We start from the raw sequence: 72089 nt of genomic DNA, 5'->3' as shown, positions 1-72089 counted from the left end.
TCCATATTGTCACCAGGTTCATGTTCATCACCAGATTGTGTTTCTGCATCAGACGCAGAAATATCATTAGGTTCATCAGGTGTGACAGTATTTGGTGAACTGGCATGCAGGTTTCTATCATCCTTCTTCTTCTCCTTAGGATGACTAGGTGTATCAGCATTGATTCCTTGAGAATCTTGATCAATTCTCTTAGGATGACCTTCAGGATACAAACGTTCCTGAGTCATTTTGCCTCCTCTAGTAATGACTCTGACAGAGTTATCATTTAATTCATTGAGCAGGTCATTCTGAGCTTTAAGTACTTGTTCTACCTGAGTAGTAATCATAGAGGCATGTTTACTTAGAAGCTTCAGAGCATTGACATTTGTGTCTACACAAGCACTTAAATGGCTAAGCATACTAGTACTTTGTTCCAAATGTCTGCTAACATAATCACTGAAACTCTGTTGTTTGGCAACAAAGTTGTCAAATTCATCAAAGCATAGGCTAGCAGGTTTATCAAAAGGAATATCACTCTCGTAAAACCTACGCAGAGAATTCACTTCTACTACCTGTATCGGGTTATCAAGACCATGGATCTCTTCGATAGGTGGTAGATTTTTGACATCTTCAGATCTAATGCCTTTCTCTTGCATAGATTTCTTGGCTTCTTGCATATCTTCGGGACTGAGGAATAGAATACCTCTTTTCTTAGGAGTTGGCTTAGGAGGTGGTTCGGGAATAGTCCAAGCATTATCGTTGATCAAGAGGTTTTTCAGTAGGGTCTCAGCTTGTTCTACAGTTCGTTCCCTAAAAACACAACTGGCACAACTATCTAGGTAGTCTCTAGAGGCATCAGTAAGTCCGTTATAGAGGATATCAAGTATCTCGTTCTTCTTAAGAGGGTGATCAGGCAAAGCATTCTGTAGCTGGACGAGCCTCCCCAAGCTTGTGGAAGACTCTCTTCTTGGATTTGAGGAAAGTTGTATATTTCCTGCAAGGCAGCTTGCTTCTTATGGGCAGGGAAATATTTCTCACAGAAGTAATAGACCATCTCCTGGGGACTACGCACACATCCAGGAGCAAGAGAGGTGAACCAGGCTTTAGCATCATCCTTTAGAGAGAAAGGAAACAGCTTAAGGATATAGTAGTGGCGGATCTTGTCCTCATTAGTGAAAAGGTTGGCTATTTTGGATAGTTTGGCAAGATGGGCTATGACCGTCTCAGACTCATAACCGTGAAAAGGATCAGATTCGACTAGAGAGATTATCTCAGGGTCGACAGAGAATTCATAATCCTTATCGGTGACAAAGATAGGAGAAGTGGCAAACTTCGGACCATTTTTCATCCTAACTTCCCGAGATTTTTCCTTCCACTTGAGAATTAATTTCTCAGCGTCATAGGAATCCTTACACGCAAGAAAATCCTCAGCTATCTCTCCCTCCATAACGTAACCCTCAGGTATATCAAGCAATTCATATCTAGGAGAGCTAGATCTAGCAGGAGCAAAAGCAGGTTCTAACTCAATTGTATCAGTAGTTTCAGAAGCATCACGAGCATTGGCAGTAACTCTAGCAATATCAAGCATAGCATCATCAGGCAAAATAGCATCTCTAGCATCATCACACAATGCAGTATCAAGCATAGCATCTCTAGCAGTATCAAGCATAGTATCAAGCATAGCATCATCAGGCATAGTATCAAGCATGGCATCTCTAGCAGTAGTATCACAAGCATCATCAAGCACAGGCGACAAATCAAGATTTCTAGCAGGAGGTGAAGTCGCAAACTTACTCATAACTGAAGGTGAATCAAGTGCAAAGCTAGATGGCAATTCCTTACCTCCCCTCGTAATTTGATGGCAAGACTTTGGTCTTTGGATCCTTCCAATTCTTCATAGTGATCAGCAGATGTAAATCCCAAGTGACTCAGAGAATATAGCAATACCTCCCCGGCAACGGTGCGAGAAAAATGCTGACGTCAGTTGTGCTTCCCTGGCAATGGCTCCAGAAAAGGGCTGATCCTGCAATCTCTGGCGTTAGCTAGACGAATGCTTATAACAACTAACCTTCTCCTCCAACGGCACCAGAAGAATGATGATAGCACTCCCCGGCAATGAAACTGGAAGAACGTTGTTGATGGCCCACCAGCGCGTGGGTTTGCAGCAGTTTTTGAGGGAAGTGTATTCGACCCAAGTTGTTGATAAGCCCGTCACGAGGTGAGAGTATACTCTCAAGTATTAGCAGCTGAATTTGTCGGATTCAACCACACCTGAAATTTTAGTATCTGCAAGCACAGTAGTAACATCAAAGTAATATGATAACAACGGTGTCAGAAACGATCTGTTGACAGCAGATTATTCCTAACAATTGTATCAATGGCGCCTTCATTGCCGCGTCGACGGAAGTTGTCAGTTCCCGTCAACGATCGGTGAATCAATAGTGTAGCAGGTAGTAGCAGTGTAACGAGCAATAGCAGTGGCAAGGAACAGCAGTAGTGACAGCAGTAGCAAGTAGCAACAGTAGCAAGCGACAGTAGTAGCAACAGTAGCAGCAGAGCAAAACAAGTAACAGCAGTAGCAACAGCAGCAGAGCAAGACAAGTAACAGCACTAGGACAAACTCGTAGGCAATGGGTCATTGATTTGTTTGGATGATATTCATCATGCAACAGCTATAACACGGAGAGATATGGGGCTAGCTCCCGTTCGTCAATGTGATGTAGGCATGCATTCCGTGTGTCGTCGTACGTGCTTAGCACTTGGTGAACACATGAACTCCTCAAACTATGGTCATGACTCGGAGTGGTTCCGGTTATTGTCACTCCGCGATTGCCGGATCATAACACATAGTAGGTAACTACAACTTGCAAGATCGGATCTAAAACACACATATATAGGTGACAACATAATAATTTCAGATCTGAAATCATGGCACTCGGGCCCTAGTGACAAGCATTAAGCATGGCAAAGTAGTAGCAACATCAAATCTCAGAACATAGTGGATAGTAGGGATCAATCCCCATCAAAACTAACTCGATTACATGATAGATCTCATCCTACTCATCACCGCCCAGCGAGCCTACGAATAGATTACTCACGAACGACGAAGAGCTTCATGGAATTGGAGAGGGAAGAAGGTTGATGATGATGATGGCGACGATTTCCCCTCTCCGGAGCCCAAGACGGACTCCAGATCTGCCCTCTAGATGAAGAACAGGAGGTGGCGGCGCCTCCGTATCGAAAACGCGACGAAAACTTCTCTTTTTATTTTTTCTGGGACGAAAGACAACTTATAGAGCTGGAGTTGGGGGCGGCAGGTGCCTGTGGGCCCCACAAGCTTGCCCACCGCCACCAGGGGGTGGTGACGGAGCAGGGGCTTGTGGCCCACTGGCCCACCCCCTGAGGTGGAACTTGGCGCAGGTATTTTTGATATTTTCCAAAACTGCTCCCAGTAAATTTTCAGGACGTTTGGAGAACTTTGATTTCTGCACAAAAATAACACCAAGGCAATTCTGCTGAAAACAACGTCAGTCGAGGTTACTTCCATTCAAATCATGCAAATTATAGTCCTAAACAAGGGCAAAAGAGTTTGGAAAAGTAGATACGTTGGAGACGTATCAGGCCACTCAAAGAAACCACCGTTGAAAAGATTGCTCAGAAAGAGAGATATTGCACGGGTATAAGGAAAAACTTGATGGGGTTGAGCACCTCGAAATAATAGAAAGGATTGACAACAAGAAACTTTTGGGATATCTTCAATACTCCGAATAGAAAGAGAGGAATGAATAAACAAGATAGGTTGATAAGAATTTCCAACATAGGAAAGAATTTAAGGATGAAAAGGATATGATGACACGGATAACTGAATTGAATTCAGCGGAAAAGATAACAAGAATGAATAAAATTGAACATCAAGCTCCTGAGAATCTTCACAAAGAATCACCGGCTACAAAAGGAAGAAGAGATAGCGGAAGCAACAATGCAAAGAAGACACTTGGATGAAAATTACATCACTGAAGAAAAGGGTGGGAGGGCGGGAAAAACAAAGACAACTTGGGACAGACGAGACAACTCCGAAAGGAAAAGAGAGATTGATCTTGCGAAATATTGAAGAAGATTGAATAACTTGAAGAGAAGTGCACTAGTTGAAAAAGAATTGACATGACGACTCTAGTTGACAAGAAATTCAAAAGACAAGTTATTTTGAGAAACAGAATTTGCATTCCCAAAGAATACGAGAACACCTCTAGGAAAGATATGAAATCACCACTTGACATCGAAGCAACTCAAATTACCATACTCCAACAAAACAATGGATGAGTCTTATGAAACAAGCCAGAACAAATTCATGAGAGAGATTTCGTTCGATATTTTCATGGACAGGATCGCACGGGCTCAATCCTTACAGTAGCCATCCTGTGCAAGGCAGTGCACACGACATACGAAGCGTCCTCGAGTCGTAGCAAGCTACAAGGACTCTTTAAGACCCAACGAGAACCGGTGTAAGTCGACCGTGAACAACCGAATCCACTAGATGTCGAACCCCAACCTAACATCATGCATTTGTTGGAAGATTGTCCTATAAGTAACTACTTGAATTCCCACCTAAGAACTCCCGAAATTTCTTGTCATGCAATCTGGTCCACGGATACAAGGAGTAATATATCACTCAACTCCTATACTAACCCGTCCAGTGTATCACATCTGTCAACACATAACAAGAATCTCAGAACCTCATCTATTTCAGACACTCATAATCACAACGATACTAAGTATGGCGATACATCTGGAACAATCCGCACCAGTACTGGGGAAGCCGGACTCCTCTCGCCACTACTAGTATTGAAGCAATTTCAAAGATACTTCGTCCTGAGATACTAAGAAATCTGAATGATAACGATGTGCTCGAGAATTTCCTGGAGCTCAACTCCCCGGAAGAAATCAAGTCACACAGGAGGCATCAAGACAGAACTCCGTCACATCGACATCATATAGATTCCAAAAATATCCGCATGATCCTAAAAAATTTGGAGTGAGATGACGAGTAGAATTAAAATTATTACGTCAAGATTCCTCACGAGAGCATAGAAGAGGAGAAAAAAGAATCCTACTCTCCGATATATAACTAGACTCAAAGTATATTTTACTAGACTCGACTCGGCCAAGTTCGATCAATCAAGGGGTCTCCTAGGTCGGTACTGCTCTGATACCAACTTCTCACGCCCAAGATGCGATCCTATCCTTATTTTGGCACGAGGGCCTCGACAGGGATAGAAGCGCATCTCGTTGTTTCGCAAGAATGGATATCATTACAAGTACATGTACTGAAGAGAACAGTATATGGAATCGGCTTACACTCGCCACAAGCTACATTAGAGTCACATCAGTACAATACATAAACATCATGAAGAAGAGTAGGGTCCGACTACGGACGGAAACAAACAAGAAAAGAAAATGACGTCCATCCTTGCTATCCCAAGCTACCGGCCTGGAATCCATCCTTGATCGATGAAGAAGAAGAAGAAACTCCAAATGAACAATCATTGCGCTCACGTCTTAGTCACCTTACCTGTACCTGCAACTGGTGTTGTAGTAAGCTGTGAGCCATAGGGGACTCAGCATTCTAATTTCCAAAGGTATCAAAACTAGCAAAGCTTAATGGGTGAGGCAAGGTTAAGTGGTGAGGCTGCAACAAACGACTAAGCAATATATGAGGTGGATAACTTACGAGTGCAAGATTAAAGAGGGGGAAGATCTACGCCTAGCGGACGTGAGCTACTGATGATCAAATGAATGATCCTGAACACCTACTTACGTCAAGCATAACCCCACCGTGTCCTCGATTGGAGAAGGAGCTCACGAAAGAGACAGCCACGGTTACGCACTCAGTTGGCATATTTTAATTAAGTTAACTTCAAGTTATCTAGAACCAGTGTTAAACAAAGTTTCCATGTTGCCTCAAAACCGCAGGCATGGCTTTCTGAAAGATTTAACCCTGCAGAGGTTCTCCAACTAGTCCATCACAAATTACCACAAGCCGCATAGAAATCCTCGATCATGAAACTCGCGATCTCGTCGAACTCCTTAGTGGAAAACCTCAACTCTGAGATTACCCAAAGCATCACCAGAATCCCGATGAACAAGACATTTGTCAAAGGTAAAACTAATCCAGCAAGGCCACCCGACGTGTCGACGATCCTGATAGGAGCCGCCTATCTTGTTCTCAGGACACAACGGATAAGCGAAGCGTACGGTGGCCTGATAGACATCACACGAGTTGCCCCGGGTTGGCCCCACACGGTGCTCTCTTTTGGACGAGCACCATCAACACTGGCCCTCCCTGTGTTATGTAGAATTACTCCTCGGGTTCATGACGCCCTATGCTTTTCAGTATTAACATAATTATTATGTTGGGCAAATATAGTACCATTGTTGGTCCTTGCCAGACCAGCTTTAATCTAAAACGAATTATCAAGGGGGTCCCCATAACAACCCCGATCGTGTTAGGAGCGCTCAATTATGGAACATAACACCGGTAGCCGAAACTAAGGGGGCAAAGGTGGAACAAAACATCAGACTAGAAAGGCCGAGCCTTCCACCTTTTACCAAGTATATAGGTGCATTAAATTATTTAGCAATAATATGGTGATATGACAAGGAACCCATGTTATCACATGGAAACAACTGCACCTGCAATTAGCAACACTAACACAAGGTTAAGCAAGTGGTAACATAGCCAATCAGTGGTTTGCTAGGTTGTGATCAGGTTGAAGGTTTTCATGGCAATGTTGAGAGGCTGATATTCAACAGGTGGTAGGCAGCGAGACATAATGATAGAAACGGTAAAACTAGCATGCCAATGATAGTAATGGTATCTGGGGAAATGGTCATCTTGCTTGAGATCCCGCTTGGAAGAAGAACGACTCCGTGAAGAAGGCGAACCGATGTAGTCGAACGGGTCCTCACTTTCCGACACGCTTGCGGAACTCTAGCGAGACGAAGGAAACCGGAAACAAGAATCAACACACGATATACACCACACGATGCACAACACATATGATGCATGAACGGTTGAATAAATGCAAGACATGGCATGTCAATTCACAACAACCAAACACTACACATTAAGTGAAGTTCAATATGCAACGGGTTGCATATTGATAAACTCCATGTACGAATTATTTAGTTCTATCCCATTTAGGTACACGGCAATATTAAATGAGTTTAAACATGGCAAAAGGTGAAGCGTAATTAAGCTACTTATCTAGGCATTTTAAATGAGGTCGGAAACGACATATAGCGTCTCCGGACTGACCTCGTACGTTAATTTATAATTCTGTGCAGATCTGAATTAACATGTTTAAATATTTGTTAAACAGCAAAATAAATAGGTTCACGTGAAACTACACGTCGTTTCAATCAATTTACACATAGAGAACATGTCCAACGGAGCTACGGTTCAAAAGATACGAACACCGCAAGATATAATGGCATGAATGCAATATGTGTGCAACGATAGTCACAAGCATCCCAAACCAAGAAGGAGGAAACATATTATGAAACTACACAAGATTCTAAGTAAGTTTCATATAGGACACGATCAAAACGGAGTAACGGCTCAACAACTACGAGCTAAACAACAAATCAATACAATTTACCCGAAACAGCAACATGGCATTTTCTACACCACCGAACAACTAGCTACACAAATCCAAAATGCTCAACCAAAGCATGATACAGTAGAGGGCAAGATGCACTTCAACATCCTACTAATAACATTTAGCATGGCAGCATATATCACTAGGAAAAGAACTCACAAAATGGCATCTCACACACAGTTTCAGACTTAGTGAAATATCAGTTTTAGACATTGCAGTTTTCGATCTAAAGGCATATAGACCGCAACAAAACTATATGCTACAGGGCACCAAATGGCATGAAAATTCACAGCATGCTAGAGAATCTTAGGGACTACAACTAACTCCATTGCCCCAACCTCAAGACTTGCAGATCACCAGATAAACTCATGGAATGACACCAACAAAATATAACAAATTTCAGACTAAGAAATATTTCAGCATCTCCAAATAAGCACTATTTTCTATCAAGTTGAGAACAAGCAAACAACACCTAAACATGGATTTCTGTTGCAACCAAAATTACCAGGAACTAGTCTACACATCCAAGGGCATATCTCTAGTTGACAACTCCTCTATATCATGCACGGATTAAATCCCACAAAATAAACAAAAGGGCAACATGGCAAAATATCACGCGCACTAACTTGCTCAAAAGCTAAAACTAAATGCACAGTTAAATTCTACGGATTATTCTACCCCGAAAACATATATAACATGTGGGGTTGCAAAAATAAAAATACCGCAACACGTATATGCGAGAATATGTCCTAAACGCGATATAACAAACTAGCGACGGAACCTACATGCAAAAATGCAAACAACTACTCTAAAATTACATGGCAAAAGGTCCCTAAAAATATGAGCATTTCATCTACGGGGTTTGAGCAATCCGGACACGCGCGAAAATAAATACGGAACAATTATCATATTAGGACAACACGGAAAACTATACATACGGCAAGTCAAATTACTTCAAACATGTATGCAAGTTGTAAAATAATAATCTACGCGGAAAACTACACAAGTTACATATTTAGAACGTTCTGATCCGATACACGGTTAATTAACTATGGTCGTTTGAAATTCTGGCAATTTTCTGGAATTAAATAAATCTCCGGAAAAATCCTGAAACCTAAATGGGCCGAAACTAAGAAGCAACGCTGAATAACTAAATTACGCACGCGCGCAAAATAGGGGGGGACAAGGCGGCCTCACCTTGTGGGCTTCGGCCCCGATGGAGAGGAGGTGCTGAGCCGGCTGGCGTACTGGGGCACGCCTGGGCCACGGGCGCTGGCGCGGGGGGGGTCGCGGCCCAGGTGGAGGAGGCGCGCGGCTCCGCCTCGTCGTTCTCCTCCCGTGCCCGAGGAGCACGAGGCCCTGGTGGCGAGCTGCGGCGCCATGGCGGCAGGCAGGGCAGCGAGGTCCTCGCGGCGGCGGGGATGGCCTCCCCCGAACCAGATGCGGTCGGCGGGGGTGCTGGGGCGGCCGGCTGCTGCAGGCCCGGCGACGGCGGCGGCCTGGCAAAGCCACGGGAGGAGCGGCAACATGCGGCACCGGCGCGGGAAACCAAGGGGATGGTGGAATCCGACGGAATCCGACGCCGGAGGTCGGGTGGGAGGCGGGTTGCCAGCGGCGGCTGCGCAGGCACGCGAGGCGGCGGCGCTCGGGGCAGAGGCTGCTCAGGACAGGCAGGGGATGCAGCGCCGATCGGGAGGAGGAGGGAGCCGGCTGGGAGCGGCGCGATCCGGGCCTGGGCAGGCCCCGGATGGGCTTCGCGGGCCAGCGGCGCTGGAGGGAGGAAAGAGGAGGGAGGTGGCGCTAGGGTTTGGTTGGCACGGGAAACGAGGGAGAGAGGGCCAGATTAGGTAGGTTAGGGGTGCTTTAATAGGAAAGGGGGCTAGGGTTAGCAGAATTTCGCCTCGGTTTCAATCGTGCGATCGGAATCGAACGGTCTCGCACGCGGGGATGGATAAGTGGCTGTGTAGAGTGGGCTAGCCACAGAAGAGAGGGAAAATGGGCACCCGGCAACGCGGTTTAAAATACCAAAATACGTCCGACGAATAACGGAAGACGGTGCCGCTACGGTCGACCGTTCGGGTACCACACGAACTCCGATTGCGACGAAAATTGGCAGGCGGCCTACCTACAACTAAATAAGACCGCACGTCAAGTTTCAACCCAATCAGAGAAAGTTTTACACACACTTTTGAAAACAAGAGTTAAATGATGTCGCGGGCATGTGCGTGTATGGTCGGGCTCAACACGGTCAACGACGAACACGGAGAAAACCGGCAACTAACAAGGGATGCAGGTTTTAAAAACTGGAGGAAATGGAGTGCTGATGCAATGCGGATGATGCGATGATGATGCGACAATTAAAAATAATCACACGACGAAAAAGGAATAAAAGGGGAATCTTCTGAAACGTCGGTCTCAGGCTGTCACACCCATGCAAGGCACATCTACAACGGGCAGGGCACGAGTGTTGCGGGTGGACATGCATGGTGCAATGGGTGTGGATGCTGCGAGTGGGGGGCATGCATGCAACGATGGAAAGGGCACTACATAAGCTTGGTCCATGCATCGCGTCAACTCGTGTCATGGTATTTAAATAACCGGTCCTCATGCCCAACGAGAGAGTCTAATCCAAACCCCACTAATTCATCCAATCAGCACGTCTCATGTGGATCGATCCACACTATGGCTAACCCTAGCGCCTAATCTCAACCGTCGACGCACAATGATCGATGACCCGAGAGTGTGCGGGGTTTTGAGGGGTTTTGAGAGGGTTCATGTGATTAGGGTTGAGCATAACTAATTTAGAAAAACTTGTGCACATAGTATTCTTATGTTGTATAGTAACGAGAAAAAAAATACGGTTTACTTTTACGAAAAATCCTTCACCAAATTGTCATTTCTTGAACCATGTAGTATGGATTTCAAGGGAGAGAGTAGGGGCCGCTCGAGAGTACATGGGTTTTTGAAAATAAAAAGTGTCAAAACCTCATCAAAGCTTCATTTTAAATTGACTAAAAAAGATCTGAACTTACTTTCTCAATTTCATGTTTTGAACTGGTGTTATATTTGATTTTCTATTAAACCATGTTTTTTCAAAAGTAAAATAAAATAACAGAAGATTAATTAAATAAATAGTGAGACTTCATATTTACAATATATAGGTATAATAGATGTGTAGAAAATTTATTTGGCTGATTTAGACAAGGTCCAAAAAGAACTTGCTTAGAAATGAAGTCGTTTACCCTACCATTGGAGGTCATTTGGAACACACTTTTCATCACTAAGAGTTTAACTTAGCAAAAGGGATCGGATTGATCACCTAACAAACACATTTGAGTTGAGGAGGTTGCGATAGCATTAAAACATCAATACCCCAACACTAATTTGAATTTGAGCCCAAATTTGAATTTAAGCCGAAATTTGAATTTTGCTTCAAAATTGATTTTGAGTTTTAAAACAATGACCAAACAATTTTGAATAGAAATACCGGGATACATAGTGCGTACCAGTATGCACCAACTTGCAAATATTATTACATGACACAAATTTTCAAACAGTTCTTTGTTCTACCACACCGTGTGCCCTTCTTTTCCTTAGCACTTCTTGTTTTCGGTTCTACTACACACACAAGTTCACTTATCATCTTAGTTTTCTTCACTAATTTCAACACCTCATCAACACACGCAAGTGATTCAAATTTTTTAGTTTCACCCTCAAGAGCAGTTTCTTCACTCTAAAACTCGACACGCTCAGGCTCAAGTACACTTCTCTTCTTTATGCAGCCATTGAGTCCTGCTTTTTTTGTTGGCTAGCAATCTTCAACAACAAGGGGTTGACTTGCACGGATCCTCCTCGCCATTGGAAAAAATTCATAGATATAGTAATTGGAATAAAGCACCAAATCAAAATACACACAAATAAACAAGAACATACTTTGGCTTTTTAGGAGTGTAACGACATTTGATAGATCCCACTGTGTGCCCAAGTTCCTGGCACAACTTGCATATGTTTTTGTTACCTTTTTGGGCCCTTTTTGGCTTTCCATATTTCTTTCCCTTCTTACTACTCCCACCTTTCTCGAATCATGCCTTGAATCTAATATGTTTAGTCCAGCTAGCCTTTCTTTTCTTCAAGGGAGGACACATTGAAAATTCAATCTCCACTTCAGGCCACTGAGACTGATCTGTAAGTGCTAGAATTGGAGTTGTTTGCGAAACATTGCATGGGAAACAAAAAAAATTCTACGCACATGTCAGATATATCCATTGTGATGACCATCTACGAGAGGAGAGATTAGATCCACATGCCTTTGTAGATTGCTAAGCGGGAAGCGTTAAGAAACGCGGTTGATGTAGTCGAACGTCTTTGCGATCCAAATCACAAGCCGTCCCGCAATCCAATCACGATCTAGCACCAAACGGACGGTACCATCGCGTTCAGAACACGTGCAGCTCGATTATGATCTCCGCCTTCTTGATCTAGCAAGTGGGGCGAAGAGGTAGATGAGTTCTCTCATAGCACGACGACATGGTAGTGGTGGTGGCGAACTAATCGAGCAGGGCTCCGCCAAGCTATGCCGGACTAATCTAGATGAGGGAGACAATCTATGGAGGAGAGGTCAGCATGTGGCTTTTCAGGGGTGTATTGCCCTCAAAACCTCCACTATATATAGGAGGAAGAGGTGGGAGGGCTACCTTGCCTCCTCCTTGAAGGAGGAGAGGTTCGGCCGAGCTAGGGAGGAGAGCCCTCCTCCAATTCGGTTTGGTGGAGGACTCCCTTCCTAGTTGGTCTCCTCCTTCCTTTTTTTCCTTCTTCCTTTTCTTTTTATATTTGGCCGAAATAGGACTTATTGGGCTGGCCGCACATGCAGAAAAACAGTAGCAATAAAATGACACGATCACATGCTATGTTCATAGTTTGGGTCTTGTCCATCACATCATTCTCCAAATGATGTGATCCTGTCATCAAGTGACAACGCTTGTCTATGGCTAGGAAACCTTAACCATCTTTGATCAACAAGCTAGTCAACTAGAGGCTTACTAGGGACAGTGTGTTGTCTATGTATCCACACATGTATCTTAGTTTCCATTCAATACAATTCTAGCATGGATAATAAACAATTATATTGAACAAGGAAATATAATAATAACTATTTTATTATTGCCTCTAGGGCACATTTCCAACAGTCTCCCACTTGCACTAGAGTCAATAATCTAGCTCACATCACTATGTGATTTACAATGTAATGAATCTAACACCCATACAGTTCTGGTGTTGATCATGTTTCGCTCATGGAAGAGGCTTAGTCAACGGGTCTGCAACATTCACATATGTGTGCACTTTGCAAATATTTATGTCTTGCTCTTTGTTCCTCTTTGTTGTAATCGCGGATGGAATTGAAGCGTTGCTTTATGTGTCTGGTCGTCTTGTGAAACCTTGGTTCCTTGACTAGAGCAATGGCACAAGTGTTGTCACAAAACAAAGTCATTGGATCGAGTGTGCTCCATAAACGAGAAACATTTCCTTAGTCCTCTTAAAGTACTTCAGAATATTCTTGACCGTTGTCCAGTGCTCCATTCCTCGATTACTTTGAAACCTTCCCGCCATACTTATGGCAAGGCTCACATCAGGTCTTGTGCACAACATTGCATATATGATAGACCCTATGGCTGAAGCATAGGGGACGACACTCATCTTTTCTCTATCTTTTGCAGTCACTGGGCATTGAGTCTTATGCAACTTTATACCTTGTAACACACATAAGAACCCTTTCTTGGACTGTTCCATTTTGAACTTCCTCAAAACTTTATCAAGGTATGTGCTCTTTGAAAGTCCTTTCAAGCGTCTTGATCTATCTCTATAGATCTTGATGCCCAATATGTAAGCAACTTCTCCTAGGTCCTTCATTGAAAAACTTTTATTCAAATAATAGTTTACGCTTCTCAAAAGATCTATATCATTTCCAATCAGAAATATGCCATCCACATATAATATTAGAAATGCTACAGATCTCCCACTCACTTTCTTGTAAATACAACCTTCTCCATAAACTTGTATAAACCCAAACGCCTTGATCACCTCATCAAAGCGTCGATTCCAACTCTATGATGCTTGCACGAGTCCATAAATGGATCACTCGAGTTTTCATACTTTGTCAGCATTCCGGTTGCATCATATACAAATCTTCCTTAAAGAAACCGATAAGGAATAATTTTTTGACATCCATCTGCCAAATTTCATAATCGAAAATTGCAGCTATCGCTAACATGATTCTGACGGACTTAAGCATCGCTACGGGTGAGAAAGTCTCATCGTAGTCAACTCCTTGAACTTGTGAAAAACCCTTTGCCACAAGTTGAGCTTTATAGACGATGATATTACCGTCCGCGTTCGTCTTCTTCTTAAAGATCCATTTATTCTGAATTGCTTTTTGCACTTTTTGTAATACTTCGCAACTCCATACTTTGTTTTCATACATCGATCCTGTAGCGACCCGACTCAAAACGAGTCAAGCCTCTGGTGTTTCCGTACCATCCCAAGATCATGCTGGTACACACTCAGTACATCAACGTATATATCAAGAGTTCAATCACACAGCTTTATTAATCGAAATCTCATAACGAGTAATTTATTACAATAATGAATTACAATAAAGTGGCTGAAGGCCATCTCATGAGATATCTAACGAAGACTAGCGGAAGCATCAGGTAGACGAGTCCATCCGACTCCAGGACATGTCGTTGAGCGTAGATCGTAGCCTCACTCCTGGTCGGAAAAGTACTCTGCAACATGATACGTTGCAGCCGTGTAGGTCAGCATATGGAATATGCCGGCAAGTCATCAAAGAGAGGGGAAAAAATAATAATCAACTATCTCTACATGCATATTTGGCAGGTGGGGCTATAGGTTTTGCATAAAGCCAATTTTCTCCTACAACAAGAGGGGATGAAAGCAAAATATTACTACATTGTTTGTTGTTAACGAGATGGTTCCGCCAACCAATTCTCACACCCGGGTTGTTGTTAATACCCACATCATTATTAAGTTGTGTCGAGAGTTCAGGGAAATTTCAATGCCTTCGGCTCAGGTTGTCCATGACCGTGGACACGGCTAATCGATTAGGTTGGGCACTCTGCAGAGTTTTGCACATGTTCCCCACAAGATTTGATCGTCTCCGAGTATATCCTCGCACTTCAGGGTGTTTGAAGACCGGATGATCAAAACATGGTCTTTCAACGGGTCCCTCTGAATCCCTGTCGGTGCCCATCCATTCCTACCGTTCTTCTACATCTGCTAGCACCGCCTGTCCAGAGTCGCCGCGTTGTCCAACCAAGCCAGAGCCCATAATGGCTTGTGGCTGTGCAGGTAAGCCTTGGGTCTTGAAGCCTCCGTCCATCTCTTCGAGCCTGGGTGAAGCTTTCCGCAAGATGTCATGGCCGTCTCCAGCATCCCGGGTCATCCACTGGTTTCTCCAAGGAGCCGATCAACCGTCCTTCACCCAGAGTTGCATTGCATCACGAGGTCTTGAAAATCTTGTCTTAACCGGTCTTGGTTATTTAATCAACCTTGCATCACTCGTGTTATGCACACAACCGAAAATCCCGTCTACTCAAGCATAGCAATATGAAATTTGTCGTCCCGGGCCAAGTATCGGGGTTGTTGTGTGCCTACCACATGATACTACAACCTATACTAAAATTTCCAAGTACCTAAGCAGCATGCAAATGGGCAAAGAAAGGTGAAACTACCATGCATCGAAAAACATAGGAGATAGTAGGATCAAAATGACTTGCCTTGATGATAGTTGTCTTGATCGAGCGCTTCTAAGTAACAAGCTTCGCACTCCGGGTGATCTACCGATACAAACAAAATACACACCATAAGCACTATAATCAATCAACAAGTAAAAATAACATTACAAGTAATAAGTAGCTATGGCCTAAGTGAAAGAATTCCCTACACGTCACTAAGGCAGAAACTTGTTTCTTTTATAATCCCAAGTAAGAATATTTAAAAAAAATTGAAACTTATACCACAGAAATATATAATCACTAGGAAGCAGTAGCAAAAGGAATCAAATCAAAATCATTTTTTAAACTCCTGGAATAAGCAAAACAAGGTTTAAACTAAATCTGATCTAATTCAAATTTGAAAATTTCAAACATAGACAAATTATATGTTTTTAAAAACTACAGAAACTTTGTGATCTACTGGAACAAGTTTCAACTCCATTGGACCTCTATATCAAAAGTTATGATCAGAACAAAATTGAAACTCTCTCTGTTTTCGAATTAAAACAGAAAAATAAAACAAACAGGGAATCCACGTGGCGGCTTCTGATTGGCTGAGGGGGGTGAGTGCTGCGGTGATTCTAACAAATGGCCGGAATTTAACAAAACTAAGTCGGCTAACTAAATAAATAACAGAACCGAAGGTTCTTTTAAAAGAACCGAAGGGGTATCCCTACTTCTAATCTAACCCATTGATCTAAGATCCTACGGTGGAAAAACAACAAAAGAAAAACTAGAGGAGGGAGAGGTTCTCACCGTGGACACAGGAGGCTGGGAGCTCCGGTGGCTGCTCCGGCGAGGGTGGAGAGGCACTACGGCGAGGGGGCTGGTCGCCGGCAGGGTGGGGCGGCGGAGGAGGGGGCGGTCGGCTCCGGGGCGTCGGGGAGGCAGCAGGGGAGGCATCCGGGGCGACGGGGAGGCAGCAGCGGCTTCTGCTGGCTCGAACAGGGCCGAGCTCCTGCGAGCTCGTGCGAGGGGGCGGCGTGGGGCTCGGGCTGGGCGGCGTGGGGTGGAACGGGGCGAGGGCGGCTCGGGGGTTGGGTTTTTATAGGGGGAGGGGGGGACATAGATGGGTAGGAAATCGGGCCGGCCATGGAAGGTGCGCTGCTTGCTGGAGAAAGGAAGGTCACGGGAGAAGAAAGAAGGACGGAAGAAGAAGAGGGAAGGAAAGAAAGAAAGAAAAAGAAAAGGGGAAAAAATAGGAAAGAAGAGGTGGCGCTGCGGTTTGCGAGGGATTTTAGCTTCCTGGCGATGGGGATCTTGCCCCAGAAATATCTCCCGTGTTTTGTTTTTTTTAACAGAAACTAAAACAAAATAAAAGGAAACAAATAAAATAAGGAATATAGGGTATTATATAGCAAAATGATCTGAAAAATATCCTCTACTCGATTAACATTTTTCCAAGGCAAAAATAAAAACTTTAAAAAAATGTTTTTCAAAAAAAATCCCTTATGCTATATTTTCTTTTTGCAATTATTTTCACAATAAAACTTTGGCTTTCTTGGCTCAAAATATTTCATAAATGCCTCACATTTTGGAGGGTCATTTTCCTCCGCTCTCTCTTGCATGCAAGAGATTATTTCCTGGCATTTCTCGTGTGAAGAAAAAATAGAAATGCAAAAGCAAAAGTCGAAAGAATTCAAATGCAAACTTTATTTAAATCAATATGCATAGATGCTTAGCTACAATGTAAAACATTCCAAATTAGGGAATTTGGAATGTTACAAACCTACCCACCTTAAGATGAATCTCGCCCTCGAGATTCGGGTTGGCTAGAAAATAGGTGCGGGTGGTCTCGACGAAGATCATCTTCTCGTTCCCAGGTGGCTTCTTCCTCGGTGTGGTGGCTCCACAACACCTTGCAGAACTTGATGATCTTGCTGCGGGTAACTCTGTTGGCAGTCTCGAGAATCATGACAGGTTTCTCCTCATACGTCAGATCACTGTCAAGCTGTATGACCTCTAGGGGCACTGTATCTCTCAACGGAACATCGGCCATCTCAGCGTGGCATTTCTTCAACTGGGAAACATGGAAGACATCATGAACTCCGGACAATCCTTTCGGCAGTTCCAGTTTATATGCAACTTCGCCTCTATGTTCAAGAATTTTGTAGGGGCCAATGAATCAGGGTGCTAACTTTCCTTTCACACCAAATCTCTTGATTCCTCGGAGTGGAGACACCCGAAGATATGCTCGGTCTCCCACTTCGTATGTTACTTCCTTGCGTTTGCTGTCAGCGTAACTTTTCTGCCTGGACTGAGCTATCTTGAGTCGGTCATGAATAAGCTTGACCTTCTCTTCAGAATCTCGGATAAGGTCGGGACCAAAAAGTTGTCGGTCTCCAACTCCATCCCACATCAACGGTGTTCTGCACCTCCTTCCGTATAGAGCTTCGAAAGGGGCCATCTTCAGACTGGTCTGGTAGCTGTTGTTGTATGAGAACTCGGCATAAGGCAAATTGTCATCCCAACTAGACCCATAGTCTAGTGCGCAAGCTCTCAACATGTCCTACAGAATCTGATTTACTCTCTCGATCTGTCCATCTGTCTGTGGGTGAAAAGTTGTACTGAACTCCAATCTCGTTCCCAAGGTTTCATGCAGTTGGTGCCAAAATTTTGATGTGAACTGAGTCCCTCTATCTGACACAATACTCTTCGGTACTCCATGCAGACATACGATCCTGGTCATATATATCTTGGCCAGCTTGGCACTCGTGTAAGTAGTCTTCACAGGAATGAAGTGAGCTACCTTGGTCAAACGATCGACTACAACCCAAATAGAATCATAGCCAGAACGGGTCCTGGGTAATCCTGTGATGAAGTCCATACCAAGCTTTTCCCATATCCACTCGGGTATTGGCAGAGGTTGGAGCAAACCTGCTGGCTTCTGATGCTCGGCTTTTACTCGCTGACAAACATCGCATATTGCTACGAACTCGGCAATGTCTTTCTTCATTCATGTCCACCAGAAACTTTGTTTCAGATCCAGATACATCTTGGTGTTGCCGGGGTGTATCGAGTACGGGGAATCATGGGCCTCCTGAAGTATCAACTTCCTGAGTTCGGGATCATTGGGCACATAAATGCGATCCTCAAACCATAAAGTTCCGTGTTCATCCTCACGAAAACCTTTAGCCTTCCCGTCTTTCATTTTCTGCTTAATCTCAGCTATCTCCTTGTCTGATTTCTGCGCCTCGCGTATCTTTTCTATCAAAGTGGACTGAATTTCTAGAGTGGCAACAAACCCTCTTGGAACTATTTCCAATTTGAGCTCTCGGAGGTCATCGGCTAACTCCTGGGGTAACCCTCCTGCTATGAGTGTGTTCACATAACTCTTGCGGCTCAACGCATCGGCTACAACATTTTCCTTGCCTGGGTGATAATGCAGTCTCATGTCGTAGTCCTTGATCAACTCTAGCCATCGCCTCTGTCTGAGGTTCAACTCCTTCTGCATGAAGATATATTTCAGGCTCTTGTGATCAGTGTAAACATCACAACTATTTCCAATCAGGAAATGTCTCCAGGTCTTAAGAGCGTGCACTACGGCTGCTAGTTCCAAGTCATGCGTGGCATAATTCAACTCATGGGGTCTGAGCTGTCTGGATGCATAGGCTACAACTTTACCTTCTTGCATGAGCACTCCTCCGAGTCCTTGACGAGAAGCGTCATAGTAAACCTGGAAATCCTTCCGAATGTTCGGCAATATCAGCACTGGGGCTGTAACCAGACGTTTCTTCAACTCTTGAAAACTGGTTTCACATTCCTCAGTCCAAACATACTTGGACTCCTTCTTCAACAGCTCTGTCATGGGCTTGGCGATCTTTGAGAAATTCTCAATGAACCTCCAGTAATATCCGACAAGTCCGAGGAAACTGCGGATCTCCTTGACTGAAGTGGGTGCTACCCATTCGGTGACTGCTGCGACCTTGGCAGGGTCCACTGCTATTCCTTCTCCTGAGATGACGTGTCCGAGGAATCCGACTTCCTTCAACCAAAACTCACATTTTCTAAACTTTGCATATAGCTTATGCTCTCGAAGTTTCTCCAGAACTAGACGCAGATGTTCCTTGTGTTCCTCTTCGTTCTTGGAGAATATCAGTATGTCATCGATGAACACCACGACAAACTTGTCCAAGTATTCCATAAATACCTTGTTCATCAGATTCATAAAATATGCCGGAGCATTAGTCAGTCCAAATGACATGACCGTGTACTCATACAAGCCGTACCGAGTGGTGAAGGCTGTCTTGGGTATATCATGTTCACGAATCTTCAACTGATGATACCCGGATCGAAGATTGATCTTGGAGAATATTCGGGCTCCAACTAACTAGTCAAACAGATCATTGATCATCGGCAAGGGGTACTTGTTCTTGATGGTCACCTTGTTCAATGCACGATAATCGACAACCATTCTCAAGGACTTATCCTTCTTTTCAACCAAGAGCACTGGGGCTCCCCAAGGTGAAGAACTTGGGCGAATATACCCTTTGTCCAACAACTCCTTAATTTGCTTCTTGATTTCTACCAAGTCATTTGCGGGCATCCGATAGGGTCTCTTGGATATCGGGGCTGTTCCGGGTAATAGCTCAATCAGGAACTCGATCTCTCTATCAGGTGGCATGCCCGGCAATTCCTCCAGAAATACATCTGGGTATTCATGTACAATCGGTACTTCCTCCTGGACTACTCCCGTGAGAGAGTTTACTCGTTTACTCCGTGTCGGGCGCTGAGACACGTACTTAATCCGCTTTTGCTCGGGGGTGGTGAGCAAAATAGACTTAAGGGCACAATCAATATTCCCTTCATACTTGGCCAACCAATCCATGCCTAGGATTACATCCAATCCCTGGGATTCTAATACGATGAGGTCGGTGGGAAAGTTATGGTTCCCGATGTTGAGACTCAAAGCATGGCATCCTATCCCGGCTGTCATCATGCCTCCTAGGGAACTGACCTTAATAGGCTGGCTGAGGGTTCTAGTTGGCAAACTATACTTTTCCACAACTACCCTTGATATGAATGAATGCGTTGCACCGGAATCAAAAAGTACCAATACTGGACGTGAATTTAGCAAAAACTTACCAACCACAGTATCGGGGTGATCATAGACCTCTTCAACATCAATGTGATTCACCTAAGCTCGAGGAAAAGGATTGGGCTTCTTTGTTGCAGAGTTGCCGTTGTCGTTTCCATTTCCCTGCTTGTTCTGGGGACATTCAGTGGCATAGTGTCCCGTCTTCTGACATTTGAAGCAGGTGATGTGATTCAGATCCTTCTGAGCTGGAGCTGAATGATGCTGAGTGCCAGTACCGCCATTCTTGAAGTTGTTGTTGTTGCGGTGGTTCCCATTTCCTCCATGGTTGTGGCCTCCATGGTTGTGCACTGGGTGGTTATGCTGGACGTGTCCTCCAAACTTACCGGATCCAGTCCCGGTATTCCCTGAATAGGGGGTGTAGCGAGGCTTCTGCTGAGTGCCGGAGTTGAACTTTCCATTGCCATACTTCCGTGTGCGGTTCTCCATCTGCTGGTGTTCCCCTCCAAGATGAGGGCCTTATCTACCAGCTCCTGGTAGTTGTTGAAGTTGGCTATGGTCAGCTGAATGATCAGCTCATCATTGAGTCCCTCCAAGAACTTTTCCTGCTTGGTCGCGTCATCGGCCACATCTCCAGGTGCATAACGGGCGAGCATGCTGAATTCATCGACATACTGAGCCACAGAGGATTTCCCTGGCGTAAGTTGCGAAACTCACGCTTCTTTAGACTCATTGCACCAGCTGAGACATGTGCGGTACGGAAGGCTTGCTTGAACTGCTCCCAAGTGACTCCAGCAATGGGGTATGTGGTTGTGTAGTTCTCCCACCATGCAGCTGCAGGGCCTTCAAGTTGATGCGCGGCAAAGCGCACCTTCTCAGCTTCAGTACAACCAGCAGTGGTAAGTTCCCGCTCCATCTTGCGGAGCCAATCATCTGCCACAATGGGCTCAATGCTGCTGGAGAAAGTCGGAGGGTTCAACCTCAGGAAACGGGTGAGATTGTCGGCCTAGGGTGGATGATGGTTGTTGTTAATGTTCTGGTTCTGGATGATCAGCTGCATCAGGGTATTCTGTTGCTGAATCAACTGGGTGAGTTTCGGCGGAAAGTTGGAAGCAGGGGCACGTCTCGGAGGCATCTCATGTTTGTAGAGGGGTGAGATTAGCATAGAACAATGGTCTAAGAGTAATTACACTACCCATATGAAATGCAACAAACAAGTATCACACCACACATTCTATTCAATACCATCACAAAGGTTCACACGGGGATACAAAATTCGATAACCTAAACATCGGCCTAAACGTTTAACGATAAGATAAATTTGGTGGTCTAGTCTAAGTGTCCTCCTCAGAAAAGCATGGTGGTGGGTCCTTCGGTGGAGCTTTCTTCATAGTCCTCGTCATTGTTGATCAAGGGGGCTACGTCACCTTCGGGATGAAGGTTCTCGCCCATGTCCAGTTCCTCCTCTAGGTATGCAACTCGAGTCTTCAGCTTCTCGATCCTCTCCAGAAAGTCCTTCACCTGCAATTCGTGCTCATAGTGGGCTTCCCGGGCTGCTTCTTCGAGTTCGAGTTCGCGGAGCGACAGTTGCTTGATCTTCCTGGCGTCCTTGATCACACGATGCTCCAGAGTCCTGCTGTGCTTCTCCAAGGTCTGGGCATAGGACAGGAGAGCGTCCTTGGTCTTGCTTGAGATGATTTCTCCATCTTCTCTTCTCCGGGATACCGTGAATAGGTCCGGTGAAATAGGGCAGCCTCTGTACACTTCCTTGATACGTCCGAGTGCACAATGGACCGCCATGTCCCTTCCAAGAATCCAGTTGGGTGCGATGAACTTGAAGTCCACAGGCTCAGTGCGCGGCTCGAATGTCCTTCCAGGAACGTGCACCTCAATCCTGTAGCGTGAATCCTCCGGGTAAGACGAAGTCGGCTTCCCTGTGATAGTCGGCAGAGCAATCCTCAAGTCCTTGGTGATCTGTATCAGCTCCTTTCCGAAAGGCATAGTGGCGTCGGGCTGGCAAAACTCCGTGAACTTAATGGGGATGAAGGTGGCCATCTAAAACATTGGAAAATCGGAGAGAAGTCAGAAATGATCAGAAGAGGAAATAGAGGATTTATAGACATAACAAAATAGTTTTCTTCCTAAGGCTTCTCCATTCCTAGAGGTTACGTCCTACGGTCAGCGTGTGCTCTAAATACCATTTCTGTAGCGACCCGACTCAAAACGATTCAAGCCTCTGGTGTTTCCGTACCATCCCAAGATCATGCTGGTACACACTCAGTACATCAATGTATATATCAAGAGTTAAATCACACAGCTTTATTAATCGAAATCTCAAAACGAGTACTTTATTACAATAATGAATTACTATAAAGTGGCTGAAGGCCATCTCATGAGATATCTAACGAAGACTAGCGGAAGCATCAGGTAGACGAGTCCATCCGACTCCAGGGCATGTCGTTGAGCGTAGATCGTAGCCTCACTCCTGGTCGGAAAAGTACTCTGCAACATGATACGTTGCAGCCGTGTAGGTCAGCATATGGAATATGCCGGCAAGTCATCAAAGAGAGGGGGAAAAATAATAATCAACTATCTCTACATGCATATTTGGCAGGTGGGGCTATAGGTTTTGCATAAAGCCAATTTTCTCCTACAACAAGAGGGGATGAAAGCAAAATATTACTACATTGTTTGTTGTTAACGAGATGGTTCCGCCAACCAATTCTCGCACCCGAGTTGTTGTTAATACCCACATCATTATTAAGTTGTGTCGAGAGTTCAGGGAAATTTCAATGCCTTCGGCTCAGGTTGTCCATGACCGTGGACACGGCTAATCGATTAGGTTGGGCACTCTGCAAAGTTCTGCACACGTTCCCCACAAGATTTGATCGCCTCCGAGTATGTCCTCGCACTTCAGGGTGTTTGAAGACCGGATGATCAAAACATGGTCTTTCAACGGGTCCCTCTGAATCCCTGTCAGTGCCCATCCATTCCTACCGTTTTTCTACATCTGCTAGCACCGCCTGTCCAGAGTCGCCGCATTGTCCAACCAAGCCAGAGCCCATAATGGCTTGTGGCTGTGCAGGTAAGCCTTGGGTCTTGAAGCCTCCGTCCGTCTCTTCGAGCCTGGGTGAAGCTTTCCGCAAGATGTCATGGCCGTCTCCAGCATCCCAGGTCATCCACTGGTTTTTCCAGGGAGCCGATCAACCGTCCTTCACCCATAGTTGCATTGCATCACGAGGTCTTGAAAATCTTGTCTTAACCAGTCTTGGTTATTTAATCAACCTCGCATCTCGTGTTATGCACTCAACCGAAAATCCCGTCTACTCAAGCATAGCAATATGAAATTTGTCGTCCCGGGCCAAGTATCGGGGTTGTTGTGTGCCTACCACATGATACTACAACCTATACTAAAATTTCCAAGTACCTAAGCAGCATCCAAATGGGCAAAGAAAGGTGAAACTAGCATGCATCGAAAAACATAGGAGATAGTATGATCAAAATGACTTGCCTTGATGATAGTTGTCTTGATCGAGCGCTTCTAAGTAACAAGCTTCGCACTCCGGGTGATCTACCGATACAAACAAAATACACACCATAAGCACTACAATCAATCAACAAGTAAAAATAACATTACAAGTAATAAGTAGCTATGGCCTAAGTGAAAGAATTCACTACACGTCACTAAGGCAGAAACTTGTTTCTGTTAAAACCCCAAGTAAAAATATTTAAAAGAAACTGAAACTTATACCACACTAAGATATAATCACTAGGAAGCATTAGCAAAAGGAATCAAATCAAAATCATTTTTTAAACTCCTGGAATAAGCAAAACAAGGTTTAAACTAAATCTGATCTAATTCAAATTTGAAATTTTGAAACATGGACAACTTATATGTTTTTAAAAACTACAGCAAATTTTTGATCTACTGGAACACGTTTCAACTCCATTGGACCTCTAGATCAAAAGTTATGATCAGAACAAAATTGAAACTCTCTCTGTTTTCGAATTAAAACAGAAAAATAAAACAAACAGGGAATCCACATGGCGGCTTCTGATTGGCTGAGGGGGGTGAGTGCTGCGGTGATTCTAACAGACGGCCGGAATTTAACAAAACTGAGTCTGCTAACTAAATAAATAACAGAATCGCCGGTTCTTTTAAAAGAACCGAAGGGGTATCCCTACTTCTAATCTAACCCATTGATCTAAGATCCTACGGTGGAAAAACAACAAAAAGAAAAACTAGAGGAGGGAGAGGTTCTCACCGTGGACACAGGAGGCTGGGAGCTCCGGTGGCTGCTCCGGTGAGGGTGGAGAGGCACTCCGGCGAGGGGGCTGGTCGCCGGCAGGGTGGGGCGGCGGAGGAGGGGGCGGTCGGCTCCGGGGCGTCGGGGAGGCAGCAGGGGAGGCGTCCGGGGCGACGGGGAGGCAGCAGCGGCTTCTGCTGGATCGAACAGGGCCGAGCTCCGGCGAGCTCATGCGAGGGGACGGCGTGGGGCTCGGGTAAGGCGGCGTGGGGTGGAACGGGGCGAGGGCGGCTCGGGGGTTGGGTTTTTATAGGGGGAGGGGGGGACATAGATGGGTAGGAAATCGGGCCGGCCATGGAAGGTGCGCTCCTTGCTGGAGAAAGGAAGGTCACGGGAGAAGAAAGAAGGAAGGAAGAAGAAGAGGGAAGGAAAGAAATAAAAAAAAGAAAAAGAAAGAATAGAAAAGGGGAAAAAATAGGAAAGAAGAGGTGGCGCTACGGTTTGCGAGGGATTTTGGCTTCCTGGCGATGGGGATCTCGCCCCAGAAATATCTCCCGTGTTTTGTTTTTTTAACAGAAACTAAAACGAAATAAAAGGAAACAAATAAAATAATCAATATAGGGTATTATATACCAAAATGATCTGAAAAATATCCTCTACTCGATTAACATTTTTCCAAGGCAAAAATAAAAACTTTAAAAAAATTGTTTTTCAAAAAAAATCCCTTATGCTATATTTTCTTTTTGCAATTATTTTCACAATAAAACTTTGGCTTTCTTGGCTCAAAATATTTCAGAAATGCCTCACATTTTGGAGGGTCATTTTCCTCCGCTCTCTCTTGCGTGCAAGAGATTATTTCCTGGCATTTCTCGTGTGAAGAAAAAATAGAAATGCAAAAGCAAAAGTCGAAAGAATTCAAATGCAAACTTTATTTAAATCAATATGCATAGATGCTTAGCTACAATGTAAAACATTCCAAATTAGGGAATTTGGAATGTTACACATCCTATCTCGGATTTCATGTCCTCTAACCATTCAATGGAATCCGGGCCCACCATTGCTTCTCCATAGCTCGTAGGTTCATCGTTGTCTAAGAACATGATTGATAAGATAGGGTTGCCATACCACTTAGGAGCAGTACGCACCCTTGTCGACCTACGAGGACCAGTAGCCACTTGATCTGAAGTTTCATGATAATCATCATTAGCTTCCTCTTCAACTGATTTAGGTTCCAGAGAAACATCTTTCTGTTGGGTAACGTAGCAAAAATCAAAAAAAATCCTATGACATATACAGATCTTCCTATGGAGAGACCAAAAATGAGAGAGGGGTGAGTGGATCTTCATACCTTTGAAGATCGCTAAATGGAAGCGTTGCTAGAACGCGGTTGATGGAGTCGTACTCGCGGCGATTCAGATCGCGGTGTGATTCCGATCTAGTGGTGAACCACGGCACCTCTGCGTTCAACACACGTACAGCCCGATGACATCTCCCGCACCTTGATCCAGCAAGGAGGAGGGAGAGGTTGGGGAATATCTCCCGCAACACGATGGCGTGGTGTTGATGGAGAGACGAGGTCTCCCGGTTGGGCTTCGCCAAGCACCGTGGGAGAGGAGGAAGAAGAAGAGCAGGGCTGCGCCAAGAGAGAGATGGAATTCCGTGTCTCCAATGGTCAAAACCCCCGCTATATATAGGGGGAAGGGAGGGTGGCGCCCCCTTTAGGGTTTCCCACCCTAAGGGGGGCGGCAGCTCTAGATGGGGAAAGGGGTGGCGGCCACGAGGGGAGGAGGGGGTGGCGCACCCCCTGGTGGGCCTTAGGCCCACCTGTGCTAGGGTCCCCCCTTCCCCTTCTTAGGCGCCATGGGCTGGATGTGGGGGTGCACCAGCCCACCCAAGGGCTGGTTCCCTCTCACACTTGGCCCATGTAGCCTCTTGGGGCTGGTGGCCTCTCCCGGTGGGCCTCCGGAACCCTTCCGGTGGTCCCGGCACTTTGCCGGTGGTGCCCGAAACATTTCCGGCATCCAAACTCATCCATCTTATATATCAATCTTTACCTCCAGACCATTACGGAGCTCCTCGTGACATCCGGGATCTCATTCGGGACTCCGAACAACCTTCGGTAACCTCATATAAAAATTCCTTATAACCCTAGCATCATCGGACCTTAAGTGTGTAGACCCTACGGGTTCGGGAGGCATGCAGACATGACCGAGACATCTCTCTGGCCAATAACCATCAGCGTGGTCTGGATACCCATGGTGGCTCCCACATGTTCCACGATGATCTCATCGGATGAACCAGATGTCAAGGATTCAATCAATCCCGTATACAATTCCCTTTGTCTGTCGGTATATAACTTGCCCGAGATTCGATCGTCGGTATACCTATACCTTGTTCAATCTCGTTACTGGTAAGTCTCTTTACTCGTTCTGTAGCACATCATCCCGTGACTAACTACTTAGTCACACTGCGCTCATTATGATGATGTTCTACCGTGTGGGCCCAGAGATACCTCTCCGTCACACGGAGTGACAAATCCCGATCTCGATTCGTACCAACCCAACAGACACTTTCGAAGATACCCGTCTATTGATCAACGAGCTAGCCAACTAGAGGCTTGCTACGGACACATTGTGGTCTATTTATTCACACATGTATTACTGTTTCCTGTTAATACAATTATAGCATGAACAATAGACGATTATCACGAACAACGAAATATGATAATAACCATTTTATTATTGCCTCTAGGGCATATTTCCAATAGTCTCCCACTTGCACTAGAGTCAATAATCTAGTTACCTTGTGAGGTATCGAACACCCATATCATTGTGGTGTTGATCATGTTTTGCTCGAGGAAGAGGTTTAGTCAACGGGTCTGCAATATTCAGATTTGTGTGTACTTTACAAATATCTATGACTCCTCTCTGGACCTGGTCCTGGATGGAGTTGTAGCGGCGTTGGACGTGCTTCGTCTTCTGGTGAAATCTGGGCTCCTTGGCTATGGCAATGGGTCCAGTGTTATCACAGAAGAGTGTCATCGGACCTGATGCGCTTGGAATCACTCCAAGGTCGGTGATGAACTCCTTCATCCCGATCCCTTCATGAGCCGCTTCCAAAGCAGCTATGTACTCCACTTCACATGTAGATGTTGCCACGACGTCTTGCTTGCTGCTGCACCAGCTCACTGCCCCACCATTCAAAACATACACATATCCGGTTTGTGACTTAGAGTCATCCGGATCTGCGTCGAAGCTAGCATCGGTGTAACCCTTTACGACGAGCTCTTCGTCACCTCCATAAAAGAGAAACATCTCCTTAGTCCTTTTCAGGTACTTAAGGATATTCTTGACCGCTATCCAGTGTTCCATATCGGGATCACTTCGGTACCTCTCTACCAAACTGATGGCAAGGTTTATATCAGGTCTGGTACACAACATGGCATACATTAGAGAGCCCACGGCTGAAGCGTAGGGGACAGTACTCATCTTGTCTCTATCTGCTTCCGTGGTCAGTGACTGAGTCTTACTCAATCTCATACCTTGCAAAACTGGCAAGAACCCCTTCTTTGAGTTTTATATATTGAACTTCTTCAATATCTTGTCAATGTATGTACTTTGTGAAAGACCTATGAGGTGTCTCGATCTACCTCTATAGATCTTGATGACTAATATGTATGCACCTTCTCCAAGGTCCTTCATTGAAAAACTCTTGTTCAAGTAGGCCTTTATGCTCTCCAATAACTCTATATTATTCCCCATCAATAATATGTCATCCACATATAGTATGAGGAAAGCTACAGAGCTCCCACTCACTTTCTTGTACAGACAGGCTTCTCCATAAACCTGTATGAACCCAAACGCTTTAATCACCTCATTAAAGCGAATGTTCCAACTCCGAGATGCTTGCACCAGCCCATAGATGGAGCGCTGGAGCTTGCATACCTTGTTAGCACTCTTAGGATCGACAAAACCTTCTGGTTGCCTCATATACAACTCTTCCTTAAGATACCCGTTAAGGAACATTGTTTTGACATCCATTTGCCAAATTTCATAATCATGAAAAGCGGAAATTGCTAACATGATTTGGACTGACTTTAGCTTCGCTACGGGAGAGAAAGTCTCATCGTAGTCAACTCCTTGAATTTGTCGAAAACCCTTTGCGACAAGTCGAGCTTTGTAAACGGTCACATTACCGTTTATGTCAGTCTTCTTCTTGAAGATCCATTTATTTTCTATGGTTCGCCGATCATTGGGCAAGTCCACCAGAGTCCATACTTTGTTCTCATACATGGATCCTATCTCGGATTTCATAGCCTCAAGCCATTTTTTGGAATACGGGCCCGCCATTGCTTCTTCATAGTTCGAAGGTTCACCGTTGTCTAACAACATGATTTCCATCACAGGGTTGCCGTACCACTCTGGTGCGGAACGTACCCTTGTGGTCCTTCACAGTTCAGTAGCAACTTGATTCGAAGCTTCATGATCATCATCATTAACTTCCTCTTCAGTTGGCGTAAGCGCTACAGGAACAATTTCCCGCGCTGCGCTACTCTCCGGTTCGAGAGGGGGTGTAATTACCTCATCAAGTTCTACTTTCCTCCCACTTACTTCTTTCGAGAGAAAATATTTCTCTAGAAAGGATCCGTTCTTGGCAACAAAGGTTTTACCTTCGGATCTAAGATAGAAGGTATACCCAATAGTTTCCTTAGGGTATCCTATGAATACGCATTTCTCCGCTTTGGGTTCGAGCTTCTCTCGTTGAAGTTTCTTCACATAAGCATCGCAGCCCCAAACTTTAAGAAACGACACCTTAGGTTTCATGCCAAACCATAGTTCATACGGTGTCGTCTCAACGGATTTAGATGGTGCCCTATTTAAAGTGAATGTTGTAGTTTCCAATGTGTATCCCCAAAATGATAGCGGTAAGTCGGTAAGAGACATCATAGATCGTACCATATCTAATAAAGTGCGATTACGACGTTCAGACACTCCTTTACGTTGCGGTGTGCGAGGCGGTGTCAGTTGTTAAACAATTACACACTTCCTTAGGTGTGTGCCAAACTCGTGACTCAAATATTCTCCTCCACGATCAAATCGTAGACACTTCATTTTTCTGTCATGTTGATTCTCAACCTCATTCTGAAATTCCTTGAACTTTTCAAATGTTTCAGATTTGTGCTTCATAAAGTAGATATACACATACCTACTCAAATCATCGGTGAGAGTGAGAACATAACGATAGCCACCGCGAGCTTCAACATTCATTGGATCACACACATCAGTATGTATTATTTCCAATAAGTCGGTTTCTCTCTCCATTATTCCTGAGAATCGAGTCTTAGTCATCTTGCCCATGAGGCACGGCTCGCATGTGTCAAATGATTCAAAGTCAAGAGACTCTAACAGTCCATCCATATGGAGTTTCTTCATGCGCTTAACACCGATCTGACCAAGGCGGCAGTGCCACAAGTATGTGGGACTATCATTATCAACTTTGCATCTTTTGGTATTCACACTATGAATATGTCTAACATCATGATCGAGATTCATTAAGAATAAACCATTCACCAGCGGAGCATGACCATAAAACATATCACTCATATATATAGAACAACCATTATTCTCTGACTTAAATGAGTAGCCATCTCGCATTAAGAAAGACCCTGATACAATGTTCATGCTCAAATCTGGAACTAAATAACAATTATTAAGGTTCAAAACTAATCCCGAAGGTAGATGTAGAGGTAGCGTGCCGACGGCGATCACATCGACCTTGGAGCCATTCGTGACGCGCATCGTCACCTCGTCCTTGTCCAGTCTCCGCTTATTCCGCAGTTCCTGCTTTGAGTTGCAAATGTGAGCAACAGCACCGGTATCAAATACCCAGGAGCTACTACGAGCACTGGTAAGGTACACATCAATAACATGTATATCATATATACCTTTAACGTTGTGGGCCTTCTTGTCCGCTAAGTACTTGGGGCAGTTTCGCTTCTAGTGACCTTTTCCCTTGCAATAGAAGCACTCGGTCTCAGGCATGGGTCCATTCTTTTTCTTCTTCCCGGCATCTGACTTACCGGGCGCGGCAACGGCTTTGCCGTCTTTCTTGAAGTTCTTCTTACCCTTGCCCTTCTTGAAACTGGTGGTCTTGTTGACCATCAACACTTGATGCTCTTTCTTGACTTCTACTTCTGCAGATTTGAGCATCGAGTACAAGTCGGGAATGGTCTTCTCCATTCCTTGAATTTTTTAGTTCAGCACAAAACACTTGTAGATTGGTGGGAGAGACTGGAGGATTCTCTCAATTATAGCGTCATCCGGAAGTTCGACTCCAAGCTGAGTCAGACGTCCGTGCAACCGAGACATTCTGAGAATATGCTCACTAATAGAACTGTTCTCCTCCATCTTGCAGCTAAAGAACTTGTCGGAGACTTCATATCTCTTGACCCAGGCATGAGCTTGAAAAACTAGCTTCAGCTCCTCGAACATCTCATATGCTCCGTGTTGCTCAAAACACCTTTGGAGCCCGAGTTCTAAACTGTATAACATGCCACACCTAACCAGAGAGTAGCCATCACTCCGCGCTTGCCAGACGTTCTGAACATCTTGGGCTGCCGCGGGAACAGGGGGGTCACCTAGTGGCGCATCAAGGACATAAGTCTTCTTGGATGCAATGAGGATGAGCTTCAAGTTGCGGACCCAGTCCGCATAGTTGCTACCATCATCTTTCAGCTTGTTTTTCTCTAGGAACGCGTTGAAATTGAGGTTGACAGGTGTGTTGGCCATTGGATCTACAATATTTGTAAAGACAACTTTTAGACTAAGTTCTTGATAATTAAGTTCATTTAATCAAATTAAGTATGAACTCCCACTTAAATAGACATCCCTCTAGTCATCTAAGTGATACATGATCCATGTCGACTAACCCGTGTCCGATCATCACGTGAGATAGACTAGTCGGCATGGTGAGCAACTTCATGTTGATCGTATTCAACCATACGACTCATATTCGACCTTTTGATCTCTTGTATTCGAGGTCATGTCTGTACATGCTAAGCTCGTCGAGTCAACCTAAGTGTTTCGCGTGTGTAAATCTGGCTTACACCCGTTGTATGCGAACGTTAGAATCTATCACACCCGATCATCACGTGGTGCTTCGAGATGATGATCCTTAGCAACGGTGCACACTTAGGGGAATACGTTCTCGAAATTTTATGAGGGATCATCTTATTATGCTAACGTCGTTCTAAGGAATAAGATGAAAAACATGATAAACATCACATGCAATCATATAGTGACATGATATGGCCATTATCATATTTGCTCCTTCGATCTCCATCTTCGGGCATCGCATGATCATCATTGTCACCGGCGTGACACCATGAGCTCCATCAACATGATTTCCATCATCGTGTCTCCGTAAAGTCGTCATGCCAACTACTACTACTACGACGACTACTACTACTACTATAGCTTACCGTTAGCAATGAAGTAAAAGTAGTAAACACATGGTGTTGCATCTCATACAATAAATTAAGACAACTCCTATGGCTCCTGCCGGTTGTCATACTCATCGACATGCAAGTCATGAATCCTATTACAAGAACATGATCATCTCATACATCACACATGTAACGTCACAACCTTTGGCCATATCACATCACATGTCAAACCCTGCAAAAACAAGTTAGACGTTCTCTAATTGTTGTTGCAAGTTTTACGTGGCTGATTTGGGTTTCTAGCAAAAACGCCTTCTTACATACGTGACAGACACAACGATGATATGCCAAAGCTATTTACCCTTCATAAGGACCCTTTTCATCAAATCCAATCCGACTAGAGTGGGAGAGACAGACACCCGCTAGCCACCTTATGCACCTAGTGCATGTTGGTTGGTGGAACTTGTCTCACGTAAGCGTACGTGTAAGGTCAGTCCAGGCCACTTCATCCCACAATACCGCCGGAAAAGAATAATACTAGTAGCGGCAAGCAATTGACGAAATCATCGCCCACAACCTTTTTGTGTTCTACTCGTGCATAGAATCTATGCATAGAAAACCTGGCTCGGATGCCACTGTTGGGTAACGTAGCAAAAATCAAAAAAATTCCTACGCCATATACAAATCTTCCTATGGAGAGACCAGCAACAAGAGAGGGGTGAGTGGATCTTCATACATTTGAAGATCGCTAAGCGGAAGCATTGCTAGAATGCGGTTGATGGAGTCATAAAAGCGGCGATTCAAATTGCAGTGTGATTCCGATCTAGTGCCGAACCACGGCACCTCCGCGTTCAACACACGTACAGCCCGGTGATGTCTCCTGCACCTTGATCCAGCAAGGAGGAGGGAGATGTTGGGGAAGATATTCGGCAGCACGACGGCGTGGTGTTGATGGAGAGACGAGGTCTCCCGGCAGGTCTTCGCCAAGCACCGTGGGACAGGAGGAAGAAGAAGAGTTGGGCTGCACCGAGAGAGAGATGGAATTCCATGTCTCTAATGGCCAAAAACCCCGCTATATATAGGGGGAAGGGACGGTGGCGCCCCCTTTTGGGTTTCCCACCCTAAGGGAGGCGGCAGCCCTAGACGGGGAAGGGGGTGGCGGCCAGGAGGGGAGGAGGGGGTGGCGCACCCCCTAGTGGGCCTTAGGCCCACCTGCGCTAGGGTCCCCCCTTCCCCTTCTTAGGCGCCATGGGCTGGGTGTGGAGGGCGCACTAGCCCACCCAGGGGCTCGTTCCCTCTCACACTTGGCCCATGTAGCTTCCTAGGGCTGGTGGCCTCTCCCGGTGGGCCTCCGGAACCCTTCCGGTGCTCCCAACACTTTTTCGGTGGTGCCCGAAACATTTCCGGCGTCCAAACCCATCCATCCTATATAATAATCTTTACCTCCGGACCATTCCGGAGCTCCTCGTGACGTTCGAGATCTCAAACGGGACTCCGAACAACCTTCGGTAACCTCGTATAACAATTCCTTATAACCCTAGCATCATCGGACCTTAAGTGTGTAGACCCTACGGGTTCGGGAGGCATGCAGACATGACCGAGACATCTCTCTGGGAAATAACCATTAGCGGGGTCTGGATACCCATGGTGGCTCCCACATGTTCCATGATGATCTCATCGGATGAACCACGATGTCAAGGATTCAATCAATCTCGTATACAATTCCCTTTGTTTGTCGGTATAGAACTTGCCCGAGATTCGATCGTAGGTATACCTATACCTTGTTCAATCTCGTTACTGGTAAGTCTCTTTACTCGTTCCGTAGAACATCATCCCGTGACTAACTACTTAGTCACACTGATCTCATTATGATGATGTTCTACCGAGTGGGCCCAGAGATACCTCTCCGTCACACTGAGTGACAAATCTCGATCTCGATTCGTACCAACCCAACAGACACTTTCGGAGATACGCGTAATGCACCTTTATAGTCACCTAGTTACGTTGTGACGTTTGATACACCCAAAGCACTCCTACGGTATCCGGGAGTTGCACAATCTCACGGTCGAAGGAAAAGACACTTGACATTATAAAAGCTTTAGCATACGAACAACACGATCTAGTGCTATGCTTAGGATTGGATCTTATCCATCACATCATTCTCCCAATGATGTTATCCCGTTATCAATGACATATAATGTCCATGATCAGGAAACCATGATCATCTATTGATCAACGAGCTAGCCAACTAGAGGCTTGCTAGGGACACATTGTGGTCTATTTATTCACACATGTATTACTATTTCGTGTTAATACAATTATAGCATGAACAATGGACGATTATCACGAACAAGGAAATATGATAATAACCATTTTATTATTGCCTCTAGGGCATATTTCCAACACTTTCCGTGCTACCCTACTCTCTGGTTGAAGTAAAGGTTCTATAACCTCATCAAGTTATATCTTCCTCCCACTCAATTCTTTCGAGAGAAACTCTTTCTCAAGAAAAGCTCCATTTTTTGCGACAAACACTTTGCCTTCATATCTGAGATAGAAGGTGTACCCAACTGTCTCTTTTGGGTATCCTATGAAGACGCACTTTTCCGCTTTGGGTTCGAGCTTTTCAGGCTGAAGCTTTTTGACATAAGCATCACATCCCCAAACTTTAAGAAATAACAACTTTGGCTTCTTGCCAAACCACTGTTCATATGGCGTCGTCTTAATGGATTTTGATGGGGCCATATTTAAAGTGAATGCAGTTGTCTCTAATGCATAATCCCAAAATGGTAACGGCAAATCGGTAAGAGACATCATAGAACACACCATATCTAATAAAGTACAATTCGATGTTCGGACACACCATTACGTTGTGGTGTTCTAGATGGTGTCAACTGTGAAACAATTCCACATTGTCTTAAGTGAGTGCCAAACTCAGAACTCAGATATTCTCCACCTCGATCTGATCGTAGGAATTTGATCTTCTTGTTACGATGATTTTCAACTTCACTCTGAAATTTCTTGAACTTTTCAAAAAAAATAGACTTGTGCTTCATCAAGTAAATATAACCATATCTACTCAAATCATGTGTGAAGGTAAGAAAATAACGATAACCACCGCACGCCTCTATGCTCATTGGTTTGCACACATCAGTATGTATGATCTCCAACAAGTCACTTGCACGCTCCATTGTTCCAGAGAATGGAGTCTTGGTCATCTTGCCCACGAGGCATGGTTCACATGTGTCAAGTGATTCAAAATCAAGTGACTCCAAAAGTCCATCATCATGGAGTTCCTTCATTCGTTTTATACCAATTTTACCTAAGTGGCAGTGCCTCAACAAAGTGACGCTATCATTTTCAACCCTACATATTTTGTCCTCAATTTTATGGATATGTGTGTCATCACTATCGAGATTCAACATGAACAAACCCCTCACATTGGGTGCATGCCATAAAAGATATTACTCATATAAATAGAACAACCATTATTCTCTGACTTAAATGAGTAACCATCTCGCAATAAACAAGACCCAAATATAATGTTCATGCTTAACGCAGGCACTAAATAACAATTATTTAGGTTCATCACTAATCCCGACGGTAATTGAAGTGAGACCGTGCTGACGGCGATCGCATCAACCTTGGAACCATTTCCCATGTGCATCATCACTTCGTCCTTCGCCAACCTTCGTCTATTCCGTAGTTCCAGCTTTGAGTTGCAAATGTGAGCAACCGAAACGGTATCAAATACCCAGGAACTACAACAAGAGTTCGTGAGGTACACATCAATAACATGTACATCAAATATACCTTGTTTGGTGTTGGTCGCCTTCTTATCGACCAGATACTTGGGGCAGTTCCGCTTCCAGTGACCAGTCCCCTTGCAATGATAACACTCAGTTTCTGGCTTAGGTCCATCTTTGGGTTTCTTCGTGGGAGGGGCAACTTCTTTGCCACTCTTCTTGGGGTTACCCTTCTTACCCTTGCTGTTTTTCTTGAAACTGGTGGTCTTATTGACCATCAACACTTGATGTTCTTTCTGGATTTCTGACTCAGCGACTTTCAGCATCGCAGACAGCTCGGCGAGTGATTTATTCATCCCTTGCATGTTGTAGTTCTACATAAAGCTTTTATAGATAGGTGCAGCGATAGAAGAACTGTGTTGGTGATTGCTTCTGGCGGGAGAGCAATTCCCAGCTTAGCCAGACGGTTAGAGTGGCCAGACATTCTGAGCACATGTTCACTGACAGAACCGTTCCCCTCCATTTTGCAAGCACATAACTTATCGGAGGTTTCATACTTCTCAATCCGGGAATTATTCTCAAAGATAAACTTCAACTCCTGGAACATCTCATATGCTCCATGATGTTCAAAACGTCTTTGAAGTCCCGGTTCTAAGCCATATAAAACTGCACATTGAACTACTGAGTAGTCATCCCGGCGCGACTGCCAAGCATTCATAACATCTTGGGTCGCCGTTTGGGATGGTGCTTCACGTAATAGAGCATCAAGGACATATTGCTTTTGGGAAACCGTGAGGATAAGCCTCAGATTACGATCCCAGTCAACAAAGTTGCTTCCATCATCTTTTAGCTTAGCTTTCTCCAGGAACACAATAAAATTCAAGGGTGCTACTGCACGAGCCATTGATCTACAACATAAATTTGCAAAGATTACTTAGACTATGTTCAAGATATCGAGTTTAATTAATCATATTACTAATAAACTCCCACTCAAATTGACATCCCTCTAGTCATTCGAGTGACACCTGATCCAAATTCACTAACTCAAGTACAATCATCATGTGAGTTGAGTGAGCTTCAATGGTGAACATCTCTATGTTGATCATATCTACTATATGACTCATGTTCGATCTTTCGGCCTCTTGTGTTCCGAGGACATGTCCGTACATGATAGGCTCGTCAAGTTTAACCCGAGTATTCCGCGTGTGCAACTATTTTGCACCCGTTGTATGTGAACTTATATGATCATCTTTACATGATAGAGTCTATCACACCCGATCCTCACGTGGTCTCGAAACGACGAACTGTCGCAACGGTGCACACTCGAGGAGAACACAATTTTATCTTGAAATTTCAGTGAGGGGTCACCTTATAATGTTACCTTCGTCAATAAGGTGCATAAAAGGATTAACATCACATGCAAATCATAAGTGACATGATATGGCCATGAACTTGTGCTTTTGATCTCCATCTTCAAAGCATTGGCATGATCTCCATGGTCACCGGAGCCACACCATGATCTCCATCATTGTGCTGCCATCGAGGTTGTTGTGCTAAGTATGCTATTGCTACTAAAGCTACTGAACTAGCGATAAAGCAAAGCATCACCAAGCACAAAAAAATTAAAGACAACCATATGGCTCCTAGCGGTTGCCATAGCATCAACATGCAAGTCAATATTTAAAAATTACAACATGATCATCTCATACATCAAATGTATCATATCATGTCTTTGGTCATATCATATCACATCATACCCTGCAAAAACAAGTTAGATGTCCTCTAATTTGTTGTTGCATGTTTTACATGGCTGCTATGGGTATCTAGCATGATCGCACCTTACTTACGCAAAACCACAATGATGATACACAAGTTGCGATTTAACCTTCTCAAAGGACCGCCTCTGTCAAATCCGATTCAACTAATGTAGGAGAAACAGACACCCGCCAACCATCTTTATGCAACAAGTTGCATGTTAGTCGATGGAACCTGTCTCTCGTAAGCGTACGAGTAATGTTGGTCCGGGCTGCTTCATCCAACAATACCGCCGAATAAACAAAAGGCTAAGGAGGGAAGAAAACTGAATATCAACACCCACAAACTCCTTTGTGTTCTACTCGAGATGTCATCTACGCATAGACATAGCTCATGATGCCACTGATGGGAAATGTTGCATGGGAAACAAAAAAAATCCTACGCACACATAAGATCTATCCATGGTGATGCCCATCTACGAGAGGAGAGATCGAATCCACATACCCTTGTAGATCGCTAAGCCGGAAGCGTTAAGAAACGCGGTTCATGTAGTAGAACGTCTTTGCGATCCAATTCGCAAGCCATCCTACGACCCAATCACGATCTAGCGCCAAACGGACGGCACCTGCGCGTTTAGCACACGTGCAGCTCGATGACGATCTCTGCCTTCATGATCCAGCAAGAGGAGCGAAGAGGTAGATGAGTTCTTTGAGATCACGACGACTGGTGGTGGTGGTGAACTAATCTAGTAGGGCTTCGCCAAGCTATGTTTGACTAATCTAGATGAGGGAGACAATCTATGAAGGAGAGGGCAACACGTGGCTTTTCAGGTGTGTGTTGCCCTCAAAACCTCCACTATATATAGAAGGAAGAGGTGGGAGAGATGCCTTGCCTCCTCCTCCTTTGGCCGAGCTAGGTAGGAGTGTCCTCCTCCAATTCGGTTTGGTGGAGGACTCCCTTCCTAGTTGGTCTCCTCCCCTTTTTTCCTTTTTCCTTTTATTTTTACACTTGGCCGGAATAGGTCTTATTGGGTTGGTTGCACCAGTCCACTAGGTTCTGGTGCGCCTCCTTTAGGCCTACTAGGTCCCCTCCCGGGTCGGTGGCCCCTCCCGATGAAACCCCGGAACCCACTCGTCACTCCCAGTACTTTACCGGTAATGCACGAAATCTTTCCGGAAGCCAAATGCAACCTTCCTATATATCAATCTTTACCTACAGACCATTCTGGAGCTCCTCGTGACCGTCCGGGATCTCATCCGAGACTCCGAATAACATTCAGTCACCAACATACAGAACTCAATAATACCGAAATGTCATCGAACCTTAAGTCTGCAGAACCTGCGGGTTCGAGAACTATGTAGACAAGATCGAGACACTCTCCAATCAATAACCAATAGCGATACATGGATGTCCATATTGGCTCGTGCATATTCTATGAAGATATTTATCGGTTGAACCTCTATGTTAAGGATTCAGTTAATCTCGTATAACATTTTCTTTGTCCTTCGTTATGTTACTTACCCGAGATTCGATCATCGGTATCTCTAAACCTATTTGAATCTCGTTACCGGCAAGTCTCTTTACTCGTTCCGTAATACAAAATCTCGTGGCTAACTCTTTAGTCACATTGCTTGCAAGGCTTGTTGTCATGTTGTATTACCAAGTGGGCCCCAAGATACCTATGGGTCATACGGAATGACAAATCCCAGTTTTGATCCATGCTAACTCAACGGACACCTCTAGAGATATCTGTAGAGCACCTTTATAGTCACCCAGTTACGTTGCGATGTTTGATACACACAAGGTATTCCTCCGATGTCGGTGAGTTACATGATCTCATGATCATAGGAACATATACTTGACATGAATAAAACGTTAGCAATAAAATGACACGATCACATGCTACGTTCATAGTTTGGGTCTTGTCCATCACATCATTCTCCTAATGATTTGATCCCGTTATCAAGTGACAGCACTTGTCTATGGCTAGGAAACCTTAACCATCTTTGATCAACAAGCTAGTCAACTAGAGGCTTACTAGGGACAGTGTGTTGTCTATGTATCCACACATGTATCCGAGTTTCCATTCAATAAATTCTAGCATGGATAATAAACGATTATCTTGAACAAGGAAATATAATAATAACTATTTTATTATTGCCTCTAGGGCATATTTCCACTAGGAGTAGTATATGGAGCTTTGAATTTTGCTATCGAATAATATTCATGCAAATATGGGTGCATGTTTGTCTTCGGTTGGAAGGCTAAGAAAAGAATGGCATGCTCACATTGTTTACGAGTGTGTTTCCACTTGAGGCAAGTGCAATCATGCAATTCAGTGTTAACAACATGCCTACGTCCAATCTTGTTATCTCTAACTTCAGCACCCCAAAGTGAAGATTTTTTAACAGACAAATGTGAAAGACTTATGCTCATGTTGACCACATGTTGTACCACTGCTAGAAGCTTATCACCTTGTAGACAATCACCTATCCTTATTCTCAATTCCCACAACCGTATGAGCATGATCCTGATTTGGTCAACCATGTCACGCACATGAAAATATTTTAACTGCTTTACCATGTTGTTGAAACTTTCTGCCAAATTGTTGTTGATGTGATCACACTTCATGGCAGTGTTGAATCCTCACCTGTACCATAACAAATAATGATAGGTTTTCAGCCATGTACCAAACTCATTGCATGCTGCCACATGCGCCCAAATTCTTCTCTAATTTTTTTTGATCAAATTCATCCACAAATGGCCGAAGCACTCCCTTTGCTCAGCATGTGGGAAAACATTTTTCACTGCATTTTTCCAGCCCCTTACATGCATGTGTGTGTATATCCAAAGGTGACACTGGTCCTAGCCATCTTTTCAACTACATAATGAACCATGTCCATGAAGCCTCTGTTTCTGACTGAAACAAGCCAACAACAACATGGAACATCCAGTTGTGTCCACCTAGAACATTGCATGTTGCCAACTGACCATTCCACTCGCGTGTCAAAAAAGATGAGTCTATGCTCAAATATGGGCAACACCCTGCTTTGAAGCCATCGATGCAAGGCTTCAAAGACATAAAAACTTGGAGAACCTAACTTCACCTTCATCTGGTACCTTAGTATCTATCTCCACAACATCGCCAGGTGACCTCTTCTCCACCTTTGCTTTGAAGTTGTAAAGCATCCTAAATGTATTTTCCCAATCACCATATAAATTTTATATTGCCCTTTGTTTTTTCCTTCCACATTGTGGTATATTTCAGTTTAATGGGTTACTTCTTTTCCAAGTCTACTTTGAGTTTCTTGGCAGTAGTGTTTGGTGTTTTGGCTAAAATTGGGGTGATCTTTTCTGCAACACAAAGTTGTGATCTCATGGTTGATACTATCTATGAACGTGTAATACAAGTATGTTGATTGGGGATTTGGTTAACCCTGATAGTACTTCCATCAGGTTGCTGTCTAGCAGATATGTACCACTTGCAAGGCTTGACACTACCATCAAATCCTCTACACCTCGCGTAAAACTTCTTTCTATCAGTCCAAAAAGTCTTGGCATCAAACTCGTGTTTCACCGCATAAGTCTTGAAACACATCCTAAACTAATCCATGCTTGGGAACAACTTCCCCACTGCAATGACACGGTTTTCCTTGTCATACACATGCACCAGCTCATCATCATGGGCATCATCTACATCATTTGCAGCTTCTTCCATCAACTGTCCATCTACATCTTCATCGGCATTAGCAGGAAAACTAGATTCACCCCTCTCCTTATGTCTGACATCGACTGGAATGCCAAAAAGTTTGGTCATCTCAATGTCATGCATTGGTGTAATGACCAAATCAGTAGGCTGATCCAATTCAACTTCATTCCAATCAATAATAGCTGCAGTTTCAGTTCCAGACACCTGTCCCTCTTCGGCTAACTGTGAGTTCAGTGCACATGGGCATCAATGGCCTGTGTGAATCCCAATCATCATCTACCATCTGCACAACCAAGTCTGATGGCACATATCGAACCTTCGAACAAATATTCAGATCAACGAGTTCAGCAAAAAAAATAGCTGGTTTGCTTGTCTAGCCGTTTTACCGATCGATTTCTTCAACAATATGTTCACCATCTTCTATCTTGACATACTCTCCTTCCCAATCATCAAACCGCAATAGTGGTACTTCTTGCTCTGGACCCCAAACACTACTCTCCCCAATTTTCTCCACACATTTCTTCACCGCCTTCTCTCCCATGCTCTGTAGAACTTGTGGATCAATCTCTGTAAACTCAACCTCCCATGTAACAATTGTGTCCCTCTCAATGTTTTGTATGCTACCATCAACTAATTTTGCCTTCGATGGAAAGAAATTGATGGTCAATTCGAAGGTCCGAGCAGCAGCATCCCCTCTGCGAGTGGTGGCCACTGTGAGAAAGAGCAGAGGAGGCCCTAATTACATTCAAAATTGGACCGGAGAGAGGCGCATTACCTATTCGAAGTTGAATCAGGCGGCTCCATCTCAATATGCCCACGAGTTCCCCTCACAACCTATCGATTCAACAAGCAAAAAATAGAGGAACGAGCTGAGATCTACGGGCCCGACAGGGGAGCGGTAATAGGGGTCGAAATCATTCACCATTTTTTGAGAACGAGGGCTCTACCGCCGCTGAGAACGAGGGCTCCCCAGCCATCGCCGCCGAGAATGCAAGATCCGCCGCCGTCGGAGAAGAAGGGGGGACGGAGTGGGAGTGGGGGCACGGTCGGGCGGCTGGGTACAGTCAGTTGTTTTGACTAGACGCAGTGTTAGCTAAGTTGGACCCACATGTCTTAACATAAACGGGCTTGGCTGATGACCAATTTAACATCATTTAACACCTCATGTGGCCATGGGCTATTTACACGCTTAAATGTATCACACCACAACTATTATCTCTAATAACGTCACACTCCTTTGAATTTTTACAAAATACGTCGCACATGAGCCATTAGCCTCATGACACGCGCCCCGTTCTTGATGGAGACGACTCTCGACCAGGAGTTGACCGCCATCACGGAGCCGAAGTTGGCGAGGTCCACGCCACCCACCACACTGTGTGTCACGGGCACAAACATGCTGGCGTTTCTTTCCAGATGTACATGCCGCTTCACATCGAGGTCAACGGCCGTGGCTATCCACGCCTTGTTGGAGACGTCACGTCACACCGAACGTAGGCCATGTCCGGTTGAAGCTCCACGGCGATCGAGCGGCCCAGGTTGTTCTGCACGTTTGCGATGATGACCTTGATGTCATTCCTGATGACCTCCATGGCTGAGGCCTTGCCGATGCCGCTCGCGGTGCCGGTGATGACCCGCTAACATGTAATCATATCGACGGTATATCAGGACATAGTAGATAAAAATACACTCCTGACTTCGTGTCTGTTGTGCAGCAATGGAGAGCACCGGCAGCTGTGAGACTCGAAAGAATTTCTGCACCTACGGGATGGTGTAGACAAACCTCCGAGATTTTGGAGACGTGGAGAGGACATTGGCGAAACCTGACGCGATCAAACCGTGAATCTGCTCGTCTCCCTGAGGACGAGCTAGCTCTAGGTTGTCCGTACTGCGAGCTGTAAGTTTTACTCTGCTAAATCTATCGGCTAGAAACAATCAAAACTTAATAAAGTAAAAATATTATACTAAAGTTTAGTCAACCGTTTGTTCCTTTATTTTTTTATGGATACGCTAGAAATGCCCTTAAGCAGTCATGGCTAAGTGAAGGCATTGGATTAGTGAGTGTGCCAGATAGAGGCCAACATGCCACAGCCTATGCAAAAGGTCAATGGAACAGTAAAACCCAACTCACTAAGCGCGATCCTTTCTTGCCCAACCAGCCTCCCCGCTTAAGGCCCCTTAGGCCCAATCCTGTTGGCTCTTGGTTCCCCTAGATAGGGAAAGTACCCTTCCTCCGAAGCTGCCATGTAGCATTCAGAGAAAGCAAGTCGCTTGCGTCGTCCGTGTCGCCTACGCAACCTGGCCCTGGCCCTGCAAGCATAATGATTTTTTTTATTTTGATATGTTTACTTTTAAGTTAAAAAGTTTATAAATTCAAAAAATTATGAATTCAAAAGAGTATCATTTTAAAAAAAAAAGCTAATTCAACAAATTATTATTAAATCAGAAAATGTTCACAAATTCAAAAAATGTTCACAAATTCAAAAATAATTTCCAATTTCACAAAATACACATATATTTGAAAAGAAAATCTGAATTCAAAATTTAAAAATGTTCAAGAAATCAAATAAATTCATGAATTTAGAAAATGTTTGCAGATTTGAAAAATATTCACGAACTCAAAACATGTTAATAAATCTAAAAATGTACAAGAAATCAAATAAGTTCATGAATTTAGAAAATTTTTGCGGATTTGAAAAATATTCACGAATTCAAAACATGTTAATAAATTTAAAAAATTTCAAGAATTCAAATAAGTTCATGAATTTAGAAAATGTTTGCGGATTTGAAAAATATTCAAGAATTCAAAACATGTTAATAAGTTCAAAATTGGTTCATGGTTCTGAAACAAATATTTAGCGATGAAAATATATGTGAAGATCTCTTGCAATTATGCATAATCTTTAAAATTGTGAACATTTTCTAAAATAGTGTAAACATTTTTAAAATTTTAAAGATTATTTTGACATTTCTAGCAATTTTTTAAAAACACAAACTATCATTGAAATTTCCACCTCTTGAATAGAGTTTGAAAATTTCTGGATTTTTGATTTTCAGAAAAATACAAAAAATGAAAGAAAAAAAGAGGAAACAATAACGTTAACAAGGTCCTCAAAACCAGCCAGGAACCCTCCAAAAGTTCCTAAAACTGGCCAGTCTGGGTCGCTTGCTTTTCCTCAATTTATGCTCAGCGCGCTAGTCTATCTACCACAAATAAACGATCGCTAGTCTATCTACCGCCAATGAACAATCGCAAAACCGAAAAGCCAAAAGATCCCCAAGAAAAACCATCTAAAAATCGAAAACAAGTATAGAAAAAAAAAATCAAAGATAGTGTCTAGAACACGACACCTGGCATACGCTGAGTGACCCTTGAGGTTCTTGAAGAGTGCTCCTCCATTAGTTGCTACCAGTAAATATACATTCCACACTTTTCTTTGGTAGCTGGAGCATGCGGTATAGCTAGGATGAGGAATAAGTAAGGATGACGAATAGTCAATATATTACAAATATCACCTGCGTAATTTATTTAAAATATAATAATCAAGCATTTTAAAAATGTAAATGTTTATCGAGAATATGTTTCTCATGTATATAAAAATCTATACAAAAAAGTATAAAATGTGTATGTAAAAAGTTGCACATATATCACAAAAATGTTAATCAAGCATATAAAAATGTTGGTCAAACATTAGAAAAATGTTGAATGGTTATAGATTTTTCTATGTATACGACGAACATACACAAAAAAATACAATATGTATAAAATGTTGTTCATGTATGTAAGTAATGTTAAATGGGTATAATTGTTTTAGGTGTATATGAAAATATACAACATACATTAAATAAAAGTAGACATGAAAATATATATTTAAAGAAATTCAATCCTGTATTTTAAAATATTAAAACATGAATATAACAAATGTTCTTGATGTATATGAAAGATGTACATTGTGTGTGTAAAAATGCTTATTACTGATAAAGATCTATTCACTGTGTATTGAGAATTGTTGATCATGTATTAAAAAAATGTTAATCTTGTATTTATTTATTTTAAACATATATTAAAAACATATTAGATATAATTCCAAAATATGCATTGTATATGGAATGAATTAGAAATATAGAAATATATTTTCAAAAATGTTAATCATGTATTCCAAAATGTTAAACACGTATATAAAAACATTTTCTAATGTATATGAAAAATGTTGAATGCGTATTACAAAAAGTTGACGCGTGTTGAACTAAAAAGAACTAGGTGAAAAATGACAAAGAAACATAAATACTAGTAGAAACAAAAAAAAATTAGTAGAAACAAAAAAAACTTAGAAAACCATAATAATAAATTAAAAATCAAAGATAACCAATGCAAAATAATGAAAATAGCAAAGGATCTTTCTAGTGGAGAGACTGTATGACATCTACAACAAACTCACCACATGCGAGGACAAATTCAGGTAATACTATACTACTATGAAAAGACAAATGGTGTGGACAAATCCTGATGGACAGATTCCCTGAACTGCACTCTTTTGGTGATAATGACAACATCTTAAAGGAAAAAATTGCACACAACTATTACTCCTTGTTCCAGCTGTCACTATCCAATATTGCACACAAACGGTCCATACAACTCAGCAACTCACTGGAGGGAATCAACCATAATCAGGAGAAAGACTCATGGAAATTTATATGGGGAGACCATGGATACACAACCGAGAAAGTATACAAGGCACTCATGAGCACAACAGACATCACCCCCACCCACCAATGATCTGGTTATGGAAATCATGTTGCATACCAAGACACAAGTTCTTCTGGTGGCTCATGCTTCATGATTGGATCAACACATGTGATCTATTAACAAGAATGTTGTTTGCAATTAGACAACACCCAATGCTCATTATGTGAGGATCACCCTATGGAGGAGAGAACACGCCTATTTTTTTGGCCGCCTTTCAGTCAAGCTTTTAGTGGAGCATTGGAATCGGATGGAATACATATGAAAATTTACACAATATGGTCATTGATGCCAAGCACAGATACAATATTGCCCACTTCATGGAAGTGTTGATTACTGGATGTTGGAGTATATGGTGCCAAAGAAATGATGAAGTATTTGAACGTATTCAGTGTTCAATCAACTGGTGCAAGACAGAATTTATCAATCACTTCTAAGCAACTATGATGAGGACTATGATGACAGCTAGACCCTCCATGAAAGAAGGCATGAGATCTTGGATAGATACATTATAAATTCTCCTCTTGATGTATGCTAACTGCCAGCGACTTAGTGCAATCCCCTATTGCACATGTAACATTGACTCTCTAATTACCATATTTCAATAAAAACAAGACTTACATACCCACAGTTCGCTGGTAAAAACAATCAAAATAGTGAAAACCAATAAATTATCAAAGAAAAATGATGAAAACCAAGAAACAAACAAAGAAAAATAAAGAAAATACGAAAGAATGGAAAACTAATGAAATTAAAGAATGAACATATAGGAAACAGAAGAAAAACAAAGAAACAAAGAAAACAAATGTGTAAAAGCGAAGAATAAAACAAATAAAACCGGTGAAAAAAAACAAAAAAAACTTGTGAAAAAAATGGAAAAAAAATTAAAATGAAAATAAACTAAAGATAAACATAGAGAAAACAACAAGCGGGCGTGTGGGCTATGCAAACGCTTTGAAATGGGCTGACCCAGTACTGTACACAACAGAAAATAGCTTCATGCGAGAGAGAAGCAAATCTCGTGTAAAGTGAAAGTATAGCTCTTGCGTAGCCCTCCTAGTGGACTACACAACACGCGAAGACCAGGCCTTCTCCACGACGCTCTCCAGCTCAGGGTTGGCCCAGAGCTAGGGGGCTCTTCGGTGGAATAAACTAACGTGAACAAGATCTTGCAGGATTGGAAATAAACTAATGTGAACGAAATCGGGGTATACCTTTGGCTCCTGCGCGTATAAGTGCATGAAAATGTCAAAAAAATGAAACTTTTTGGGAATAAAATGACATTATATTGCACAAGTATGAAAAGTTTCACGAAGGTAAAAATTCTGTCGACTTCAAGGCATAATTTTGAAGGAAAAATAGTATCAATATGGTAACTTTTATCTAGTGTTGATGTTGTTGTTCTGCACTCAGAAAACCATGAAAGTCGTTCATTAGCGACTTTTTTATACAAGTACAAAGGAAGGTCAAGTCTGTTTCAAGAAAAAAATCAGATTTTCTAGGCTTTCTTTCCAATTACTAGTTTAGTTTTTCGTATTAGGTAGATATACACCCAAGAGTCAAAGGTGTTTGTCCGAATAAGATCAAATTGTATTAGTGAAACAACCATGAGAGAGAAGGTATGCCTACCAATTTTTAAATAAGTGGTTTCTCATCAAGACTATAATGCTATCATTAAAATATTACCTAGAAAGGCAGATTATTCATATCACTAATCATAAGCATATGTTCGGGGTTTAATGTTGGAAATATGCCCTAGAGGCAATAATAAAATAGTTATTATTATATTTCCTGTTTCAAGATAATCGTTTATTATCCATGCTATAATTGTATTGAATGGAAACATAAATGCATGTGTGGATATATAGACAAAACTATGTCCCTAGTAAGCCTCTAGTTGACTAGCCAGTTGATCAAGGATGGTTAAGGTTTCCTGACCATAGACAAGTGTTGTCACTTCATAACGCGATCACATCATTGGGAGAATGATATGATGGACTAGACCCAAACTATAAACATACCATGTGATTGTGTCATTTTGTTGCTATTGTTTTCTGCATGTCAAGTATTCATTCCTATGACCATGAGATCATGTAACTCACTGACACCAGAGGAATGCCTTGTGTGTATCAAACGTCGCAATGTTACTGGGTGACTATAAAGGTGCTCTACAGGTATCTCTGAAGGTGTCCGTTGAGTTAACATGGATCAAGAGTGGGATTTGTCACTCCATGTGACCGAGAGGTATCTCGGGGTCCACTCGGTAATACAACATCACATACAAGCCTTGTAAGAAATGTGACTAAAGAGTCAGGCACGGGATCTTGTATTACAGAACGAGTAAAGAGACTTGCCGGTAACGAGATTGAAATAGGTATAGGGATACCGACGATCAAATCTCGGGCAAGTAACGTACCGAAGGACAAAGGGAATGATATACGGGATTATATGAATCCTTGGCATAGAGGTTCAACCGATAAGATATTCGTAGAATATGTAGGATCCAATATGGACATCCAGGTCCTGCTATCGGATATTGACCGGGGAGTGTCTCAGGTCATGTCTACATAGTTCTCGAACCCGCAGGGTCTGCACACTTAAGGTTCGGTGACGTTTCGGTATAGTTGAGTTATAAGTGTTGGTTACCGAAGTTTTGTTCGAAGTCCCGGATGAGATCACGGATGTCACGAGGGTTTCCGGAATGCTCCGGAAATGAAGATTGATATATAGGATTATTGCATTTGGCTTCCGGAAATATTTCGGGCATTGTTAGCACTATACCGGGAGGGACGAATGGGTTCCGGGGTTTTACTGGGAGGGGCCACCCACCCGGGAGAGAACCTAATAGGCCCATGGATGGTATACCAGCCCTTAGTGGGCTTGTGTAGCCAGCCCAATAGGACTATTCCGGCCAAGGAGAAGAAACAATGCAAAAGGAAAAAAAGAGGAGGTGGGAAGGAAGGAAGGGACTCCTCCCTCCAAACCGAATTGGAGGAGGATCCCTCCTCCTCCCACTTCCGCCGACGCGTTGGAGGATCCCTTGAGCATCAAGTCTAGCCCCTCCCCTCCTCCTATATATACTAGAGGTTTTAGGGTTTTTGAGACACAACTTTGCCACGTGCAACCCTAAACCTCTACTTCGTAGTTCTTCCTCCAGATCGGATTTCTGCGGAGCTCGGGCGGAGCCCTACAGGAATAAGATCATCACCATCACCGGGGCGCCGTCACGTTGCCGGAGAACTCATCTACTTACCCGTCTCTCTTGATCGATCAAGAAGGCGGAGATCGTCATCGAGCTGTACGTGTGATGAACGTGGAGGTGTCGTCCGTTCGGTGCTAGATCGGAACGGATCGAGGGACGACGGTGATTTGAATCACGAAGCAGTTCCACTACATCAACCGCGTTTCTTAACGCTTCCTGCTTAGCGGTCTACAAGGATATGTGGATCCGATGTCCCTCTCGTAGATGAACATCACCATGATAGGTCTTCGTGTGCGTAGGAAATTTTTTGTTTCCCATGCAACATGCGTAGATGTAATCTCGAGTAGAACACAAAAGTTTTTGTGGGCTTTGATGTTCCATTTGCTGCCCTCCTTAGTCTTTTCTCGATTCGGCGGTATTGTTGGATTGAAGCGGCTCCGACCAACCTTACTCGTACGCTTACGAGAGACCGGTTTCATCGACTAACATGGAACTTGTTGCATAAAGATGACTAGCGGGTGTCTGTTTCTTCAACTTTAGTTGAATCGGATTTGACCGAGGCGGTCCTTGGAGAAAGGTTAAATAACAATTTGCATATCACCATTGTGGCTTTGCGTAAGTAAGATGCGATCATACTAGATACCCATAGCAGGCACGTAAAACATGCAACAACAAATTAGAGGACGTCTAACTTGTTTTTGCAGGGTATGCATGTGATGTGATATGGCCAAAGACATGATGTGATATATTGGATGTATGAGTTGATCATGTTGTAATAGTTAAATATCGACTTGCACGTCGATGCTACGGCAATCGGCAGGAGCCATAGGGTTGTCTTTAAACTAACGTGTGTGCTTGCAGATGCGTTTACTATATTGCTAGGTTGTAGCTTTAGTAGTAATAGCATAGATAGCACGACAACCTTGATGGCAGCACGATGATGGAGATCATGGTGTGGTCCCGGTGACGATGAAGATCATGCCAGTACTTTGGTGATGGAGATCAAGAAGCACAAGATCATGGCCATATTATGTCACTTATGAATTGCATGTGATGTTAATCCTTTTATGCACCTTATCTTGCTTAGAACGACGGTAGCATTATAAGGTGATCCCTCACTAAAATTTCAAGATAAAATTGTGTTCTGCCCAACTGTGCACCGTTGCGACAGTTCGTCGTTTCGAGACACCACGTGATGATCAGGTGTGATAGACTCAACGTTCACATACAACGGGTGCAAAACAGTTGCACACATGGACCACTCGGGTTAAACTTGACGAGCCTAGCATGTACATGCATGGCCTCGGAACAAAAGAGACCGAAAGGTCTAGCATGAGTCGTATGGTTGATATGATTAACATAGAGATGTTTACCACTGAAACTACACTCAACTCACGTGATGATCGGACTTGAGTTAGTGAATTTGGATCATGCCACACTCAAATAACTAGAGGGATGTCTATTTGAGTGGGAGTTTATTAGTAATATGATTAGCTGAACTCTAATTGTCTGGAACATAGTCTAAGTAAACTTTGCAATATTTTTATGTTGTAGATCAATGGCTCACGCAGTAGCAACCCTGATTTCAATACGTTCCTAGAGAAAGCTAAGTTGAAAGATGATGGTAGCAACTTAGTAGACTGGGCTCGTAATTTGAGACTTATCCAACAAGTTGGGCAAAAGAATTATGTCCTTGATGCAGCGCAAGGAGATGAACCACCCGCTACGGCTGAACAAGATGTTTTGAACGCTTGGCAAGCGCGTAAGGAGGACTACTCAGTAGTTCAATGTGCAGTCTTGTATAGCTTAGAACCGGGACTTCAACGACGCTTTGAATGTCATGGAGCATATGAGATGTTCCAGGAGTTGAAGTTTATCTTTGAGAAGAATTCCCGGGTCGAGAGGTATGAGACCTTCGATAAATTATATGCTTGCAAAATGGAGGAGAATTCGTGTGTCAGTGAACATGTGCTCAAAATGTCTGGGTACTCAAACCGTCTAGCTGAGTTGGGGATTGATCTCCCGCAAGAGGCTAGCACTGACAGAATTCTTCAATCACTGCCACCTAGCTCCAAGAGCTTTGTGTTGAACTATAACATTCAAGGGATAAATAAGTCACCCGACGAGTTATTTGCGATGCTGAAAGTCGCGGAGTCAGAAATCCGGAAAGAACATCAAGTGTTGATGGTCAATAAGACCGCTGGTTTCAAGAAAAGCGGCAAAGGCAAGAAGGGTAATTCCAAGAAGAGAGGCAACACTATTTCCCCTCCGACAAAGAAACCCAAGGCTGGACCTAAGCTGGAAACTGAGTGCTATTATTGCAAGGGGATGGGTCACTAGAAGCGCAACTGCCCCAAGTATTTGGCTGATAAGAAGGCGGCCAACGCCAAACAAGGTATATGTGATATACATGTTATTGATGTGTACTAATGACCCACAAGTAAAGGGTATCTATCGTAGTCCTTTCGATAAGTAAGAGTGTCGAACCCAACGAGGAGCAGAAGGATCTGACAAGTGGTTTTCAGCAAGGTAATATCTGCAAGCACTGAAATTATCGATAACAAGTAGTTGTGTGGCAAGATGATTTGTAGCAAGTAGAAAGTAACAACGGTAACAACGGTGCAGCAAAGTGGCCCAATCCCTTTTGTAGCAAGGGACAATCCTGGACAAAGTCTTATAGGAGGTAAAGCGCTCCCGAGGACACATGGGAATTTCTGTCAAGCTAGTTTTCATCGTGTTCATATGATTCGCGTTCGTTACTTTGATAGTTTGATATGTGGGTGGACCGGCACTTGGGTACTGCCCTTACTTGGACAAGCATCCCACTTATGATTAACCCCTCTCGCAAGCATCCGTAACTATGAAAGAAGAATTAAGACAAAGTCTAACCATAGCATTAAACTAGTGGATCCAAATCAGCCCCTTACGAAGCAACGCATAAACTAGGGTTTAAGCTTCTATCACTCTAGCAACCCATCATATACTTACTACTTCCCAATGCCTTCCTCTAGGCCCAAATAATGGTGAAGTGTTATGTAGTCGACGTTCACATAACACCACTAGAGGAAAAACAACATACAACACATCAAAATATCGAACGAATACCAAATTCACATGACTACTTATAGCATGACTTATCACATGTCCTCAGGAACAAAAGTAACTACTCACAAAGCATAATCATATTCATGACCAGAGAGGTAATGAATAGCATCAAAGATCTGAACATAAACTCTTCCACCAAGTAATCCAACTAGCATCAACTACAAAGAGTAATTAACACTACTAGCAACCTTAAAAGTACCAATCGGAGTCGCGAGTCGGAGATTGGTTACAAGTGATCAACTAAGGTTTGGAGAGGAGATGGTGCTGATGAAGATGTTGATGGTGACGAGTCACCTCCGATGAGAGGAGTGTTGGTGATGACGATGGCGACGATTTCCCCCTCCGGGAGGGAGGTTTCCCCGGCAGGATCGTCCTGCCAGAGCTCTAGATTGGTTCTGCTCAAGTTCCGCCTCGTGGCGGCGGAGAATCCTCCGAAAAGCCTCCTCTTGATTTTTTCTGGAACGAAACCCTTCTTGTAGCAAAAGGGGGGAGCCATAGGGCCAAGTGGGAGCCCACAAGCCCCCTAGGCGCGGCCAGGGGGAGGCCGCGCCTAGCAGGCTTGTGGCCTCCTGCTGGCGCCCCTGTGGTACTTCTTCGGCCCAGTATTTTTTATAAATCCCAAAAAAAATCCATGTTGATTTTCACAGCTTTTGGAGTTGCGCAGAATAGGTATCTCAAACTTGCTCCTTCTACAGGCCAGAATTCCAGCTCTCGGCATTCTCCCTCTTCATGTAAACCTTGCAAAATAAGAGAGAAAAGGCATAAGTATTGTACCTTGAAGTGTAATAACAGCCCAAAAAGCGATAAATATCAACATGAAAGCATGATACAAAATGGACGTATCATGTACCTAACCAACTCCCGTAGTAGTGCCTGGGTATTTGATACCGGTTCTATTGCTCACATTTGCAACTCGAAGCACGAACTGCGGAATAAATGAAGGCTGGCGAAGGATGAAGTGACGATGCGTGTGGGAAATGGTTCCAAGGTTGATGCAATCTCCGTCGGCACGGTCTCACTTCAGTTACCATCGAGATTAGTTATGAACTTAAATAATAATTATTTAGTGCCTGCATTATGCATGAACATTATATATGGATCTTGTTTATGCGAGACGGTTACTCATTTAAGTCAGAGAATAATGGTTGTTCTATTTATATGAGTAATATCTTTTATGGTCATGCATCCAATGTGAGGGGTTTGTTCATATTGAATCTTGATTGTGATGACACACATATCCATAACAATGAGACCAAAAGATGTAGAGTTAACAATGATAGCGCCACCTTTTTGTGGCACTGCCGCTTAGATCATGTTGGTGTAAAGCGCATGAAGAAACTCCATGTTGATGGGCTTTAGGAGTCACTTGACTTTGAATCACTTGACACGTGCGAACCATGCCTCATGGGCAAGATGACTAAGACTCCGTTCTCTGGAACAATTGAGTGTGCAAATGACTTGTTGGAAATCATACATACTGAGTGTGCACGCGCGCGACGGATATCGTTACTTTCTCACCTTAACTGATGATTTGAGTAGGTAAGGATATATCTACTTGATGAAGCATAAGTCTGAAACATTTGAAAAGTTCAAACAATTTCAAAGTGAATTTGAAAATCATCATAGCAAGAAGATCAAGTTCCTGCGATCTGATCGAGGGGGTGAATATTTGAGTTACGAGTTTGGTGCTCACTTAAGACGATGTGGAATGGTTTCACAGTTGACACCGCCTGGAACACCACAGCGTAATGGTGTGTCCGAACGTCGTAATCGTACTTTGTTAGATATGGTGCGATCTATGATGTCTCTTACCGATTTGCCATTATTGTTTTGGGGCTATGCATTAGAGACAGTTGCATTCACTTTAAATAGGGCACCATCAAAATCCGTTGAGACGACACCATATGAGCTATGGTATGGCAAGAAGCCAAAGTTGTCGTTTCTTAAAGTTTGAGGATGCGATCCTTATGTCAAAAAAACTTCAGCCTGAAAAGCTGCAACCCGAAGCGAAAAAGTGTGTCTTCATAGGTGGCCCAAAAGATAAAGTTTGGTACACCTTCTATCTCATATCCGAGGGCAAAGTGTTTGTTGCTAAGAACGGAGCTTTTCTTGAGAAAGAGTTTCTCTCAAAAGAATTGAGTGGGAGGAAGATAGAACTTGATAAGGTTGTGGAACCTCTGCTCCAACAGGATGGTGGCGCAGGGCAGAGGGAAATCTCTGTCGAGGCAAGACCAGTTGAGGAGGAAGCTAATGATGATGATCATGAAGCTTCGGATAAAGATACTATCGGACCTCGCAGGTCGACAAGATCACGTACAGCACCTGAGTGGTACGGGAATCCTGTCTTATCTATCATGTTGTTAGACAACAATGAGCCTGCGAATTATAAGAAGCAATGGTGGGCCCAGATTCCAACAAATGGTTAGAGGCTATGAAATCCGAGATAGGATCTATGTATGAAAACAAAGTGTGGACTTTGGAAGTATTACCTGAAGGTCGAAGGCTATTCAGAACAAATGGATATTTAAGAAGAAGACGGACGCGGACGGTAATGTGACCGTTTATAAAGCTCGACTTGTGGCAAAGGGTTTTTCACAAGTTCAAGGAGTTGACTACGATGAGACATTCTCACCGGTAGCGATGCTTAAATCCGTCTGAATCTTGTTAGCAATATCTGCATTTTCCGATTATGAAATCTGGCAGATGGATGTCAAAACGGCGTTCCTTAATGGGTTTCTTAAGGAAGATTTGTATATGATGCAACCCGAAGGTTTTGTTGATACAAAGAATGCTGACAAAGTATGCAAGCTCCAGCGATCCATTTATGGACTGGTGCAAACATCTCGGAGTTGGAATAAGCGCTTTGATGAGGTGATCAAGGCGTTTGGGTTTATACAAGTTGTGGGAGAATCTTGTATATACAAGAAAGTGGGTGGGAGCTCTGTAGCGTTTATAATATTATATGTGGATGACATATTTCTGATTGGAAACAATGTGGAGTTTTTGGAGAGCGTAAAGGATTACTTGAACAAAAAATTCAATGAAAGATCTAGGAGAATCTACTTACATATTAGGTATTAAGATCTATCGAGATAGGTCGAGACACCTGATAGGACTTTCACAAAGCACATACCTTGAAAAAGTTTTGAAGAAGTTCAAAATGGAACAATCCAAGAAAGGGTTATCGCCTGTGTTACAAGGTATAAAGTTGAGTAAGACTCAATGTCCAATGACTGCAGAAGATAGAGAAAAGATGAGTACCGTCCCCTATGCTTCAGCCGTAGGGTCGATCATGTATGCACAAGCCCGGACGTCAGCCTGGCCATAAGCATGGCAGACAGGTTTCAGAGTGATCCAGGAGTGGAACACTGGGCGGCGGTCAAGAATATTCTGAAGTACCTGAAAAGGACTAAGGAAATGTTTCTCGTTTATGGAGGTGACGAAGAGCTCGTCGTAAAGGGTTACGTCGATGCAAGCTTTGAAACTAATCCGGATGACTCTAAGTCTCAAACGGGGTACGTATTTATTCTCACTGGGGGTGCGGTGAGCTGGTGCAGTTCCAAGCAAAGCGTTGTAGCAGATTCTACATGTGAAGCAGAGTATATGGCTGCCTCGGAGGCGGCTAAGGAGGGCGTCTGGATGAAGCAGTTCATGACGGATCTTGGAGTTGTGCCGATTGCACTAAATCCAATAACTTTGTTTGTGACAACACTGGTGCCATTGCTCTAGCCAAGGAACCAAGGTTTCACAAGAAGACCAGACACATCAAACGACGCTTCAACCTCATCCGCGACTATGTCGAAGGAGAGGACGTAAATATTTGAAAAGTGCACATGGATTTGAATGTTGCAGATCCAATGACTAAACCTCTTCCACGAGCGAAGCATGATCAACACCAGAACTGTATGGGTGTTAGATTCATTCCAATGTAAATCACCTAGCGATGTGAGACTAGATTATTGACTTTAGTGCAAGTGGGAGACTGTTGGAAATATGCCTAGAGGCAATAATAAAATAGTTATTATTATATTTCATGTTTCAAGATAATCGTTTATTATCCATGCTATAATTGTATTGAATGGAAACATAAATGCATGCGTGGATATATAGACAAAACTATGTCCATAGTAAGCCTCTAGTTGACTAGCCAGTTGATCAAGGATGGTTACGGTTTCCTGACCATAGACAAGTCTTGTCACTTGATAACGGGATCACATCATTGGGAGAATGATGTGCTGGACTAGACCCAAACAATAAACGTAGCATGTGATCGTGTCATTTTGTTGCTATTGTTTTCTGCATGTCAAGTATTCATTCCTATGACCATGAGATCATGTAACTCACTAACACCGGAGGAATGCCTTGTGTGTATCAAACATCACAACATTATTGGGTGACTATAAAGGTGCTCTACAGGTATCTCCGAAGGTGTCCGTTGAGTTAGCATGGATCAAGACTGGGATTTGTCACTCCGTGTGACGGAGAGGTATCTCGGGGCCCACTCGGTAATACAACATCACATACAAGCCTTGCAAGAAATGTGACTAAAGAGTCAGTCACGGGATCTTCTATTACAGAACGAGTAAAGAGACTTGCTGGTAACGAGATTGAAATAGGTATAGGGATACCAACGATCAAATCTCGGGCAAGTAACATACCGAAGGACAAAGGGAATGATATACAGGATTATATGAATCCTTGGCATAGAGGTTCAACCGATAAAATCTTCGTAGAATATGTAGGATCCAATATGGACATCCAGGTCCCGCTATTGGATATTTACCGGGGAGTGTCTCAGGTCATGTCTACATAGTTCTCAAACCCACAGGGTCTGCACACTTAAGGTTCGGTGACGTTTCGGTATAGTTGAGTTATAAGTGTTGGTGATCGTAGTTTTGTTCGGAGTCCCGGATGAGATCACGGATGTCACGAGGGTTTTCGGAATGGTCGGGAAATGAAGATTGATATATAGGATTGTTGCATTTGGCTTCCGACATTGAATTGAATTGAGTGGCCCCTTCCCTTCGCATCACAGCATCAACCCTGATCACCTCACTTTACGTCAATATTGGTGAGCATGCCACAAGATGTACGATTTGATTGGTTACTCAAGTGTCTAAGTGTTAGTTTCAAGTATTCTTCTTATGATAGACTGAAGGCTTATCGGCGCGCGAAGGTTCTCTGGATTGGTTGTGGTGAGCGCTGGGCGAAGGATTGTCAGTGTAAAGCTACTGTTCAACTCCATGTTGTTCAGGAAATGGTGGAATTATCGCGGAGTACTGCTGCAGGCTATTCTATGTTACAGGACCATGATGACTCTGCTTCGGATCTAAGGGTCCTCTCCGCTGAAGCTAATCAGAAATCTCCTGCACTCCGTTCCATTCAGTTAGCTTGCTCAGTAGTCCATAATTTTGATGTTACCCTCTTTTCTTGGTCGACTCGGGCAGCACTCATTCCTTTTTGAATGCATCATTGGCATCTCATATTGAAGCTAAAATTGTCATCTCCTGAATCTGTGCGTGCAGGCAGCATCAATTTATCACCTAATGGTATCTTTGTTCTACCGGCACATACATTTCGATTTCCTTGGTCAACGGAAGTCACCTTTTCTTTTTCCTTGTTTTCGTCAAAGCAGGCAAGCACACAAAAAGTAGGCGAGAAAAAGGGCGAACGAAAAAGGCGAACATAAAGGCGAATTGGTGAAGTGGGGGAGAGGAAAACGAGAGGCAACTCGCAAACAAAGTAAATGCAAGAGATGAGTTTGCGACACTTACTTGGATGAGTTCTTGACTTGATATTCCTCCCTGGCAACGGCGCCAGAAATCCTTCTGCTACTTCTCAAACAACAGTGCCAGAAATTGACATGTTGACGGAGATTGGGCTTGCGTTGGTTTTTCCCTTGAAGAGGAAAGGGTGATGCAGCACAGGAGTAGTAAGTATTTCCCTCAGTTTGAGAACCAAGGTATCGATCGAGAAGGAGGGTCTCGTCAAGTCCAGAGTACCTGCGCAAACACAAACAAGCTTGCACCGAACGCTTCAAAGGGGTTGTCAAACCCTTCAAGATTGTTTGCAAAGTGAGATCTGAAGGCGGAAAGTGCAACGAAGTAAAAAGTGTAAGGCTGAAAATATGGTGTGAAGTAGACCCTGGGGGCCATAATGTTCACTAGAGGCTTCTCTCAAAATAGCAAGTACTACGGTGGGTGAACAAATTATTGTCGAGCAATTGATAGAACCGCGCAAACTCATGACGATATCTAAGGCAATGATCATACATATAGGCATCACGTCCGAGACAAGTAGACCGATACTTTCTGCATCTACTACTATTACTCCACACATCGACCGCTATCCAGCATGCATCTAGTGTATTGAGTTCATGACGAATAGAGTAACGCTTTAAGCAAGATGACATGATGTAGAGGGATAATCTCAAACCAATGATGAAAACCCCATCTTTTTACCCTTGATGGCAACAACATGATACGTGCCTCGCTACCCCTTCTATCACTGGGTGAGGTCATCGCACGGTATGAACCCAAAACCAAGCACTTCTCCCATTGCAAGAATCATAGATCTAGTTGGCCAGACAAAACCCACAACTTGAAGATAATTACAAGGATATGAAATCATGCATAAGAGAGATCAGAAGAAACTCAAATAAGATTCATAGATAATATGATCATAAATCCACAATTCATCGAATCTCGACAAACACACTGCAAAAGAAGATTACATCGGATAGATCTCCATGAAGATCATGGAGAACGTTGTATTGAAGATCCAAGAGAGAGAAGAAGCCATCTAGTTACTAGCTATGGACCCGTAGGTCTATGGTGAATTACTCACGCATCATCGAAGAGGTCATGGTGTTGATGGAGAAGCATTTCGTGTCCGATTCCCCCTCCGGCAGGGCACCAGGATGTGCCCCAGATGGGATCTTGCGGAGACAGAAGCTTGCGGCGGCGGAAAAGTGATTACCATGCTCCCCTGATTTTTTGGGGAATATTTAGGAATATATAGGCACAAGATCTAGGTCAGGGGACCTCCAAGGGGGCCACAAGCATGCATGGCACCCCCCTGGCCGCGGGGTGGGGGCTTGTGGGGCCCCTGGGGCTCTTCTGGCTTGGCTCCCAAGTCCTCCGATCTTCTTCCGTTCCAGAAAAATTCTTTTCGGGGATTTTCTTCTGGTTCAAAATGTCCTCTGAAAGGGGTCAAAAACATGGAAAAACAGGAACTGGCACTTGGCACTGAATTAATAATTTAGTCCCAGAAAATAAATAAAAGGGATGCAAAACAACCAATGTTTGACAAGATATTAGCATGAAACCATCAAAAATTATAGATACGTTGGAGACGTATCAAGCATCCCCAAGCTTAACTCCTGCTCGTCCTCGAGTTGGGAAGTTATAAAGAATGATTTTTTTATGTGGAATGCTACCTAGCATAATTGTCCTTTGCAACTTCTTTCACGTGACATGAATGTTCATATCCGTAAGATTCAAAACAATAGTTTGCTATTGATATGAAAACAGTAATACTTCAGGCAAACTAGTAAAGTAATAATGAACTTTCGAAATAACAAGGCCAAAGAATGTTATCCCTACAAAATCATATAGTCTGGCTATGCTCCATCATCCTGACACAACTAATGTAAATCATGCACAACCCCGGAATTGGCCAAGTAATAGTTTTCGCACTCTTACTTTCTCAAACTTTTTATAACTATCACGCAATACATGAGCGCGAGCCATGGATATAGCACTATAGGTGGAATAGAGTGTGGTGGTTGTTGTGAGACAAAAAGGGAGGAGATGGTCACATTGACTTGGCATGTCAATAGGCTATGGAGATGCCCATTAATAGATATCAATGTGAATGAGTAGGGATTTCCATACAAGAGATGCACTAGAGCTATAGGTATATGAAAGCTCAAGAGGGAAACTAGTGGGTGTGCATCCAGCTTGCTTGCTCACGAAGACCTAGGGCAATTTTGAGGAATCCCATCATTGGAATATACAAGCCGAGTTATATAATGAAGATTCCCACTAGAATATGGTAGTGACAAAGCAAGAAGCTCTCAATCGTGAAGAACATGGTGCTATCATGAAGCACAAGTGTGGAAAAAGATAGTAGCATTGTCCCTTCTCTCTTTTTCTCTTTTTTTATTTGGGCTCTTAGGACTCTTTTTTATTTTATTTTCTCTTTTTTGGGGGGCTCTTGGGCCTTTTTTTCCTCACATGGGACAATGCTCTAACAATGATGATCATCACACTTTTATTTACTCATAGCTCGAAGATCACAATGATGATGACTCCATAGGAAATGCCTTCGGCAGTGTACCGGGATGTGCAACGATCTAGGATGATCATGCAATGGCAATATGAGAGTGAAGGCACAAGTCATGAGACGGAATGGTGGTAGTTGCATGGCAATATATCTCGGAATGGCTATGAAAATGCCATAGTGGGTAGGTATGGTGGCTGTTTTGAGGAAGGAATTTGGTGGGTTTGTGCACCGACGAGAATTGCGCGGCACTAGAGAAGCTAGCAATGGTGGAAGGTGAAAGTGCATCTATACCATGGACTCAACAATAGTCATAAAGAACTCACATACTTGTTGCAAAAGTTTTTGTTAGTAATCAAAACAAAGTGCTAAACGCATACTCCGAGGGGAAGGGTTGGTAGGTGTAAACCATCGCGCGATCCCGACCTCAACGCAAAGGATGAAAATCAATAGATCAATTATGCTCCGACTTCCTAACATAGCAGTGCACCATACGTGCATGCTACGGGAATCACTAACTTCAATACAAGTATTTCTAGATTCACAACACCCTACTAACATAGCTTTTAATATTACCGAATCCATGTCTCAAAACTAATTGAGAGGAATTGAAACTTCTCTTTCTACTCAATGCACATGAAGATGGAGGTTTTTGCATCCTCTTTGGGTACCTAGCACATGGGACTACTTTCATAGCGTAAGCCAACTACCAAAGAATGCACCGCCGTGCTCTAAAGATATAAGTGAAGCACAAGAGCAAAAGTGTCTAGCTCAAAACATATAAGTGAAGCACTATGAGCAAAAGTATCTAGCTCAAAAGATATAAGTGAAGCACTAGAGCATTCTAGAAAAATCACGATGAGTGCATCTATCTCTCTCTCAAAAAGGTGTGCAGCAATAATGATTGTGACACAACAAAAAGAAAAGACTCCTAAGATACAAGACGCTCCAAGCAAAACACATATCATGTGATGAATAAAAATATAGCTCCAAGTAATGTTACCGATGGATTGAAGACGAAAGAGGGGATGCCTTCCCGAGGAATCCCCAAGCTTAGGCTTTTTGGTGTCCTTGTATTTGGCTTGGGGTGCCTTGGGCATCCCCAAGCTTGAGCTCTTTCCACTCCTTATCTCTTTGTCTATGAGAACGTCACCCAAAACTTGAAAACTTCACAACACAAAACTTAAACAGAAACTTGTGATAACATTAGTACAAGAAAACAAACTACCACTTCTTTTGGTACCGTAGAAAACTTGAATTCTATCTATATTGATGATGGGATACTGTATTCTCACTTCCCCATGGCTAGTACCCCCCGATACTAACCATAGTTTCATCAAAACAAGCAACCAACCCAACAAAAATAGAATCTGTCAAAAACAGACCAGTCTGTAGCAATCTGTATACTTCGTATACTTCTGGTACGTCAAAAAATCTGAAACATTACGACGGTCTGGGGAAAAAGCATATCAATCAGAAGCAAAAAGAATCAACTCAAAAGATTTTTCTGAATAAAAACAAAATATCATCTCGTGAGCGAAAAGTTTCTGTCTTTTTCCAGCAGGATCAAACAACCATTACCAAGACTAGTCATAAAGGTTTTGCTTGGCTCAAACATAAAAAGAATCACAAAAACACAATCACAACATAATTATGAAAGTGTGGACGCAACAAAACAGAAAGAAAAAAGATAAATTCATTGGGTTGCCTCCCAACAAGCGCTATTGTTTAACGCCCTTAGCTAGGCATAGAAACGATAGAATCATGTATCGTCGTCTTTGGTGCTCAAACCATAAGTGGCCCTCATCATGGATTCATAAGGCAATCTTATTTTATTTCTAGGAAAGTGTTCCATACCCTTCCTTAAAGGAAATTGAAATCTAATATTCCCTTCCTTCATATCGATGATAGCACCAATTGTCCTTAGGAAAGGTCTACCAAGAATAATAGGGCATGTAGGATTGCAATCAATGTCAAGCACAATGAAATCCACGGGTACATAGTTCCTATTTGCAATAATAAAAACATCATTGATCCTTCCCATGGGTTTCTTGACAGTAGAATCAGCAAGATGCAAATTAAGAGAACACTCTTCAATCTCATTAAAACCCAGAACATCACATAAAGACTTTGGAATTGCAGAAACACTAGCACCCAAATCACACAAAGCATTACACTCATAGTTTTTGATTTTGATTTTGATGGTAGGTTCCCACTCATCATGAAGCTTTCTAGGGATAGAGACTTCCAATTCAAGTTTCTCTTCAAGAGCTTTCATCATAGCTTCGACGATATGATCCATAAAGGCTTTGTTTTGGCTATAAGCGTGTGGAGAGTTTAACATGGATTGCATCGAAGAAATGCATTCAATCAAGGAGCAACGATCATAATTGAATTCCTTGAAATCCACGGTAGTAATTTCATTACTACTCAAAGTTTTAACGTCTTCTACTCCACTTCTAATGCTTTTAGCATCAAGATAGATGGACTCCGAATCATTGTGGCACTTTTCAACCAAAGTGGATTCATATCCAGCCCCATAATCATTAGGTTTGACCCAAGAAAACAAATATTAAATGGGAGTCACACCAAACACTTTAAGATCTTCGTGATTCTCATCACGAGAACACGCCTTTTTAAGCCATTCATGTCTAGCACGAATTTGGGCGGTTCTTTCTTGGCTCTCAATCATGGAAACACGCATAGCTTTCAGAGTTTCATCCATGTTGATTTTGGGAGGAGCACATCTAACTTTCAAAGCATCAACATCACAAGAAATCCTATCAACGCTCTTAGCCAAATCGTCAATTTTGAGTAGTTTTTCCTCTATGGACGCATTGAAAATCTTTTGAGAGTTGATGAACTCTTTGATATTACTCTCTAGATCACAGGGTAATCTATTGTAATTTCCATGAGTATTGTTGTAGGAGTTGCCAAAATTATTAGAGGAGTTACTAGGAAAAGGCCTAGGAACATAGTTTCCTCTAAAAGCATTGTTGTTGCCAAAGTTATTCCTACCAACAAAATTAACGTCCAAGCTAGCGTTGCTACTCTCAATCAAAGAAGACAAAGGCATATCATTAGGATCCAAAGGAGAACTTCTACTAGCAACCAAATTCATTAACTCATCCATCTTAGCACTCAACGAGTTAATTTCTTCTATAGCGTGTACCTTCTTACTAGTAGGTGACCTTTCAGTGTGCCACTGAGAGTAGTTTGTCATGATGTTGTCTAAGAGCTTTGTGGCTTCTCCTAACGTGATTTCCATGAACGTTCCACCTGAGGCGGAGTCCAAGATATTTCTAGTAGCAAAATTCAAGCCAGCGTAAAAGATTTGAATAATCATCCAAAGACTCAAGCCATGAGCGGGACAATTTCTAATCATTAACTTCATTCTCTCCCAATCTTGTGCAACATGTTCATGGTCAAGTTGCTTGAAATTCATGATATCATTACGGAGAGAGATGATCTTAGCCGGCGGAAAATACTTGGATATATAAGCATCTTTGCACTTATCCCAAGAATCGATACTATTTTTGGGCAAAGAAGAAAACCAAGTTTTTGCGCGATCTCGCAACGAGAAAGGAAAAAAGCTTCAATTTAATCACGTCATTATCCACATCTTTTTTCTTTTGCATACCGCAAAGCTCAATGAAGGTATTGAGATGGGATGTGCCATCTTCACTAGGAAGGCCAGAGAATTCCTCTTTCATAACAAGATTCAGCAAAGCGGCATTGATTTCGTATGACTCCGCACTAGTGGCGGGAGCAATCGGAGTACTAATAAAATCATTATTATTAGTATTCGAGAAGTCACAAAGTTTGGTGTTTTCGTTCATGGTGACTTCAGCAAGCAAGCAAGCACACAAAAAGCAGGCGAGAAAAAGGGTGAACGAAAAGGGCGAACAAAAAGGCGAATTGGTGAAGTGGGGGAGAGGAAAACGAGAGGCAACTGGCAAACAAAGTAAATGCAAGAGATGACTTTACGACACTTACTTGGATGAGTTCTTAACTTGATATTCCTCCCCGGCAACGGCGCCAGAAATCCTTCTGCTACTTCTCAAACAACAGCGCCAGAAATTGACATGTTGACGGAGATTGGGCTTGCGTTGGTTTTTCCCTTGAAGAGGAAAGGGTGATGCAGCACAGGAGTAGTAAGTATTTCCCTCAGTTTGAGAACCAAGGTATCGATCCAGAAGGAGGGTCTCGTCAAGTCCAGAGTACCTGCACAAACACAAACAAGCTTGCACCGAACGCTTCAAAGGGGTTGTCAATCCCTTCAAGATTGTTTGCAAAGTGAGATCTGCAGGCGGAAAGTGCAACGAAGTAAAAAGTGTAAGGCTGAAAATATGGTGTGAAGTAGACCCTGGGGGCCATATGTTCACTAGAGGCTTCTCTCAAAATAGCAAGTATTACGGTGGCTGAGCAAATTACTGTCGAGCAATTGATAGAACCGCGCAAACTCATGACGATATCTAAGGCAATCATCATACATATAGGCATCACGTCCGAGACAAGTAGACCGATACTTTCTGCATCTACTACTATTACTCCACACATCGACCGCTATCCAGCATGCATCTAGTGTATTGAGTTCATGACGAATAGAGTAACGCTTTAAGCAAGATGACATGATGTAGTGGGATAATCTCAAACCAATGATGAAAACCCCATCTTTTTACCCTTGATGGCAACAACACGATACGTGCCTCGCTACCCCTTCTGTCACTGGGTGAGGTCACCGCACGGTATGAACCCAAAACCAAGCACTTCTCCCATTGCAAGAATCATAGATCGAGTTGGCCAGACAAAACCCACAACTCGAAGAGAATTACAATGATATGAAATCATGCATAAGAGAGATCAGAAGAAACTCAAATAAGATTCATAGATAATCTGATCATAAATCCACAATTCATCGGATCTCGACAAACACACCGCAAAAGAAGATTACATCGGATAGATCTCCATGAAGATCATGGAGAACTTTGTATTGAAGATCCAAGAGATAGAAGAAGCCATCTAGTTACTAGCTATGGACCCGTAGGTCTATGGTGAACTACTCACGCATCATCGGAGAGGTCATGGTGTTGATGGAGAAGCCTTCCGTGTCCGAATCCCCCTCCGGCAGGGCACCAGGACGTGCCCCAGATGGGATCTTGCGGAGACAGAAGCTTGCGGCTGCGGAAAAGTGATTACAATGCTCCCCTGGTATTTTTGGGAACATTTGGGAATATATAGGTGCAAGATCTAGGTCAGGGGACCGCCGGGGGGCCCACAAGCTTGCATGGTGCGACCCCGTGGCCGCGGGGTGGGGGCTTGTGGGGCCCCTGGGGCTCTTCTGGCTTGGCTCCCAAGTCCTCCGATTTTCTTCCGTTCCAGAAAAAAAAAATCGGAGATTTTCTTCCGTTTGGACTCCGTTTCAAAATCTCCTCTGAAAGGGGTCAAAAACATGGAAAAAGCAGGAACTGGCACTTGGCACTGAATTAATAAGTTAGTCCCAGAAAATAAATAAAAGGCATGCAAAACATCCAATGTTTGACAAGATATTAGCATGAAACCATCAAAAATTATAGATACGTTGGAGACGTATCACTAGCCCCTCCCCTCCTCCTATATATACTAGAGGTTTTAGGGGTTTTGAGACACAACTTTGCCACGTGCAACCCTAAACCTCTACTTCTTAGTTCTTCCTCTAGATCGGATTTCTGCAGAGCTCGGGCGGAGCCCTGCAGGAATAAGATCATCACCATCACCGGCGCGCCGTCACGCTGTTGGAGAACTCATCTACTTCCCCGTCTCTCTTGCTGGACCAAGAAGGCGGAGATCGTCATCGAGCTGTATGTGTGCTGAATGCGGAGGTGTCGTCCGTTCGGTGCTAGATCGGGACGGATCGTGGGACGACGGTGATTTGAATCACGAAGTTGTTCTACTACATCAACCGCGTTTCTTAACGCTTCCTGCTTAGCAATCTACAAGGGTATGTGGATCCGATCTCCCTCTCGTAGATGAACATCACCATGATAGGTCTTCGTGTGCGTAGGAAAAATTTTATTTCCCATGCAACGTTCCCTAACATTTAAATCCTTCACTTATGTGTTCTTCATATTATGTCATGTTGATTGGACATATGTTGGCTATCTATCATGTACTTTTAGTATGTTTAAATTCTAATTTTGTGAAATTTGGTATTACATGGTTAAATTATGTGAAAATGAAACAGATGTGTTGGTCATTATGCTCTACGTGGCTTTAAGCAACAAAATGTGTTCAATGAGACTCTACATCACACACATTCTTTTTATAGGGAACAACAAACACATTTTTGTGGCACTCACTCTGTATGATGTGCAATACATAGCACGCATTAGCTCGTCAGCAGTAAAAACCAACATCACCAATAATATGCTATGAGCGGATATTTGGTTGCGACCCCACCCCCTTCCGATTCCCGAGCGATCGGGAGGGCAAACTATGTGCCATCGACCTGAAGACCACCCCTTCCCCTCCCCTCGTTGCCGCCTAGGTGTACCATCGGGCAAAGACTAACCGGCATGGGCGCCGACAAGATCTCCCCTCCCCTCCGCTTGATGGATCTGACGCGGATCGACAGCGTCAACGTGCTGGTGTGGGCGTGGTGATGCAGCGGTAGTCCTAGGAGGCGAGGTCGCGGTAGCACTAGTGCAGAAAAGACTAGTGTTGGCGTTTTAAAATGGGCCTTGCTAGCGTAGATACCCGACGCCACCAATATGGAGTCATTGTTAACCAAAATATTGATGGCGTCCGTGCCACCATGCCATTGATATATTACATATCGGTGGTGTGGCATTATTCACTTACGCCACCACTATTTACAATAACAATGATGTTGATATTTATACACGTCAGTACTATTAACTACTAGTAGTGACTTGAGCAAAATCAACCAACACCATCACTATGTATTTATGGACTAAAAAATACTTAGATAATTTGCTCATGCATCCAAATATTTATATATTCATCCAAATATTTATATTTTCTTGCATAACTTTGGGGCTCAATAAAAGCATACCCCTCTTCTTTGGTGGTGGAGGTGGTTCACGAACGGACCAATCATCATGATTCTTAGCTATCTTGCTCATAAGTTCTTCAGCATCGTCCGGTGTTCTTTCCCTAAAAACACAACGAGCACACCTATCCAGATAGATTCTAGATTCATCGGTTAGACCAGCATAAAATATATCAAGCAATTCATTCTTAGGGATTCCATGTCCCGGTCTAGCCTTGAGTAAAGTGCAATACCTCCCCAAGCTTTAGGGAGGTGCCCATCCTTCAACTGTCTAAAGTTATATATTCTTTGTAAAGCAGCATGTTCCTTATGAGCATGGAAATATTTAGCAACGAAAGACTGAGCTAAATCTTGAGGACTCTTAATGGAACCACATGGTAGTGCATCATACCATGCTTTAGCATCTCCCTTCAAAGAGAAAGGAAGTAGCTTAGTAACATAATAAATTCCCTTCTTGTCCTCTGTAGTGAATAATCCACCCAATTCAGTGAGTTTGGTAAGGTGTGCAATAGCGTCGTCATTTTCTCTGCCATAAAAAGGCCAGCTTCAACTGTGGATATAAGTTAAAGATCGACAGAGAAATCGAATCAGCATCCTCAATGCAAATAGGAGATGAAGAAAATTCAGGATGAGGAGTAAATTTGTTCTTCATAGAATGCTTTTCAAGAAGCTTCTTAACAGGAGCAGGAGCAGGTTCAGAGTCAGCACACTTTGTAAGCTCCCTGCATAAATCATCATCAAGATCAATATAATCATCATCAAGAATTCTTTCCTTGAGACCACTCAAGTTTGGGTAACCAAAGGATCTACCAATGGGGTAGTGTGTAACAGGAATTTCAATTCCAGACAGCTTCGCAGCCTTAGAAATCTGAGACTCAATAAAATAACCAAGTAAACCAGTCTCATCAAGAGTAGTAGAAGCATCGTCAAAAGTATCAGACATAGTGACGGACTCGGTAGAAGCAGCATGTGGTGGTGGCGAAGCAAACTTACTCATAATGAAAGGTGAATCAAGCGTAGCACTAGTGCTAAGAACAGTACCTTTTCTTGTAGTGGATGGTAAAATCGGAACCTTGGGGTCTACTTTCTCACCCATAGCGGATAAATCACAGCAAGCAAAATAACTCCAAGTAGACTTGTAAATAAAGCTATATTCCCCGGAAACGGCGCCAGAAAATAGTCTTGATAACCCAAAAGTGTAGGGGATCGCAACAGTCTTCGCGGGTAAGATAACCCAATTTATTGATTCGACACAAGGGGAGACATATAAGCTTTATAAGTTGAGTTGTCAATTCAACCGCACCTGAAAGATACTTGCTTGGCAATGAAATATTAGTAGCAACGGTCATATAGAAGTGATGGTGGCAACGGAAATAATGGTGCAAAACAACAAAAGTAAAACATCAAAAGCAAAGCAACTTGTAACTAGCAGGATTAAAATACTGTAGGCTAGGGAGATGGATGGTTGGTCATGGATGAGACATATCATGTATTTAACTTGGGGCAAGGCACACAGAGAAGTAATGATCATCTAGGAAAATATCAAACATTAGGCATGTATCCCAAGGTATTCGTGCATGCTTGCAATAAGAACTTGCACAACATCTTTTGTCCTACCATCCCGCTACCAACGGGGCCGAAAGGAACTTATGGAGATTAAGGTGCTCCTTTCAAAGAGCATCAGAACTACTACGTGATCTAACTCATCCAATCCCTACCATCCCCTTCGCCTACAGCAGGGAATTACTCACACATGAAAGGGGAAGTCATGGAAGAGTGATGGAGTGGCGATGGTGATGATGATGGTGACGATTTCCCCTCTCCGGAGGCCAAGGCAGCCTCCACATTAGCTCTCCCGGGGAAGAACCGAGGGTGGCGGCGGCTCCGCGTTGAGAATTGGCAAAACGACTCCTCTTCTCGGGTTTCTCCGTCTTGGGTAGGGCACTAGAGGGGGTGGGCCCCACCCAAGCGGCCTCCTTGCATGACCAGGGGGCAGGCCGCGCCACCAGGTCACCTGCAGGCCTAGTGACCCCCTCTGGCCCATCTTCTGGTCAAGGGTTCCTCCTGGTGCGTGTATTTTCTCTATTTTTTATTGGAATTTTCCGGGACACCTAAAAATTTCTTTTCCTGTGCACAAGAAAACCATACAGGCAGCTCTACTAAAAACATCGTCACTGTGGGTTAGTTTCATTCAAATCATGCAAGAATGACGCCAAAACAATAGCAAAAGTGTTTGCAAAAGTCGATACGTTTGAGACATATCAAGGTATCATTCAAGTAAACAAAATAACCATTATTCTCTTTAAATGAATAACCGTATTGCAATATACATTTTCCAATCGTGTCTATCCTCAACGCAAACATCAAATAACAATTATTTAGGTTTAACACTAATCCCGATCGTAGAGGGAGTGTGCGATGTTTGATCACATCAACCTTGGAAACACTTCCAACACACATCGTCACCTCGCCTTTAGCTAGTCTCTGTTTATTCTGTAGCTTTTATTTCAAGTTACTAACACTTAACAACTGAACCGGTATATAATACCCTGCCGCTACTAGGAGTACTAGTAAAGTACACATCAATATCATGTATATCTAATATACTTTTGTCGATTTTGCCATCCTTCTCATCTACCAAGTATCTAGGGCAGTTCCTCTTCAGCGTATGTTCCCCTCATTACAGAAGCACTTAGTCTTGGGTTTGGGTTCAACTTTGGGTCTCTTCACTAGAGCAGCAACTGGTTTTCCATTTCATGAAGTATCCCTTCTTGCCCTTGCCCTTCTTGAAACTAGTGGTTTTACTAACCATGAACAATTGATGCTCCATTTTGATTTCTACTTTCGCGGTGTCAAACATCGTGAATAGCTCAAGGATCATCATATCTATCCCTGATATGTTATAGTTCATCACGAAGCTCTAGTAGCTTGGTGGCAGTGACTTTGGAGAACTATCACTATCTCATCTGGAAGATCAACTCCCACTCGACTCAAGTGATTGTAGAACTCAGACAATCTGAGCACATGCTCCATGATTGAGCTTTTCTCCCTTACTTTGTAGACAAAGAATCTTGTCGGAGGTCTCATACCTCTCAACAAGGGCATGAGCAAGAAATCCCAATTTCATCTTTTGGAACATCTCATATGTTCTGTGACGTTCAACACGTCTTTGTTGCCTCAATTCTAAGTCATTAAGTATTAGACACTGAACTATCATGTAGTTATCAAAAATGTGTATGTCAGATGTTCACAACATCCACAGACGATGCTTGGGGTTCAACACATCGAGCGGTGCATTAAGGATGTAAGCCTTCTGTGCAACAATGAGGGCAATCCTGAGTTAACAGACCCAGACTGCATAATTGCTATTATCATCTTTCAATTATGTTTTCTTTAGGAACATATCAAAAACCGCAGAGCTATAGCACAAATTATAACATAATTGGTAAAGACCTTTTGACTATGTTCATGATAATTAATTTCATCTAATCAAATTAATCAATGAACTCCCACTTAGATCAACATCCCTCTAGTTATCCAAGTGAAACATGATCCACGTCGACTAGCCCGTGTCAGATCATCACGTGAGACGGACTAGTCATCAATGGTGAGCATCTCCATGTTGATCGTATCATCCATACGACTCATGTTCGACCTTTCGGTCTCCCGTATTTCGAGGCCATGTCTGTACGGAATTCAACAAGCATCACTTTGTCCATGTGCCTGTCCTTGGATATAGCCACTTTGCCAAGTCCCAATGCTTTGCTTTTACCTTTGTCAGCATAAGTGATTTGCTTCAGTGGTGATGGAGTCAGTGGCATATTCATCAGCAAGCTTTTATCACCAGTCATGTGGTGTGTGCAGCCACTATCAAGAACCCACTCAGTACTCTTGGGTTTGTCATCCTGCAGATGAATTAGTACAGCTTACCATATCATATGCTTCAGACTTGAAGAATATGATATCAATTTCATCGGATAGGAATTTCATCATAAACAGTAAATTTGAGGACGTGTGAAATGTTATCATTTCATCAATGTTAGCTTGCGTCCAATCAAGCATTTTCCTCAGGTCTCTAGCAAATTCTTCATGTGATGATTTTCATCTGGAGACCTGACCTGCAGAAGTGATTAGTTCAATTTCTTCACCACCCACATCTGAAGGGGTGGTAAAGAGTTCATCATCCTACGAGCACCATATGAGAAAGGTGGCATTGAAGCTAATGCACTTCTCTTCATAGTACGGGGGTTAGAGTACTCAAATGAATAGGCACAGAAGTTCTTTGCGGATTTATGAACATGATTATTTGAGGAGTAATGCTCATATTCATATTCCTTGTAATTT

Source organism: Hordeum vulgare, chromosome 7H (genome assembly GCF_904849725.1).
Source record: "Hordeum vulgare subsp. vulgare chromosome 7H, MorexV3_pseudomolecules_assembly, whole genome shotgun sequence".
Classification (NCBI taxonomy): Eukaryota; Viridiplantae; Streptophyta; class Magnoliopsida; order Poales; family Poaceae; genus Hordeum; species Hordeum vulgare.
This window is presented reverse-complemented; position numbering follows the sequence as displayed.